The 50,782-nt window shown below is 39.8% G+C and overlaps 1 protein-coding gene across 4 annotated transcripts; it reads right to left on the bottom strand.

Moving 5' to 3' along the window:
- Positions 1-4,345: 4,345 nt before the first annotated feature.
- csnk1g1 (casein kinase 1, gamma 1) lies at positions 4,346-49,199 on the bottom strand. 4 transcript variants are annotated; one of them, XM_061761223.1, is made up of 13 exons: positions 48,965-49,198; positions 37,502-37,872; positions 34,219-34,259; positions 31,347-31,416; positions 20,663-20,814; positions 20,065-20,299; positions 19,858-19,943; positions 19,357-19,441; positions 19,022-19,170; positions 18,839-18,946; positions 17,796-17,906; positions 11,653-11,759; positions 4,346-6,387 (listed from the first exon to the last, which is right to left on the bottom strand). In XM_061761223.1, the coding sequence occupies exons 2-13, from the start codon at positions 37,686-37,688 to the stop codon at positions 6,360-6,362; spliced, it is 1,359 nt and encodes a 452-aa protein (XP_061617207.1). In that variant the 5' UTR covers positions 37,689-37,872; positions 48,965-49,198; the 3' UTR covers positions 4,346-6,359. The 4 variants fall into 4 exon arrangements, 3 of the variants coding, with proteins under 3 accessions (XP_061617207.1, XP_061617210.1, XP_061617220.1); XM_061761226.1 differs by lacking the exon at positions 48,965-49,198 and adding an exon at positions 37,952-41,373; XM_061761236.1 differs by lacking the exon at positions 17,796-17,906 and having other exon boundaries at positions 48,965-49,197.
- Positions 49,200-50,782: the final 1,583 nt, after the last annotated feature.

Genomic DNA, 50,782 nt, shown 5'->3' with positions numbered 1-50,782 from the left:
ATAAAAAAGAAAACGAATGGTCGAAGGGATCAATATTTTGTTCCCACATGGTGGAAAACCACCCTGAACAATTTAATTTTTTCAACTTAAAATGTACAATTCTTTAAGAAATGTTGATTAACACTAAGTACTATACATTCAATTCATAAGCAATTTAAAGCAGGTGTGCAATGTACCAGAAGAAAGCGAAACAACAAAAACAAAAGGGGGAGAAATCTTTTATTTTACATAAAAAAGGGGTGCAAACGGGATTTCCCTTTAGGCATGGAGGGAATAAAAAGTGATTTTTCATGTAGGACAAAATCGTATAACATGAATCCAAGGAGGGGAACAACAGGCAACTCATATTTAAAAAAAGGATCTTAGGCTTTTTCAACAAATTTAAAAAAAGGAAAAAAAAAAAAATAGCAAATGTGGGTCCTTCACTCTTGAAGCCCTTGACTAACTCAAAGTACATTGTTGAAGTGACATTCATATTTCAAAACAATATTTATTTACAGTTTTAAGATTTCTCCTAATCATCTCTCTGGGGGAAAAAATTGTATTGAGGGGAAAATTAACTCAGATATAGTTTGAAAGGCAGGGGGAAACCCAAAACATAATAATAATAAAATAAAATACAGCTTTTATAAGGAATCCCAACAAAAAGAACAAAGACAATTGTGAAGTCTGTACAATTTACAATTCTCAAATAAGTATCACAACATTGCAGTAAATGTCACCCTCTTCTTCAAAGAAAAATACAGTAAGTCCAAGACAATTCTACAGTACAGCAACGAGGAAAAAGTGCCAGAGAACCCAAAAACTACAAAGCCTATCATACCCAATCGAACCGTCGTTAGCTTTGTTTTACTCATCTTTGACACCACACCTCTGGATGTCACACGCAACTTGAAGTCCGATGTAACAAAAATCCAGGTGTGCTTGAGGAGAATTGGCTGGAAAGTGAATGGAATGTCTTTTTTTCAGATTCATATAGGTGACCGAAAGCCATACGACGTCTCACAGAGCCGACAACAGATTTTCCACGGGAGACAAAGAGTGCCATCTTCCCTGGATAAGCCATGCACATACTACCCATACAGTCGCAAAGGAAATGAACAGCTGTCAATGTTACAGTACACTGTTAAATGAAGAGACACGAAGCTGCAAAGCTCACTTCTGGAGATGTCACAACACTTTTCCTGGCTCTCTTCCAACAATTCCTGGTAACTGGGTTCAGCCACCATGCGCTGTGATTTTTTAAAATTTTTATTTATTTATTTATTTATTTTAAATGGACACATTGTATTATCAAGGACACAAACAATGCGATGGTAAAACAAAATTTTGGGGGCGGGGGACAAAAAACATTCAACTTTCCTGGCACAGGTCAAAGGCATGGACTTGTAGTAGTCTCAGGAATGGCACAAGGGGAATTCAGGGAAAACAAAGGCTATTTCAGTCTGGATAGCCATCTCACTATGTATGACCTGTCTGACAAAGATCACCTGCCCAGCAGTGAAGAGGGACAATGACGTCTCAAAGGATTGAATACCTGTCATTCAAGTAGCCTATTTCCCCCACTATTCCCCTCAGTTACTATCATAATGATGACTTAAAACTATCAGAAAAGGTCACGTAGATGTTCATATTCAAGTACTTTCAATAACACAACTTAGGCCTCACTTGACTAGTGAGGGCTAAGAACAAACCAAAAGCTGTACAGTGTAAATACACGCAACAAGCATATGGATTCAGTGAGATATTTAGCGACATCTACAACATTATATTTAAAAAAAAGATGCGGCCACAGGTCCACTTAACTCCACATCCCGCCCTCTAGAGAGAGTGGATTCATGTGTACGTACTGTATGTGTGCATGCTCGTGTGTGTATGGAGAGGGACATTGCACAAAAAAGGAGGAGTAGGCAGGTGGAATGAAAATTAAAAGTGTATTCCCTGCACCTATTGGGGGGGGGGGGGGGGGGGGGGGGGTCTGGCACATGAGGCAGACACACCTCAAGTAAAACACATTATTTAAAGAATGAACAAAGTAGGAAATCTGCGGTCAACAAATGTAGTAGTGCAGTCATGGTCTCAAGCTTTTTTTCCACATTGCTACTCTTTCCTTACTCATAAAGCCATGGCTATTTGGATTAAACAAACAATTTGCATTTAAAAATGTTCACATTAGCAAGACATGAAATAAAAAAATAAAAACTGTGTTAGGAGGATAGGCAAGGTGACATACTGAGGATATTGTTTCAAGGCAGCCCTCTGTGACACCAAGTCAAAACTTAATCATGTGGACATAATCTCTCTCCATGTTGACAACAGTCAGGATCATCGAGCATTGCCTTGCAGTGCGGGGGTGAGGCATCAGGCTGGACCTTCCATTTATTGGAATACATCAGAAAGTCGTTCACAGGTCGCAACTTTGGGCTTTTTGTTGTTTTATAAATCATTTAACCCCACAAACTGCTGCAAATCTAACAACCATCTGATCAAGATGCCTTCTTTACACCAGTAAAATGAGGTGGTTGTTTGGGTTTAAGGCAGTGAACAGTAGTGTTGAGAAGCTCCAAAGCAACTACTGCTGTAGAGTCCATTATTCACCATCTTAAGAACATCACATCCCCTCTCCACATTAGTTTTGGTCTCACCTTTAACAATGGTCTCTTTCCTTCCGATGCACAGGATAAATTTCATAAATGCTCCCAAGTCATTTACTTTTCTGTCCATACATTCAGTGTGTATGTTGAAGAATTAGTAGGAAAACTGGTGGCAACCAAGAGATAAATATCATAAATAGTTTCTTTTTCCAGTCCAACTCCAAGAGATCATAAAACAGGACAAGAGTCTGGAGGGATTGTAGTGTGTCGAGAGGGGCACTTTGACCACAGAGCCGGGGCGGCTTTCCTCCTCTGAGAGAACAGTGTAGAAGGCGCGCACGTGTGTGTGTGTAGTCTCCTGTGCTCACTGGTCCCACGGTTCACCTCTTTGGAGGCAAAAAGTGCACAAGCTAATCTAAGCGGTTTAGGCTCTTGGCTCCTCATGTGTCATGGTTTACATTCAGTCCAACATCAGGAATACCCAAAACCAAAATGAGTTAGCGACGGCGAAATGAAAACACAATTTAGCCAGTCAAACAATCAATCAAAAACCCCAGGAGGAGAAAAGATGTCAAAAGGAGAAAAATGCTGATGCTAGCGTGGGGCGGGGAACAAAAGGGGCGAGGTAGCAGAAAGATCGCGAGACAAGCGGAGTGTTGGAAGACGGCGGGGGGGGCGGCGGCCACTGAGGGGAGGGTGGGGGTGGGTGGGCGGCTTATCTTTTGGGCATGAAGCGCCTGTCTCAGCTGAACCAAAGGAGTTGAACACTACTTGGAACGCGACAAAGAACAGCTAGCGATACTTTCGCGCTTTAGCACGCGGCTTGCTTGCGGGGTAGAGGAGGTCCTCGTTTTCCTATTCTTTCTTTAGCAGCAGAGTTGTTGATTATTTCTTTATCTTCGTTATAACAAACCCACACCATCTACCCACCAGGTCTCGTGACAGCTTAGTGAGAAGTTTGAGGGGCGGGGGGAGATGCGGGAATGAGTGAGGAGTTGCTCTCGTGGGGGTAGGGACACTGGTCGGACCGGGTGTGTGGTCTGTAGGAAAGAGGGAAGGTCTCTTTGCAATGTGACATTATTATCCGAGGTCATGCTACAAAGAGACGTGACAGAGGGTCCTATGGACATAGTAGGCGTTGTGTGCTATAGGATGAGGACGAGTACAAGCTACAAGGGTGGTGACACGGGCGAGTCGTAGCTGGTGTGCGTATTAAGGAGGCAGTTCAAGGGGGGCAGTGGTGAGTGGTAGAGCAGAAGCAGCGCGGCTCGCTGTCTGTGGTTCTCGGGTAGGAACAGATGCAGGTCTAGAGAAAATAGCCGGTCATTCATAACTTGCGACAATTATGAGCAGACACTCGCAACACAAGCTTTTATGGGGGGAGATTGTTGTAATTTAGTTAGAGTAGTAATTAATCCTGATTGATTGAAAAGCAGAAGGAGAGTGTGAGAAATATATTAAAATATTTTTTTATTTAATATTGTTAGGTAAGTGGCTTCCAAAATTTGTGCCGACTGTTGGGTATCAAGGGGGAGTGGTAAATGGGTAGTTGAAAATGTATGGGATTTTTGATCTGGGCGTGGCGAGAGGAATAGGTGAGAGGTGTGGGTGTGAATGTATCTGATTTTAGGGGAAGGGTAGTGGGAGGGATGGGGATAGAATATGTATTTAAGGGGAGATTCTGTTATATTGTAGAATTATATGTAGTATATATAGACATGTTAATATTGGTGGGGGTGAGGGGTTTTCAGTTTAAAGCCCCAATATCTTTTTCCATACAGTGTATACTGAACATTGCAAAGCTTATTCTGGCTCTCTCATCAAATTATCTTATAAACATAACGTTAACAACTGAAGAAGAAAAAAAAAATGCAAACTGCAAAATCTGTCAGAGGGAAAGAATATAGTGTGCACACAAAAAGCCAAGACATGACATTTTTGTCGTGGGCCAAATCGTAGTTATGGTTTCCCTCCTCGACCATGATGTCAGTGAACTAGGGCAAGTATACCAGGTTTCGGTATCAAGCCAGTACTGGCCTTATTTCATGGTGTCAGATTCTCATGAAGGCTGCCGAATAACAGCCACCGAAATGTAAGGCAAAAAAAATCTGACATTCAGTAACTCCGCCTCGCTCGTAGTTAGTGCAACACTGCGGTAGTTTGACACATCGGTGAAGTCATGCGGGTCACAAAGAAAGAAAGGTTTTTGTTTACAATTCTCTCATTGCATTAATTGAAATTTTGTGTGTCCAAAGTACTAGTGGTATCGGGGAGTACTCAAGAATGCATACTTGGGACTGGTATCAGTCTGAGAAAAAGTGGAATTGAACATCCCTACTGTGAACCTATATAAATTTATGATTCCCTATTTTTATTACATATACACAATACATTGATGTACAACTAGTTTTGAAATCAGGAGCTAGTAAAAAAAAGATGTTTGAGTATTATTCAATTTATTTCAAATAAAAAGGGGGATTGGTAACAAAGAAATGCTTGCAATATCTCAATGTTATTAAAAGTGAAGACAATCTGTAATTTTGATATTTTAGTAAGAGACATGAAGTCAACGGACATATTTGCTTTCGTGGTCCACATAGAATGATGTGATGGGCCGGATCTAGCCCCCGGACCACAAGTTTGACTCCTGTGCTGCAGATTATGCAAGGTTCGAAATATAAATTTTCTTTTTTCTTTGAGGAGCAGTTTTGCAAATCATTTCTTCATTTGAGGAGCAACTTTCTAATTTTGAGGAGCCATTTTTTGCAGGTTAATCGCACAGGGACCCGAAGCAAGGGTTTTATACAGTAACAATAAAAATACAGTATGACAATATAACGGGAGTTGAATTTCGGCCTGCAGCTCACGAATATCTTAGTACTCGAGTATTTTTACTTAAAATTATCTTGAACAATCGAGTATTTGGATAAACTATTTTTATTGGTGAAAGAGCAATTATGAATACAAACGAGAAAATAACAGCTTTCACTTAATGTATGCCTAATTATTTTCCATTTTTATATAATCAACAGTTTTTATTTCTTAAATTCACATTGTGCGTAAAAGATAAGGCATTAATTGAAAAGAAATGATTTTATGATATGATTCATTTTATGATATGATTCATTTTATTATATAACTCTCTGGCCACATTTGCCACGTTTTTCACCTATTTGACTCAAAAGCTTTACCATTTAGAGATCGTCAGATGGTTGTATACTGGCCATATGTCACACAGTGACTACACCGAGCAAAGGCACCTGTAAGTGACGTTATGGTTGCACACTGTAATAAACAAAGCACATTCGACGGTACTCATAATTAACACGGACGCTTTGCAAGGCTATCGTTATGTTAGTAAGGTAGACTGATTTGTGCTATGTTAATTTCATCTCAGTCTCTCGGGTCCCGCGTTGCAGCGTCCGTGGTAAAACTGTTGATTTGCTGTTTTGTTTGTCAATGTGTTTTTTTGCTTGTCCATGTATTTATTATTATTATTTTTTTCCAACTTGCAAACTGCAATGCGAGAACGCTTAATTTGAGCCTTGTTATGACATGACCGGGTCGGTTTAACTCCTTTAATCTGGAGCCAAACCTTACGAACAGGACCATGATCATTTTTTCTGATGCTTTAAAAGTTGTCACTCTTTGCTTTGACATGGGGCCCGCTTTGATAAGCTATAAAGCCATAATGTGGGTTTGTACCCAGCCTAGGCTGATCCACTCCCTGTCCCATGAGTCTGAGATGGACGAGCAGAGAGGGACTCACCACAGGTTGAGCATTTTCACGCAGCTTCAGAAGAGAGAACAAAGAGTATAAAGAGAAAAGAAAGATGGATTAATACAGAAAGACTAGAATGACAAGGACGGAGCACGTGCAACACACACACACATGCACACATTAATAGACACACAGTGGGGAGATTTGTTGGTGGGGGTGGTACGAGGAACTAGACTGTTGCTAGTTCTTGACTGGTTGCAAAATCTCAGGAAGTTCACATTGTATTTGGCACCCAAAGGGTTTACGTCATACTAAAAACGCCGGAGCGAGACGCATTGCAGTCCGCTGATTGGGCGACAGAGGACGGAATGAGAAGACGACAAACGCACACACGTACACACAGTTCCTCTTCTTGTTGTGTTGAATTCACTGGCAGTTTACGCTGTGTCAAGCTGCCACCCTGATTATGCAGGTGACGCAGCTATCACCATACCACCTACACACCCCGCGGTGGAAACGAGCCGCATCGTAAATTTCAAATCTGAACTGTATATGGAGCTTGATAGAAAAATTATTGAGTTTGTACTGCATCTGTATTCATTCAGTCAGTTTCAACTAGAGGTTTCAATGCATCACGAAAACTTGAAAACTTTGCTGAAAATGTTTTTCACGACTCCGAGGATGACAATCCTGTCTTTAGTGTTGTTACCAACTTACCAAGCACTTGCACTCCATCTCAGTAAATTTTGGTGGAATGCCAAGATGGACATGCGCAATAGTAAAAACAAGTCTGATTCGCTGCATTATATAAGGAAATGATCAATAAAGCAACGTGGCAATGTACTGTGTGGGATTTCTATGGAAGAGAATCAACATTGAAATGCAGTCAGAAAGAAAAGGAAAAATGCTTGGAAGTATGTGTAGTCATTATAGATCTATAGCTAAAATACAAATTACATAAATGGTGATGGACACTTCAGTTTGGAGCTATTTAATCAGATTGAAGAGTCCACATTCCACATTGATATTGTTTTGATTGACATAAAATGCATCATAGAGAGTGAGGTTTTTACTAGCTTGGCTACATGAGAGGGAGAATAACTCAGAATTAGTATCGTAAGACACTATTTTGATACAGCTCTAGTATTAAATTAACATCAGATGGGCAAAATATTGAGGCAGGCAGTTTTGTATTCCATCTAGTGCCTTCTATGGCATATTGCATATGATGTTGTATTCACTAGGCCATATTGGTAACTGGTTACACGATTGGCTCTCAACTGTTGTCACCCTGGGGTCCACATTTTCCTACTGTCCCTAAGTGGCAACCCGCTTTTACAGAAATGAAGAACAATAAAGAACAAAAATAGCCTTTGAATTTTTTTTAACCATAACTAAACATGCTTACATGGCAAGTGCACGTACAAAAGAATATATTGGTACTGATATCTTCTTTTTAGGAAAGTGCAACATCAATTTGTCTTGTTTTTCAAAAATGAAGGATGCATACCAGAGCAACCGTAACACTTTTAGAAATCTGAATTTTTATAATTCAGATTTCTAAGTGTTACGGTATACCAATTAAAAAAAAATTAAATTAAAAAAGGCATTTTTTGTATACGAGCGGCTGATTAAATGCCACCAGAAGTAGCATTTACACCCCAAGTAATAACATTTCTGATGCATGTCTGTCAAAATGTTTTCCAAATAAAAGGCAAGTCTGACCTGGGATGCACATTAACTATTTCACTGCTCCTATGGCGGCGGTGGAATCTAAATTTGTACGCACCATACTTTATCACTAACATAGTATTAAAGTCATAATTACGCTGCATGTTTGTTTGAAAAAAACTTCTAAACATATGTAAAACATCTAAATAGAGTAGATATGCCGGTTACTGAGCATGCCTCTTGTACTGCATGAAGATTATTACGCCGCCTGTAACCTCAAATTGTCATACGTAGGCTACTGTCGTAACTGAGGACCCCTGTCATTTTTTAATCTGGCTGCAACTCAGCTAAAATAGCTCTGCGACCAACTTTTACGTCCGAACCACCAGTTGAGAATCAGTGGGTTACAAAGTGTAGATCTATTTGACATAATATATATATATATATATATATATATATATTTTTTTTTTTATTAATTCAAAACATTATGTCCATCCATCCATTTTCTGAGCCACTTCTCCTCACTAGGGTCACGGGCGTGCTGGAGCCTATCCCAGCTATGATCGGGCGAGAGGCGGGGTACACCCTGAACTGGTCACCAGCCAATTGCAGGCACATATAAACAAACAACCATTCACACTCGCATTTACACCTACGGGCAATTTAGAGTCTTCAATTAACCTACCATGCATGTTTTTGGGATGTGAGATAAAACCAGAGTACCCGGAGAAAACCCACACAGGCACAGGGAGAACATGCAAATTCCACACAAGGGAGGCCAGATTTGAACCTGGGTCCTCAAAACTGTGAGGCAGATGTATTAACTAGTCGTCCATGTTCCGCCATACAGTGAGTACAGAAAGTATTCAGACCCCCTTAAAATGTTCACTGTTATATTGCAGCCATTTGCTAAAATCATTTAAGTTCATTTCCCCCCCCCCCTCATTAATGTACACACAGCACCCCATATTGACAAAGAAAAACAGAATTCTTGACATTTTTGCTGATTTATTAAAAAAGAAAAACTGAAATATCACACAACCATAAGTATCCAGACCTTTTGCTGTGACACTCATAACTCTGATGCTGTCCATTTCTTCTGATCATCCTTGAGATGGTTCTACACCTTCATTGGAGTCCAGCTGTGTTTGATTATACTGATTGGATTTGATTAGGAAAGACAAACACCTGTCTATGTAAGACCTAACAGCTCACAGTGCATGTCAGCGCAAATGAGAATCATGAGGTCAAAGGAACTGCCTGAAGAGCTCAGAGACAGAATTGCGGCAAGGCACAGATCTGACCAAGGTTACAAAAAACATTCTGCTGCACTTAAGGTTCCTAAGAGCACAGTGGCCTCCATAATCCTTAAATGGAAGACATTTGGGACGACCAGAACCCTTCCTAGAGCTGGCCGTCCGCCCAAACTGAGCAATCGAGAGAGAAGAGCCTTGGTGAGAGAGGTAAAGAAGAACCCAAAGATCACTGTGGCTGAGCTCCAGAGATGATATGGGAGAATGTTCTAGAAAGTCAACCATCACTGCAGCCCTCCACCAGTCGAGGCTTTATGGCAGAGTGGCCCAACCGAAGCCTCTCCTCAGTGGAAGACGCATGAATGCCTGCATGGAGTTTGCTAAAAAAAAACACCAGAAGGACTCCAAGATGGTGAGAAATAAGATTCTCTGGTCTGATGAAGAAGAAGAAGAATCATCTTTTATTGTCATGAACATGCATGCATGCACATGAAATTTGTTCTCTGCTTTTAACCCATCACAGTGAACACATACACGTGTTAGTGGAACACACTGGAGCAGGGGGCAGCTGAAGCGCCCGGGGAGCATTTCGGGGTATCAGTGTCTTGCTCAAGGACACCGCAGCCGTGAGTCCGGGGGATGTTGGCGGATGGTCCGGTCGGGGTCTTGAACCTAGGTGGCAGGCGATGACCTTAACCACTGGGCCACGGCTGCCCAGTGAGACTAAGATAGAACTTTTTGGCCTCAATTATAAGCGGTATGTTTGGAGAAAACCAGGCACTGCTCATCACCTGTCCAATACAGTCCCAACAGTGAAGCATGGTGGTGGTAGCATCATGCTCTGGGGGTGTTTTTCAGCTGTAGGGACAGGACGACCGGTTGCAATCGAAGGAAAGATGAATGCAACCAAGTACAGGGTTATCCTGGATGAAAACCTTCCCCAGAGTGTTCAGGACCTCAAACTGGGCCGAAGGTTCACCTTCCAACAAGACAATGACCCTAAGCAAACAGCTAAAATAACAAAGGAGTGGCTTCAGAACAACTCCGTGACTGTTCTTGAATGGCCCAGCCAGAGACCTGACTTAAACCCAATTGAGCATCTCTGGAGAGACCTGAAAATGGCTGTCCACCAACGTTCACCATCCAACCTGACAGAACTGGAGAGGATCTACAAGGAGGAATGGCAGAGGATCCCCAAATCTAGGTGTGAAAAACTTGTTGCATCATTCCCAAAAAGACTCGTGGGTGTATTAGCTCAAAGGGGTGTTTCTACTAAATACTGAGCAAAGGGTCTGAATACTTATGGCAATGTGAGATTTCAGTTTCCTTTTTAATAAATCTGCAAAAATGTCAACAATTCGGTTATTTTCTGTCAATATGGGGTGCTCTGTGTACATTAATGAGGAGGAAAAAAAACTATATTTTAGCAAATGGCTGCAATATAACAAAGATTGAAAAATTTAAGGCAGTCTGAATATTTTCCATACCCACTGTATGTGTCAGTGTAGACACATACGCAAAACAATATTTCACTGTGATTCACTATGAATTAACTGGCAGCAGAGTTGTATCACGTTGAACTAGCTAGCAGGCCCATCAAAGTACACCAATCATCATATCAAACGAGTGTGTAAATGAACAGCACTGGAGGATGGCTTGTCATGAGACAAAAATAGAAACAAGTGCAAACTGAAGCAACTCATAAGAAATAATCTTTTGCTGTATGTTTGAGGTCCAGTATGGAAAAGCTGTAATATTTAATGTATGGAGATAGTCACCAATTTATTTTGGAGGCTATTAGATTTAACTATAACTTTATGTGCACCAGGGCTACAGGGAGACAAAATTGCTTCTTTATCTTTTTTTCTGTGAGCTTCAAGTCGTAGCATTTTACCAAAGCCCCACCAAGAGGTTTATCTTGTAGAAGATTGGAAGTTAGGATCAATTAACATCATTGTTTATGACTTCATTGAGAGAGGGTTACATTTACGTTTTCATTTTGACTTGATAAATAAGCAACAGTTGTTCATTTGAATTGCAAGGCAGTCGTTCTCACTCAGTCAGCTGTGCCACGTGACAAGAAGAGCAGTTTTTACACACAAGGCAGTGAACATGCCCAGTGGCGTCATTTGGGCTAGAGGCGCAAAACACTTGTGGGAGTGGTAGAGGCTCAAAATGAAAACCTCAGCCTTCATATGAGTAGAATCACATGAAAATCAGACGGACAAACAAGTAGTCAAGATGAGCAACCCACACATTCAAACGAGATACAAGCGGTAGGTTCAAGATGGAGGGTGTCACAATCCCACAGCACAGTGAGAGCGAGGCAAAAAGAGGTAAAGAGGAAGAGCAGGGAAGAGAGGAGATGGCATAGGTACATGGAGGAGATTAGGTGCGGCTGCATGACACATACTTGGCCTCGTCAACCACTTCCACCTCTGCCTGGGCGGTAATCGGCGCATTGGAATGAACTGCGAGTGGATCGTCAGCATTCAGCTCCCCGTTGGTTGAGATGACCACCTGTGGTACATACACACACATCCTCATATCACATCGGTCCACTTGTACTGTCAACCACACAACAACTACAAGTAAAGATGTTTGCCAGCATCAGTGTGAAGACAGCAGTGATTTTAGCGGGTGAAAAGAATGCACCACTGTGACCGCACTACTTTCCCTGTATGGACGCGTGTCAAGTCTCAGAGTAGCAAAGAGCAAGCCGCACATCAATAACAGACGGCATGCTACATTAATGGACAGTATTACGTAGAGTGGCTGGGATGACATAAGCAAAAGTTGCACGATTTCAAGAGTGGTTCTTATTCATGACGACAAACATTGTCTCTTAGGTGTGCCTCACTATGTGGCTGAACATCATTTATTCAAAATTTGTAGAGTACTTTATCGGTATTTTGATTTCTTTTACAATGTCTCTCCTGTTTTAAAAACATTTCAAATCACAAACACACCTGCATGTGTACTGTATATTGTTTGAATTAAACTAACTTAAGTATATCTTAATATACTTTTTGCATTAGTGAACAGTTTTTTTTTTTTTTTTTTTTTAGACAGCTGCATGATGTGTTTTTAATTGACAGAAACTGATGTGCTTAAACAAATAGATTTTTTGTAATCATATTTTTTAGGATATTTCAAAATATTCAAACACAGCGTAAATTTTTCATGCATGGGAAATTTGCAGTAGTGTCCAAAAGATTACGGACACAAGTGGCCAATTATTATTTTTTTTAACTCAACAAGGATACTGGGCTCTCCCTAAAACAAAGGGTACAAAACGGGAGGTACTCAGTGGTAGAGCCTGGGCTTCTGGTTAGGTGTGTCTGGCATGCCCCACAGGGAAGAGGCCCCTGCTTTAGTACTACTTAACCATTATGTAAATGATCTGCACTCTTTGTGCAGTCAGGGATGGAAAGATACAGATGAGTGGTGACCAGTAGATGTCACCCGACTAAAATATCTACAATGTATGCAAATGAATAGCGGGTGCTAAATTTTATGTTCACAGATTGTATAGGCTGTTGATGGGCACGTTACGCAGAATCTACTAAAATTGTAGCGGGTGCTAAATTGCTTGTTTACTCAATCCAACAGATTGCACGCGCTGTTGTCAACAGGTGTAAAAGCAGTAGAAACTATGGTATTAAAAAGACGGTGGTGGGGGGTAGATTATTAAAGTGAGGCTACATTCAAATCTCGGCAGCGCTTTTAAATCAGCAAATACCCCTTTAAATCGACCCCGTGTGCATGTATATTGAATGTATCTCACCACCCTGCGTAAAATTGTTTAAAACTTGGGACAGCACATCCCTGGGAGAGAGGCCAGCACCATTTGCCACCGTGTGGTGAAATGACCAAGAATTTGAAAGTTGAAAGGAGTGCGTCACAGGTGATATGGCATTATTCCGTCTTGTCATTGGCACCAAGTCAGCCCTTAGAAGCTCCAAAATTGTATTGCTCAGAAGACGATATGTTGCGGTAATTCTTGTTTCTGGCATTTCAAAAATGCTTCCAAAGTTCTCCCCGCTGACTCTCATTTTTTCTGCGTTACACTGGCACCACTGTGCATGCCAGTTTGCAGCTACCCTTCAGACGCAAAATCACCCATGGCAATTTGTCTCAGGTTTGAGAAATCAAGCAAGCATTCACAGCAACCTTTGAGTCCTTTGATATCTTACTATCATTGCGTATCACAATTTGCCAAGCATTGGATACTTGGACTGTCGGCCCTCTAATAGGGAACATGGTCTGAAAGGGGATGTGGGTGAAAACAAACAGAGGGGGGGGGATATTTTGAGGGTATGCTTGTCATCCGATTCCCATTCATTTGAAGTGAACCTGCTCATTGCTGTTGACAATGAATGCAAGCTTCGATATTTCATCCAACATAGTTACAGAAAACCCATGCAGGCACGGGGAGAGCATGCAAACTCCACACAGGCGAGGCCGGGATTTGAACCCCGGTCCTCAGAACTGTGTGGCAGATGTGCTAACCAGTCGTCCACCGTGCCGCCCAAAAAAAAAAAACTAAAAAAAACAACTGCAGTATTGTTCTAAAACAGAACATACACTATTGCCAAAGGTATTGTAACACCTGCCTTGACTCAACGTATGAATTTAAGTGACATACCATTCCTAATCCAAAGGGTTCAATATGACGTTGGTCCACCCTTTGCAGCTATAACAACTTCAAATCGTCTGGGAAGGCTTTCCACAAGGTTTAGGAGTGTGTTTGTGGGAATTTTTTTTTTTTACCATTCTTCCATAAGTGCATTTGTGAGGTCACACACTGATGCTGGACGAGAAGGCCTGGCTCCCCCCATTTCTTTCGTCCTGTTCGACTGTTAGGTCAAGCATAAGGGGAAATCTGTATCCCTTTTATGCCGAAACAGTTTTACTGTGTCACAGTGCAGTGTCTAAGCTTCCGCTGCGGTATTATAATTGAGATTTATTGAGAATATTGGTGTGGATGAACTTGACTGGCCTGCACAGAGTCCTGACACCAACCTGATAGAACACCTTTAGGATTAATCAGAGTGTAGACTGAGAGCCAGGCCTTCACGTTCAACATCAGTGTGTTACCTCACAAATGGACTTCAGGAATAATGGTCAAAAATCTCTCTCTCTCACACACACACACACACACACACACAACCCCACCCACACACCCACTCCTGAACCTTGTGGAAAGCCTTTTCAGAAGAGTTAAAGCTGTTATAGCTGTAAAAGGTGGCGCGAGGTCAAATTAAACCCTATTGATTAAGAAGGGGATGTCACTTCAGACCATACTCTATGTGAGTCAAGGCAGATGAACACATACTTTTGCCAATATGTATATTTAGACTATTTGTATGGCTGACATGGCTCACCCTTGCTCGCTTAACACCCAGAAATGCCGTATTGCTGTTCAGCTGATTTGAGTGGGTGGTAAAATTGGTGATTTCAAATCCACCCGTTGAGCAAGCCTAATGCTGTTTATTGACTTTTGCATTTAATTGATAAACTGCATTGATGTCAAACTTAAACCATGTCACAGACTCATTTTGAAATGTTATTCATAAAACAGTAGAAAAAAATAGATTTTAATGGAAGGGGACCTTTAACAAGAGGTGTTAACAACGTGTGTATGTGTTCACTGTGATGGGTTAAATGCAGAGAACAAATTTCGTGTATATGCATGCATGTTCATGACAATAAAAGGTGATTCCAATTCTAACAAAAGAATGGTCCAAAAAGAGGAATATACACATTTCACAAAATAAGTCACATTCAACTCTCGCTGCCTCCACATGGTAAGTTTCCCAATGGTTTACATTATGTGAGTAGTTAACTTCCTTTTATACGTTTAGAGTAAAATATATTTGTTGAGGTGAGGTTAATCAGTTCCATGACATTACTTCCTCCTTGTTAAGCATAAAAACCTTCAATAGTTTCGGATGGCAAAATTGATTTGAAATCTGCACAAATCAGGTCAACCAGCATCCCTGAATGGATTCTGATCAGCCTTTAAGCTCTCACTTTATTGGGAGAAGGATGTTGCTCTTAAAGAGAATTTTAGATGTATAGTAAGCGCATGCACTAATTCAGGTCAACCTGCCATGCAAGAAGCTTCTTGTTTTAATGAGGCACGCAAAGATGCCATGACGAGTAAGACCTGAGATCAAAGTCTGCTGCAACATGGCATCATCACCGTCTGTGGTGTGGGGCACCATGAGGACATGCATATGGTGGTGTGGGAAAAATATAAATAAATAAATAAATAAAAATTAAAAATAAAACATTCACCAGCCAGAGGTACAAAAGCTTGAGAGAAGAACATGATCATAGATCTGTCTCATACACCTCATCTACCATATTGGACAATCTACTGAATCAGACATAATTTAGAATGATAAACACAGCAAGCAAGACCACATCATTTGCAATATCAATTGTGAGCGGCAACTTTGTTTTAGTTAATGGAAAGAAATTAAATCTGAGAAATTGTCTTAAAATAAGTTGGTCTCTATGACGATGAAAAATTACTCCGCAAAGCAGAAGCATCCATCCATTCATTCATTTTCTGAACTGCTTATCCTCACGAGGGTCACGGGCGAGAGGCGGGGTACACCCTGAACTGGTCGCAAGCCAGTCGCAGGGCACTTACAGCGGCTGCAATAAGTATTTAACACGTCACCATTTTTCTCACTACTTATATTTCTAAAGGTGCTATTGACAGGAAAATTCACCCTGATGTTGGGAATAACCCAAGTAATCCATACATACAAAGTAGAACAAATAAACTCAAATTAACTTGTGTGTAATTATGTGAAATGACATATTGAACACACCAACTGGAATTTATTTAATAATTTGTACAAAAGCCTTTGTTTTCAATGACAGGTTCAAGACGGCTCCTGTATGGAGAAACTAGTCGCATGCATTGCTCCGGTGTGATTTTGGCCCATTCCTCCACACAAGCAGTCTTCAAATCCTGAAGGTTCCGTGGGCTTCTTTTATTGACCTTGAGTTTCAGTTCTTTCCGCAGATTTTTGATTGGATTCAAGTCAGGTGATTGGCTGGGCCATTCTAGCAGCTTTATTTTTTTCTTTGAAACCAATTGAGAGTTTCCTTGGCAGTATGTTTTGGATCATTATCCTGCGGAAATGTCCACCCAAGTTTCATTTTTATCATCATAGTAGATGGCAGCAGATATTTGTCAAGAATGTCTCAGTACATTTGCCCATTCATCCCTCCTTCAATAATGTGAAGTTTACCAGTACCATTTTCTGAAAAGCAGCCCCACCCATCATGTTCCCACCTCCGAACTTCACTGTTGGTATGGTGTTTTTGGGTGATGTGCAGTGCCATTTCTCCCCCAAATGCGGTGTGCATTATGGCATCCAAAGAGTTAAATTTTGCTCTCATCAGACCAGACTATATTCTCCCAGTATTTAACTGGGTTGTCCAAATGTTGGTCAGCAAACTTTAAACAAGCTTTGAAATGCTTTTTTTTTTTTCCAGCAATGGGGTCTTGCGTGGTGAGCATGCATACAGGCTATGGCGGCAGAGTGCATTACTCATTGTTTTCCATGTGACAATAGTACCTGCTAATTCCAGGTGCTTTTGAAGCTCTCCACAGGTGGTCCTTGGCTCTTGGACAACTCTTCTGATTGTTTTTTGCACTCCTATGTCACAAATCTGGCGAGGAGCACCTGATTGAGGCAAATCTATGGTGGTATGATTGGCTTTCCACTTATGTATTATGGCCCCAACCGTTCTTACTGGAACATTCAGAAGCTTAGACATGCACCTGTAACCAATGCCATCGTTATGTTTTGGAACAAATAGTTTGCGATGGTCTTGAGACAGCTCTTTGCTCTTACCCATCATAAGATGTGTCTTGACTCACACCTTGGCAATGAAACCTTTTTATCGGCCATCAAGTTGGACTGAACCAGCTGATATTCATTTGCACTGACAAGGGGCTGGATTGCTGTTTGATTATTGATAGATTTTAGGTGTTGTCTTGGCTTTCCATGCCTTTTTGCACCTCCCATTCTTCCTGCGTTCAATATAATTTCCCTGTCATTTCATATTATTACGCACAACTTAATTTATGATCTAATTTGTTCTAGTTGCTTTGCATGTATAGATTACTTGGGTTGTTCCCAACATCTGGTGAAAACATTTATCTCAATAGCACCTTTGGAAATATATTTAGTGAGAAAAATGGTGACGTGTTAAATATTTCAGCTGCTGTATAAACAAACAACCATTCGCGCTCACATTCACACCTACGAGCAATTTAGAGTTTTCAAAGCAGAAACATTTTCACTAAAATTTGATTAAGTAATTTGAATTCTGTTATCAGAATGACAAATTGCATTGGAAACTGCGCTGAATACAGATCAACCTCCATCTACAGCAGTATCAAGTGATACGACAGTACTTCTTATAGACAGGCCACCTGTGCACTTGACAAGATGTCATTGAGGTGCTATAAGAGAGAGCTCAAGCCTTAGACCTGGACGGGGTGATCAGGTGAGGGGTGTATACCTGCACTGAGCCCCCATGCCTGTCTGCTGCTAGGTGCGAGGTCAGGTAGGAGGAGTTTGCTTGGCGAGTGGGCTGCACTTCCCATGCTCCTCGTCGATCAGAGACTGCTGTCTGCTCAGGAGTCGGGGACGCCAAGTGACGGGAGGAGAAGTGGGTTTGGGAGTGCAATGGGAGAGGGAAGGGTGATGGAATAGTTGCATTAGGAAAGATGGGTATTTGAGTGTGCCAGGCCAGGTTCATGCAAAGCACCATGAAAATTGGAGAACAACAACAATGCAACAAAATAATAGAGTGAAACAAAACCGAGCAAGACTTGTAGTCAGCCAGAGAACTGAAACAAATGTGCGCGAGACTTAGAGTGTCTAAAACTGCCCTCTGTTAATGTAATGGACAAAATCACACTAAACCAATGATCAACCTTTTACTGTTTAAGGTAACAAAACAAGTGGTGAATGACTTTTTTTTGTTTTTGTTTTTTTAAACCAAAACACACACAATGGCAGAGTGGTCAACTCAATAAGGACTGATTTCAATCCCTGACGGCAATTTAATCAGTATTATATCTTTCACACAACTCACATCGCACTTGTAAATTATACTACTGTCACAGTATATGGAAGATGCTTAATGTTTTGTTTTTTTAAATAAACTGGTTTGAATTGAGCTATTTGACAGTGATACCATGTAAAAAAAAAAAAAAAAAATCTTTATTTTTTTTACTCTCATTGTGTTAACATAAAACCAAATTAAAAAGAAAAAACATTTTACACATGGGAGACAATTCCTAAATAGTCCCCCACACCCTTATTTTTTTTACCTTTTTTTATTTTTTATTTTTTAAAAGGCTTCTTCTACACATACAATTGAGATGGTAATGTCTCAGTTCAGGTCTCAAGGCAAATGGTGATTTTGCGTTAAAAGACAAACTTCCAACCTTTCATCATACTATGGTATTTTCTAAATGGAGATTGCTGTAGCCATGTGTACACTTGTGTGCACCAACATGTTACGTGCATCGTCCCAGACACGAAAGCTTTCATTACCTGATTTCTTATTGGTGGGTGTGCCGAGGTCCGGTCTCTGTGAGGATGGCTTTCTCTTGTGACTGCAGATGCCCCAGAGTCTATATGGACAGATCCCACCGGTGTGGGCTAGAGGGAACAACAACTCCTAAACACGAGTCAGGCTTAATATTCCTTAGTTCACATTTGCCACGTGTTACTTACTATCTGCCTGCCAACCCAGTCATATGTGTAGTCGAAGGTGTATCCTTTGCGCTCAAACAGTTCAGTGAATAAAGTCCTCAAATATTCATAGTCAGGCTTTTCAAAGAAGTCTAGCCGTCTTACATATCGCAGGTAGGTGGCCATCTCCTCTGAATGAAACAATATAACATGGTTTGAATATAAGATGGGTAACAGAACTTGCAGCAGTGCTTGTGGTGACCTATAAACGATATGATGTTTGTATACAACATTTCCAAAATAGTCAATTATGCTGAATAATTGAAATATTCATTCAATATTCAATTATTATTATACTGGTAAACTAAGCAGAATACCTGGGAAGTTCTCACAAAGGACCTCGATGGGAGTGTTTCGTTTAGTGTCTCCAATCTTCTGGTATCGCTCTTTCAGTGTGTCAGCCTGCAGGAGATCCAACACACGTATGTGACAAGCAGTTCTAATGACTACTGCAGATGAATAATGGCTGGATGGTAAACCAAATATAGCTCTGCTATAACAGTTTCCACTATTATGAGTTGGAATTGTTGTCCATTCTTTTTTAAAGCTCTTTTCAAGTTTACCTCAAAGGTGTTTCTAGATTAGGGTTATGGCTCATTTGTTCTTCACATCACACCTCTCCAAGCATTCATGCAGTTATGGGCCTTCCATAAATTGTTAATGCAGAAAGAAGCATAGACTTTCACAAAATCTTTTAGTTCGATGAAGACTTAAGATTGAGAGGAAATGATTTATACCTGATTTACAACATGATTTTGTCAGAACTGTAAATGAATAAATGTAAACACATTCCAATAAACACAATATCAAAACCTTACCTTAAGTCCTTGCCATGGCAAACTCCCACGAAGAAAATACATGAACATGTGACCTAAGGCCTCCAGGTCATCTCGTCGGCTTTGCTCTACATCAAAAGATTAATTAGCTTTTTTTCTGATAAACAGGTTTGCAAAGCCAAACCAACTAACATAAAACACTTTAGATGACTTAATCTCAAAATAAACACAAAAGGTGTGATAGCGTACCTTTGCCTAAATGCGTGTTGATGGACATGTAGCGGGCAGTGCCAGTCAAGCTCTTATGCTCCCGGTATGGAATGTGTTTTTTGGTCTCGGGGTCGATGTACTCTTTGGCCAGGCCAAAGTCAATAATGTGGATAATGTGCTCCTTTTTATTCCCTTGCCGTCCAATGAGAAAATTTTCAGGTTTTACATCTCTATAGATAAGGTTTTTAGAATGCACATACTCCATTCGAGATATCTGTGGAACAAGGATAAATGTCAGAGTGTAACAACAGAGAAACGAAACTAAGCAAAGAGAATAAAGACTGACGTGCATCTAAACACTCGTCAGGAAGAAAACTAGAATCTCTCAAACAACTAGTTTACATTTCTTCATCCTTTTGGATGAGCTACCACCACCCCACAAAATAAAAATAAAAACAAACAAAATCTACCACGCCCTAAGGTTTATCAAGGGGAAATTTCTTTGGTGAGAAAAGGGTTTGAGTCTTAAGGTTTTTCAGTGCAGTGTATGAGACTCCAACAGGGTTAAATGCCAGAACAAACTGTAACGACTATTACAACATTTCCCACTGATGTCATGAAATTGGGAACAACTCACCAACTGGATTGCAATCATTAAGACCGTCTTCAATGAAAAGGTCCTGTCACAGAGGTCAAAGAGGTCCTCTAGACTTGGGCCCAAGAGCTCCAGAACCATGGCATTGTATTTTCCACAAGGTCCAAAGTAAAACACTTGGGGCACACCTTCAGCTAAAACATATACAAAAACAAACTGTCAGAGCGTAAAAGACACATTGTTAGCTTTCCTTAGAAATGTCAACATAACATTAATTCTGCATTGCTAGAATACAATCTAAATGTAAAAAAAACACGAGTCAATGGGTTGTTCATTTTACCTGTTGTAATGGCAAAAACAAACAAACAAACAAACAAACCTGTGCATTTTTCATGCTTGTAAACTGGTCTGCATAATGCAAGGTTAGCTGGCAAGACTGTGTACTATTGCCCTTTGTAGAGTAATTATAGTTAGGCTCAAGGTGAGCACCAAAAGGGTTAGAGGGAACAGAGAGCGGCGAAGAATACTCAGGAAACAGTACACCCAAAACTAAAATTAGACTTGGCCATGCAAATGCAACTAACACTCTTTTGGAGCAAAAGTGTGCTTTCTCAGCTTCCAAACTAATTTAGATCACTCAGAGGCTCCAAAATGCCTCAGCTTCTTAAGAGTGCAGTTAAGGTCGATGCAAGGGGCCAGCACTGTGTACCTTCATAAATGCCTTGTTTTCTTTTTAACTCGAGTTGGTCTCTAGCTCCTGAAGAACATTTGCCATTCTGTCATGGTAGTCCATGTTTGGGCTGAAAAATCACTACGTTGATTTAAAAAACAAACAAAAAAAGCAGCCGCATTATATGAACACACTTTGCCATGAGAGTCATTCGATTAAAAAAAACAAAACAGTGTTTTATAGTTACCCTGAATAAAGTTCGTCTCAAACCAGTTTTCCCCCACGTTGCTATACGGCTAAAAATCAGTTTAATGGAATAGGGTTCCCATTAGCAGGTATTTTAGAACCAGTTAATACAACAATGGTCAGTGTAAATTTTCAAAAGGCTGCCAAAATGTTTAGCAACTACTATTAGAGTGCATATATGGTCGAATTATCTTTCAATGCTGGCATAAATTCAATCAGATGAAAGGTATCAACTCATGAAACCACCACACCGTTGGAATGCATTTTGCATCCATCCATTTTCTACATCTTATTATATTCAGGGTCATGGGTGAGTGAGGGGGCGCTGCGATTAGCTGGCGACCTGTCGAGGGTGTGTTCTGCCTCTCGCCCACAAAGTCAGCTGGGATACGCGCTAGCTCACCTGCTACCCTTTATGAGGAGAAGCGCTACAAAAAATGGATGGCTGGGTGAGCTGTAGCCTCTATCTCAGCTGATATTTGGGCAAAAAACAAGGGAGGCACACAAACAACCAACCACAATATTCCACAGCATATTCATGATTCGCTACTCTTTCTTTTAATCTCGATTCCAAGAACTATGTTGAACTGAGCGGAGAAGCTTCAGTTCGAAAAGTTGTGCTTTTCTAACATCGTGCGGCATCTATGGGTAGGGTTGGGCATCGAGAATCAAGAACCGACTGGAACCGGGACTAATGTTCCGGTTCTCCCGGAACCATTCAAATTTTAAAATGACCAGTCGCCTCAGTGCAACACTTGGAATAATATTATATTGCGCAAAGGAGGCTTCCGCGATGTGTACCGTCTGACGCGCTCCGAGCCTCAGCCTACACCGCGCGGAGCTTCAGTGAAGACAACTCTCAGTCAACTGGATGAGTGAAACAATAAAATAGGTCGATGCCAACATTGAGACAGCTAACAAGGTAAACGGTTGCTTGCACTATTGCACTGATGGTTTTTAGCGTTTATTTTATTCTTCAACGTAAGTGCCAGTGACAAAAAAAATAAAAAATTGGGCTAAAACCGTAGCAACTTTACATCACAATGAATTGGGACAAAATTCACAAACGTCACACAGTATCACAAACACTAAGCTTGTGCCTCATCGGCAGGTAGGGAAAGGAATAAACGTTTTATAGGAGTTGGTTCCATCCATTAAAAAAAAAACGGTTACTTTTTGTGCCAAAATGCTGAGTTCCGGTGCGTACCCTTCAAAATTAAAGTCAAGTTAAAATTTGCACATATAAACCATTTGACGCGATGAAACAGAATACAGGGGCAGCTATATAGCATTGTTAAAATAACTACATTTAACTTTTAGCTGAAACATTAATTAATGAATATTAAGTCACTTGCATACATTGCCTTTTATTTCAGTTTTGATATTGATACTGGTTATAAAGAACCTCGAGTCAAATGTTCATTTTAGTCTACGATGCAGGCTGCTAAGAAAATGGATGTTCATAATTTGGACACCCTTTATTTAAACCATGCAAACTTTTTTAACCCAGCCTCCTAAAAAGAATCGGAATCGAGAATCGTTTGGAGCCGGAGCCGGAACCGGAACCGCTCAAATTCAAACGATGCCCAACCCCATCTATGGGTATACAACTTTTGGTGGGGGTGAAGGAGAAATTACTCGCACATTTAGTCAATTAGGTGGCTCGGTGGTCGACTGGTTAGCACATCAGCCTCACATTTCTGAGGACCTGGGCTCAAATCCGGCCTCGCCTGTGTGGAGTTTGTATGTTCTCACAGTGCCTGCGTGGGTTTTCTCCGGCGACTCTGGTTTCCTCCCACATCCCCAAAACACGTACAGTAGGTTAATTGAAGACCCTCAATTGTCTGTAGGTATGAATGTGCGTGCGAATGATTGTTTGTTTATATGTGCCCTGGGTGGCAACCAGTTCAGGGTGTACCCCGCCTTCTGCCCAGTTAGCTGGGATGGGCTCCAGCATACCCTTGACCCGAGTGAGGATAAGCAGTGTAGAAAATGTATGGATGAATTTAGTCAATTAACAGCAGGGCTCGATCCCTATCACCCGCTTTTCTATGGGGTAATTACAGAGTATTTAATCAACCTCGGGTGCATGTTTTTGGAATGTGGCAAGAAGCCGCAGCACACTGAGAACATGGTAGTAATACACAGAAAGGTCCAAGCTGAGATTCAAACCCAAAACCTCCGTGTGGAAGAACCATAAGTGGCACTGCACTAACACCCATGACTATATACTGACACACAACTCATAACCATAGCATTTACAACAAGATTAAAAGAAATGCCAAATAAATCTCATGTTACTGCAAAGGATCAGAAACATTGCAAAGTGCATTACAGTATATTGTTATAGTATTGCTAGTGTGACCCCAGACACATGAGAAAAAGTATGTGAACCCTTTGTAATTACCTGGATTTGTGCATGACTAGATCATGAAATGTGATCTGATCGTCTAAGTCTCAACAATAGACAGACAAAGCCTGTTTAAACTAACATCATAAAAACAACTATATACTTTCATGTTTTTATAGGCTACACCACGTAAAAGTTTAGAGAGGAAAAAGTATGTAAGTGAAACTCCTAAGCCAATGACTTCTCCAAGACTCAACTACTTGGACTCTAATCAAAGTGATGAGATTGGAGGTGTTGGCATACTAAAATTAAAACCTCATCCCAACTGCCAAGTATGGTGGAGGAGTCATGATTGAGCACTGCTTTACTTTCTCAGGGCCTGGACGAAATAGTATCGTTGATGGAAGAATTAACTTCCAAGTTTGTCAAGATATTTTACACGAAAATTTAAGACCATCTCTCTGCCAATGGAGGATTAAAGGGGCTCTAAGCATATATCCGTGTTTTGTTTTCCTTTCGGCTTGTCCCGTTAGGGGTCGCCACACCGCGTCATCCTTTTCCGTGTTTTGCTTCTAAATACATTAAATATGTTTGAAATGCTGAAAACATATGCAATGACATAACAATATATTGCTGAATTGTTGAGATATCCTGTAGCTTAAGCATCATTTTCACAGTTTGAATTTTCCCTTTTTTGTGGGGCTGGGGCGTATACTTTCTAGCGCGAGTTACCTTCCCCACTGTATAAGTACAACGTGACGTCTTTTCGTTTGGCTGCTGCTCACTTGTGAGTTTGGTGTGCTTAGCTTCCATAACAAGGCCCATTTACCACTTCAGCGTGCAGTTAGCAAGCTAATGACAGGTAGACCCCGAAAATGCGTCTTCGCTGGATGCCTCAATTTACAGAACAGCTGAGCGACGTTTTTTTAAACTCCCAAAAATTGAGGAAATAAAAAAGCAATGTACTTTTTTATATAATAATTATATATATAAATAATATATAATATAATATATATACTATATATAATATGTATATATTATATATAATATATATATTAAGCGCGTGAGAAAATAGAACAGTTTAAGGACAATGTTCCTCAACGTACAATTGCAAGGAATTTAGGGATTTCATCATTTACAGTCCATTATCGTCATCAAAAGGTTCAGAGAATCTGGAGAAATCATTGCATGTAAGCGGCAAGGCCGAAAACCAACATTGAATGCCCGTGACCTTCGATCCCTCAGGCGGCACTGCATCAAAAACCGACATCAATGTGTAAAGGATATCACCACATGGACTCAGGAACACTTCAGAAAACCAATGTCAGTAAATACAGTTCGGCGCTACATCCGTAAGTGCAACTCGAAACTCTACTATACAAAGCAAAAGCCATTTATCAACAACACCCAGAAACGCTGCCAGCTTCTCTGGGCCCGAGCTCATCTAAGTGTTCTGTGGTCCGACGAGTCCACATTTCAAATTGTTTTTGGAAATTGTGGACGTCGTGTCCTCCGGGACAAAGAGGAAAAGAACCATCCGGACTGTTATGGACGCAAAGTTCAAAAGCCAGCATCTGTGATGGTATGGGGCTGTGTTAGTGCCAATGGCATGGGTAACTTTCACATCTGTGAAGGCACCATTAATGCTGCAAGGTACATACAGGTTTTGGAGACACATATGCTGCCATCCAAGCAATGTCTTTTTCACGGACGCCCCTGCTTATTTCAGCAAGACAATGCCAAACCACATTCTGCACGTTACAACAGCGTGGCTTTGTAGTAAAAGAGTGCGGGTACTAGACTGGCCTGCCTGCAGTCCAGACCTGTCTCCCATTGAAAATGTGTGACGCATTATGAAGCGTAAAAATACGACAACGGAGACCCCGGAAATAATTGCACCTACAAAGCTTCAACAATTAGTGTCCTCAGTTCCCAAACATTTATTTGAATGTTGTTAAAAGAAAAGGTGATGTAAGACAGTGGTAAACATGACCCTGTCCCAGCTTTTATGGAACGTGTTGCAGCCATAAAATTTTAAGTTAATGATTATTTGCTAAAAACAATCAAGTTTATCAGTTTGAACATTAACAGACCCCGGACTGTTGAACAGCTGAAGCTGTACATCAAGCAAGAATGGGAAATAATTGCACCTACAAAGCTTCAACAATTAGTGTCCTCAGTTCTCAAACGTTTATTTGAATGTTGTTAAAAGAAAAGGTGATGTAAGACAGTGGTAAACATGACCCTGTCCCAGCTTTTATGGAACGTGTTGCAGCCATAAAATTCTAAGTTAATGATTATTTGCTAAAAACAATCAAGTTTATCAGTTTGAACATTAAATATCTTGTCTTTGCAGTGGATTCAATTAAATATAGGTTGAACATGATTTGCAAATCATTGTATTCTGTTTTTATTTATGTTTAACACAACGTCCCAACTTCATTGGAATTGGGCTTGTATATGAGTGTCACAACAAAGAGTCTGAATACTTATGGCTGTGTGATATTTCAATTTTTCTTTAATAAATCTGCAAAAATTTCAACAATTCCGTTTTTTCTGTCAATATGGGGTGCTTTGGGTACATTAATGAGGAACAAAAATGAAAAATGATTTTAGTAAATTGCTCTAAATGGCTTGTAGAGCCAACTTTGCGGCAATCACGGCTGTAAGTCGTTTTTGAAATGTCTTTTATGAGCTTGCCACATCTTGCCACTGGGATTTTTATCCATCCCTCAAGGGGAAACTTCTCCAGCTCCTTCAAGTTTGACGCTCACTTACAGACTGGTACAGGTTTTGCTCAAGAATATAACTATTTAGCACGAACATCGTTCCCTCAACTCAGACGAGTTTTCCCGTGAGTGCTGTTGAAAAACATCTCCACAGCATGATACTACTACCATCATGTTTCACGATAGGGATGGTGTTCTTGGGGTTATGAGATGTGTTGGCTGTGCACCAGCCATAGAGTTTTCCTTGATAGCCGAAAGGATCAATTTTAGTCTCATCTCAGCAGAGCCCCTTCCTCCATACATATTAGGACTCTCCCACATGCATTTAATCAAACTGAAAACGTCCTTATTTTTAGCTGAAAAGTACTCCTTTCTTCTGGGCACTCTCCCATAAAGCCCAACTCTATGGAGTGTACATCTTATTGTGGTCCTATGGATAGACAGTCCAGCCTCTGCTGGTGAGCTCTGCAGCCTCTCTGATTAATGCCCTCCTTGTCTGGTATGCGAGTTTTGGTGGGCAGCCCTCTCCTGGCAGATTTGTTGTGGTGCCTTGGAATCAAAGATTTAGATTTATTTGGTATTATTATTTAATTTTAATCCAACATTGACTTCTACTTCTCAACAAATTTTTCTGACTTGTTTGGAGCGTTCCTTGGTCTTCATGGCTGTGTTCGGTTAGTGGTGTCTCTTGCCACTCGTGCCACTTTGGTGTTGCCTCTGGTGCCTTTCATAAAAGGTGTTTACACCAGTGGCGGAAGGTGCATTTTGGACCTGTCCCTTCAGTCAGGATTTAAATGTCCTAATCTACCCCTTAATTCCACCACTATCATGTCGCAATCTCACAAAATAATAAACAAAAACGCAATATAACAATGTGTGGCATTAGAATAAGAGAGAGGCATTCGTCTATTTGGGATGAATACCATTATTACTCAGGAAAGAGACATAGTTAACACTATCTTCATCCAAACCTCTACACTACAACATCATTTGGAGCAGTTCACAATCAATATTTATCAAATAACATGAAAAAAACGTTAAATAAAATACATCACACTCACCAGAGATGCTGATTATTTATAGATCATAAAATCTATCCTTACTTTCCATCTTAGAGCCTCTAAAGATAGTTTGAAGCCCTAATACATGCTGCTCTGGAAGTACCAAATAAATAATTTTACTGTTTGAAGAAAGCCAGTCAGCAGCAGTGCTGGCCAACCTATCCTCACAATGTCCAGTATTTCTTGAAAAGTCCACCTTGAAATTATTATTATTATTTTTTTTTGTAATTTCCAACACAAAGTAAAAAAAAAAATATCCTCCTCCATCAGCCATTTTCAGTGTTATTATTATATGCAGATGACTACAGACTCTTCAGCTCTGATCAACTAATTAGAGGAGGGAAAAATGCTGACTTCACTGTGAGCCTTCTAGCTGGCCTTGTTCCGGAAATCTGAAATCTGATTTGTTAAAAAATAGTTCCCTCGGTTCTAAAGGCCCTGGGAAGATTACATTGACATGGAAATACACAGAAACTGAAATCTGAATGGACAATAAAAATCTAACATACACACTACTTGAAGCCTGGCAAGAGGATAGCTATGAAATGAAGAAAGAAGACTTGAAAACAAATGAATACTATTTAATTTAAAGCTATAGTATGTAACTTTAAAAGTAGCTGGTATCATGTTTCATGCCTGAAAATACCCTTTAACAGTGCAATAGTGTCCACCTGACCTTGAAAAACACTCTCAACCAATACCCAAATTGCGCACTCTTCTAAAAGACATGGCAGCAAAATTATTACTAACAGATTGTACAGACAGATAGTCCTCACGTTTCAAAAGGCATTGCACAATCCCTAACTGAATAATCCTCATTAGTATCCAATGACAGTTGGTTACAGATAGAAAACAACACCTGATTGGACATGAGTCAATGCAGATTAATTCTGAACGATCCACAGGCACTATGACAACGGCATTGGCTGTGGGGATTGAGGTGCTGCAATGATGTCACATTATCCCATCTGGAGGAGAAGACGTGAGTCAGATTAGTACTAAGAAAGGCAGATGCACTCTAAATATTTTATTAATTTCCACACAGTTGCTCTTTTGCAGCCTTGGTCTTTGCAAACAATAGAGAGAATGTACAGTATGAGCTCCAAAACATAAAGTCGCTGCAAAAAAAGATCCCCGATTTCCTGTTCCAACACAGGATATTTGTATCCAAGTATATCAATTGAAAGTGCAATTTCAGACTTTTTCCAGAAAAATAATTAAAATGGCATTTTCCAGCTATCCTTTAAATGGTCCAACTCCCCACCCATTTCCTCTAAAAGCAAGCTTTTTGACTACCAGCCAAGCATATTTTTTTTTATCGGTGAACAGCATTTTACACATTATTTCTTAATACATTATAAAATATACAATTTCACAAATAGCAAACATTTCATGAGTAACTGATCAATGTAGAGGCTAATGACTCTCAAAATAATCCCCCACCCCAATTTTTAAATGTTTGTGTTTCATTTTTATTTTTGTTGATTTTTTTGGGTGGTTTGTCCCCGCTTATTCAAGAATTTTTGGGGTTAACCCCCCACCACATTATTTTTAAAATAACTAAATCATTTAGGGTGGCTTAAGAACATTTTACGGGGTGCTGAAGCCCCGCTAAAATAGGCCTACAGACGCCACTGGCCTTCACACAGTCCATGAAGTCTTGCTCTTGGTCCTGACATAGTCCTTGTGCCACAACATAACAGCCTCAGTGGCATCGTACTCCCTGACTGGCTCGCTAATCTTCCCTAATTTAAATATGGAAACATTGACTCTGATTGGATTCCATATCACAGCGTCTGCTAGATGTCGTGTCCTTTGATGCCTAGTTCAGAGAGTTTGATCCTAGTTATTTGTGCACAATGACCGCACATTTGTTTTGTTTGTGGCGCTTGGTGAGTGTTAATTTCAGACCCTGCTTGTCACCAGTGGGTGCATTTGAGTATTCAAAATAAATATGACAAAAAAAGAATTTCTAGATATCACGGAATGTCATAAAAGCAAAATACATTTGTACTTTTTTGTTAACTTTAAAAGACGGCATCATTTATCAATGTGACTAAAGTCAATCAAACGAGCCTTTAAAATATGTTGGGTTAAGGCAAGGGTTCGTAAAAATTTTAATTAAAACAGGATATAAATCAGGTTTTTTTTTAATCAAATATTGTTGTATTGAAATGTATGGTTGTATTTCAATCTATTTCAGCAAGGTATTTAAAATTCATTTAAGTAATTGTTTATATACATATAATTACAAGCAATACACACAAAATCCCGATCATGAAAATCTAATGCTGCTTGTGGTCACTGTCAGACTGCTGTACAAGATTATACACTTGTATGATTTGGAGGCGTTAAATTCATGGTACCCAGTACACTGATACCACAACCATTAAATTACAAATTGTTTATGTTTTGTGTTTTATGGGTTATTGTCTCTCCTTTCCAAGATTGGTAGATTAGATTGATTTGAAATTGGATGAAATAATACATGCGAAGTTTGGCACTTAGGCCTTTTTGGTGTTCCATACACCCATTGTGGCTCACTGCCCAAATAGCCAGGAACCACTATTTGACTATCACTCCACAGTAACATGCGGCTGTCATAGATTGCTGCTCGCCAATTTGGATTTTTCATTTTACCCCAAAAAATTTAAATGAGTGGGCAGCTATTGTTGATGGTCATTATAAACAACAGGTACTATTTTTGGCACGTATTATGATGAGGAACAGGTAATAATTTTTTAGTAACTTTTTAAATGGGAATTACCAAGTGGAACATGTATTATTTGTAGCATTATTAAATGGAAAGTTTTGAATTCATTTAATTTAGGGTTAAATCCAAGGACACGTCAACAGCAGACAGTTGGAGTCAGGATTCGAACCGCCGACCCATTCGGTCAGTGGACGACCCGGTAAACTACTATTCGTCATTCTGTTTTGTCCCATTTTCTTTCCGCACAAGGAATATGTCAATAGGAAAACTCATTTTTAAATCAAAATATCCCAAAACTAAAGACTCAAATGATAAGCAACTCATTGTCCTGTAAATTTTAGTGGGTGACAACATGGGTGTTAATACTTCCATTTATGTTTCCTAACTTGCATTTGTGAAACAGAGTTCAGAGCTTGGGTGCACCAGTCCATTTCGGGAAAAGATACTCTATGTATTTCTGGTCCGCTTTCTAGTTCAACAGAACTGTTTCATTGCAGACGCAAAACAACACAGAATATTTCATGCTTTATGAATCTTTTATGCTCAGTCAGAACTGGGAACTATGACAATGATTATCTTCCCTATGATGCACAACATACTGACACTGAAGGCTGTGACAATAGAAATTCTTAGCCAATTCCCCCCCCCCCCCCCCCAATCAATATAATAAAGATTAAATATTGTATCTGATTAGTTTCATGACTTTCTTCCATTTTTCTTTTCAGTTTCATCTCCTTTCCATTTTGCCACAAAGTCTTTTATTAGGCACACAGGGATATACTGTATACATACACATTCCTAAAGACAAAAATAAGTTGCTAAACCTGTTTAATATTGTACTGCAACACTGAGCTATGGGTAATCACCAACTATGTAAATGATACAATCAGCTCAACAAGTGACAACAAATAAACCAGTGACACCAAAACACAAGCCAAGTATGTCACCGTGACCTACCTGTAGTTCCCAGCGTTTTGTAGAACCGGTACTCTAAATGCAACTGCGGGGCCCTTGACTTCACTGGTTCCTGTGCAAAAACAAAAGGCAAAGTAGCAGTAATTCTGAGACAATTCCCAAAAATATACAGGCACAAGTCAGAGAAAATAACAAGGAAATGCATTTTTACTACATCTACCTGGAAATGGGCATTAGGGGCTGACTCACACTTGTCAATCCGTATAGAACACACACACACTAGGATGATTTGACTGGAGGGAATACCTCGTGTATCTCGCTCAAGCTCAGTGCACTTCCATTGCTTATGCGTTAGGGTTAGAGAATACTGCGTATAATTTATTTTTTTTAATTTAACATAAGCAATCGGTAAGACTGAAGAGTACAATGTGGCAAAAAAACAATTTTCTTCAAGCAGAAAAACATTGACAAGTACATGTTGATGTATAAATTTAAGATTAAAATTAAATTTGCTGCATTTCTTTGCTTTTTATTTTGGCCTCCAATTTAAGCCACCTGCACCTGATGCCTGCTTCAAACTGTGCCACATGAATAGCATCCGCTTCTTTAAGCACTCTCATTCTGGAAAAGAATTGACTAAAATCATTGTCTGTGTCACTTCATTTTTCACTATTACCAACTTCAAAGGATAATCCCAAATGCATCATCCACAAAAATATCAAGTACAGTATTTTCTTAATTTTTTTTTTTTGTAACCACAGCATGAACATCAATAAAAAAAATAAAATGTGAATGTACAAATTCTGATATTTATGTGTGTGTATGCACAGTCAAAACTACAACAAAACATCTGCAATTTACTGCACGGTATTTTCTGAAGTTATAAGTGAGTTGAAATATCCACGTTTGGGCAGACAGTGCCAGAAAAACACTACAATACATGAAAGCTGTTGTTTTTGTTCATCTAAATGTAAACAAGAGTAGCGCGCAGTTGCCTTCATGGTAACGATGACCTTGCCAACATGGTGGCCAGGTAGGCACGGCGATCAGCCGGGCTCGCTTATCTAGTGTTAATACCCATGTCCGGGAAGCCCAATAGAGGACGTTTTGTGAGGTCATGTGACTTTCTTGTGTCGTTTGACTGGTGAACTAGACAAACGTCACGAGCGCTGAAATTGGATTGGCGCAAACAGCACCCAATGCGGAAGTCGAAGTCGTAGTCTTGCACACTAAATAGTTGATAAATAATAGTAGCGAGCGACAGATCATTGTAACGGAATAAAAGTACCGTTACTTCTTAACAGCAGAAGCGGTGGGAGTGTTTTTTTCTGGTCTCATCAACTCCTGTGACTTATCCAAAACAGGTCCGAGCGCACAGGCGGAACCTCAGGCTAATGCGCTCACATATCAATCCGCCGCGGAGTAATATTCAGAAATTACATGTGAGTGTGGAATGGATCTAGCTGCCAGCATTCAAGCAGTACGAAACAGCCTATGACAACACCCAGGAAAAAAACTTCGGATCAATAAGATTCACTTAAATGGCCTACTTTCAGTTCAAAACGGTGAATTCTGCTGAAAGGCAACTGATTTGCATGCATCTACATGGTAATATTTGGGCCAAACTGAAAAATTGTACTGTACAAAAGCAAGAACAGATTTAGGAGAATCTGGTAATTCCATGAAGAAAAAAAAAAAAAAAAAAAAAGATAAGTTTCTTAAAAGAATCAATTTAGAACATTTCAGGCATTAAAAAAAAAAAAAAAAAAGAAGTGAAACTGAAATACCATACAATACTTGATATACTCATAGTTTAATGTGACTGTGCAAACATTTATGTGCTCAGGAAAGAAGTACCCAGACTGAAATTACAATTTTTGTTGGCTTTGTTAAATCATCGATGAGAAGTGTTTTGAACAAATATTAAATAAAATATATTGCTCAATGTGCCATGTCTGCTGGTCTCAGACTGCGGCATTTATATCTGTGTGGGAAACTTAACAATTAGGACTTTCTTCTCTTGATATTACAACTTTTTTCCCCCCAATATTTATTTTCAATGTGGACTTATGTGGAAGGGCGACCATGCTTTAGCCTGATACGGGACAATTGGCTGAGCGTGAGTGCAGTGTTACTCCAGTTTGTGTTCGATCTGACACAAAGTGGACGATAAGACTATACTGTACGATCAAATTGACTTCAAAGGTAATCTGCCAAATGTACTGTCAGTCCAAATACTCAACGACACCAGCACCAACTAAACCTTTGTCTACGAAAAATCCAAGCATTTTCTTTTATATTATGTGATACAAATGTATTCGTGGACAATTAAAGGTTATTTCATGCATCTGACAACTGAGTAAAAAGCCTCAGATTTTGTATACCTGAACAGGACTTGACTGTGCATTGATGTATTGAAAAACAACATACTGCCAAATATGTAGCTCCCAACTACTTCACTGGATGAGCTGCACACTAACATGGTTGTTTCTTCAGCCAGAGTGGAATAATAGAGACATGACTCACTTTGCCAGCATCTAGGCATCATAACAGTGTACCTACCATACCACCTCAGTTTATTTTGTGCATTTAACAAAACCAGTGACTAAACATGCAGTCTGGTAACATCTGTGTATACATTAACCAGTCCCTTTGTCGAATGAAACATGTTTCCTGTCTTGCAACAATGGCAGTCTAAAATTAGCAACAGTGTTTCTGTGATCAAGTACATAAGGTGGAGCAGAAGGAAAGATCTGAATTTGCTTTTCTACTAATTAACTCTTGCAGTACTAATACCTGTTAATGATCACTACTGGTGGTAAGATGTTCATCAGAACATGACTGAGCTGCATTTTGTTTACAACCATTTAACTCCAGAGGTTAAGTTTCAAGAGGAGATAGAATGTCAACTTACCAGTTTAATAGCTACATACTCGTTGGTGTAGAGATTTTTACCTGGAGGGGGAAAAAAAAAAGAAAAACTCTTTAAAAATCACATGTCTGAACCATATTTTGCCATGCCATTTTGTTTATATGCATGTATGTGACAGAGTTGGGAAGATTACTTTGGAAAAAAAAGTTGATTACAATTACAAGTCACCCTATTGAATATGTAATCAGAATCATCTTTATTTGCCAAGTATGTCCAAAACACACAAGGAATTTGTCTCCGGTAGTTGGAGCCGCTCTAGTACAACAGAATTTACAGAACACTTTGGAGACATAAAGACATTGACAAAAAACAACAACAAACAACAATTGTGCAAAAAGATGCAGAGTCCTCTAGCACTTAGAGCAGTTCCAATTGCTAATATCGCAATAGTCCGGTGCAATGACCATTGTGCAAAGGGCACTGAGACTTCAAGGAGTGTATGCGGTTTAAAGTGACGAGTAGTGCGATAATCTGGGACAATGGTTGTGCAAATGTTACAGATACTCCTCAATCGGTGTGCAAATGGAGCAGATGCTACTCTGGCATGAGTGGCCACTATATGCAAATAGTGCAGCACGGCGAGACAACTACAGTGAGTGCACGAGTAATACATAATTGGCCCCACAGAAATGTGGGGCCAACTACACACTACAGCAACTATTTCAATTAATTTTTCAAAGTAATATAACTCATTACATTTGATTACATTTCATTACTTAATGTTGAATGAATGCATCAAGAGAACCCTTGGATGTTTCCTCCCCCCCAATAAAGTGGATTAAAACTATAGATAATTAATTTGGAATTAACCACATGAATTATGTTATTTCCACAAACAATAATCTGATAACAACATTTGATGAAATGTTAAAAATGTGTTTGTTGCATTATGTGTACAGCATGTGGAAATCCACCATACCATACCACCCTGACCTAATGAAAATGTGCACAACTTCAGACATGCAAACACCAAAGGCATGAAAAAGGTGACTAAAAAACCAAACAAACAAAATTAGGGGGAGTCTGGGAGGACCCCCCGCAGAGAATTGATTTATACAATCTGGAAGACACTAAAGAGTACAATAAGAAAAAAAACAGAAAATAAAATTAACGCAGAAAAACGTATTTACACCGCTCAAGTACATGTTGATGTACAAATTTAAGATTAAAATTAAATTTGCCTAATTTCTTTGCTTTTTTGTTTTGGCCTCCAAATTGAGCCAGAGACATCTCCACCAACACCTGATGCCTGCTTCAAGCAGTGCCACATGAATATCATCCTCTTTAAGCACTCTCATTCAGGAAAATAATTGACTAAAATAATTGTCTGTTTCACTATATTTTTTACTATTACCAACTTCAAAGGCTAATCCCAAATGTATCCTCCAGGAATATATTAAGTACAATATGTTTCTGTTTTTATTGGCCATTTCTGAATTTGAAGTTAGTTCATTCTGTATTGTGACAATCCTTAACAGCGCTCCGTCGTTTAATACAGTTAACATTAACATCAGTAAACTAATTAGATAATTGTAGCTGCGCTTCCTAATTAACACAAAATGTACTAGCGGATCAGCTCTTGTCGCCGATGTTACGTGTGTTTCGGGGTTCCACTTAGGACCACAACCAGGGCCCCGACCCACAGCACCTCAACGCGATAATACAAAAGACCAGCGCAACAAATACCACACTGGCTGATCTGATGAGCAAAAATGTTGCTTAAACGTAAGAGTAGCAATAGAGGATGTCTGCTTCAGAGGTAGGTAGAGTAGCCAAATATTGTACTCAAGTAAGAGTACCGGCGGCATGGTGAACAACTGGTTAGAGCGTCTGCCTCACAGTTCTCCGAACATCCAAAATATATATATATATTTTTTAAAATTACAAAATCAAATGTGAATTTACAAATTCTGATGTTGCTGTGTGCGTATAGGCAGTCAAAACTACAAAAAGAAAGAAAAAAAAAAAACATCTGCAATTTACTGTATGGTGTTTTCTCAAGTTATAAGTGAGCTGAAATATCCACATTTGGGCAGACAGTGCCAGACAAATACTACAATACATGAAAGCTGTTGTTTTTGTTCGTCTAAATGTAAACAAGAGTAGCGCGGCGTTGCCTTCATGGTAACGACGACCTTCCCAACATGGCCACCACGTACGCACAACAATCAGCGGGGCAGGCTTACCTAGTGTGAATACCTGGGTCCAGGAAGCCCAATGAAGACGTGTAAGGTCATGTGACCTTCTTATGTCGTTTGATTGGTGAACTCGACTTAAACGTCACTAGCGATTAAATTGGATGACGTAAACAGCGCCCCATGCGTAGTCTCGCACACGAAATAGTTGATAAATAAGGAATAATTGCTAAATAAAAGTAGCGAGCGACATTTAGATCATTGTAACAGAGTAAAAGTACCGTGACTTATTAACAACAGAAGTAGCGGTAGTTTTTTCTGGTCTTGTCAACTCCTGTGACTTCGAGTGCACAGGTGGAACCTCAGGCCGCATATTAGTCCGCCGTGGAGTAATATTCACAATTACATCTGTGTGTGGCTGGTGGGTGTGTGGAATGGATCTAGCTACCAACGTTCAAGGAGTACGAAACAGCCTATGACGTCAGTGACAGCGTTCACAGCGTTATTGTGTTCAAAAGTGTAAAAATGAGTCTAACTATTTCAAAATCTCAGACAAACTAGGGTCGAGCTCATATTTGAAAAAAATATGTCATGGTTGAGACTATTTCAGAATGGCACATGACCAGAGAGAACCAAGTATATAAAGTATATAAATAAATCAAATGTAACTAAAATTGTCATCATAGAAATTTCCAAAAGCAAATTAATTCCACGTTTTCTCCTACAAATGCAATGGATTACAATTAAATTAATTTTGTAATTCAATTACATAATCTAGTTACCGGTAATCCCCAACACTGGTGACAAATATAAGAACAGATTTGATTCACACATTCTGTTTTGTGAAGCAGTGTTGCCATTATAGCTCAAAGAAAGTATCCATGTGTACACAAAGACAAAGATGCCATGGTAACAATCAGTGAATGATCTGCTGCACATCTCAGGTAAAAGGAAATTTAACACCTGGCATGCCCACACAGAACACAAAATAAGATTTGGTAACAAACTCTTCAGGCATACACATCAACACCAGAAAAGAATAATCAGTTGGTTCCTATTTTACCCGGTGCTTCTATTATTACTTGACAAAAGATCAGAGAGACTGCTACTGCACCCTTTTATTCACTTACCTAGCTTCAATTCACCAAAGTTTCCACAGCCAATCTTCTTGCCAACACGAAAATTTGGGCCCACCATGAGAACCCCAGAGGAACTGGAGGAGCCTGATGGTCGGGACGAGTGTCCACTGCGACTTCCCTGGGAAACTTTAGTGTTCCTTGCAGGCCGCTCGCCATATTTGTCCCTCTGTGGATCCATGGTGTGAGTAGCACAGGTCAACGAGGGCCCGGAGTGATGTGCCGGGCCCACCACAGCCACAGCCCTGGTCACTGGCAGTGCCTGGTTGGCACACACACACTCATGAGACAAAAGCTGGTTTGGACACTCTTCTGTCCTCACTCTGGCCTCAACATTTGTCACAGGAGGGAAGAAGGTGGAAACCCTGACACAAAAGAAGAAATACAAAAGATTAAAATGATGAAGGCGGCACGGTGGATGACTGGTTAGAGCGTCTGGCTCACAGTTCTGAGGACCGGGGTTCAATCCCCGGCCCCGCCAGTGTGGAGTTTGCATGTTCTCCCCGTGCCTGCGTGGGTTTTCTCCGGGCACTCCGGTTTCCTCCCACATTCCAAAAACATGCATGGTAAGTTGATTGAAGACTCTAAATTGCCCGTAGGTGTGAATGTGAGCGCGAATGGTTGTTTGTTTATGTGTGCCCTGCGATTGGCTGGCAACCAGTTCAGGGTGTACCCCGCCTCCTGCCCGAAGATAGCTGGGATAGGCTCCAGCACTCCCGCGACCCTAGTGAGGATAAGCGGCTCAGAAAATGGATAAAAAAATGAATAGATGCAACCAAACAAAGCAACACTAATATACAATGACAACAGGTATCTCACTTAACCTGATGAGAGAAAATTACTGAACATAGACCGATTTCGTTTTTCCAAAATTGATTACCTACAACTTCCCTTGCGCCCTATGGATATGGTTCGGAATTAAAAAAAAATTATAATAAAATTAATGCCCATTTTAAATGATTTCACAACTACGGAACAGCAACACCTCATCGTGGAACTGTTATGCACAATACAACATATTGGAAAGAGGAGTTCAGAACATTCGGCTGTATTTCATTCATCCATATTCTCTACTGCTTATGCTGTTCAGGGTCACAAATGAGCTGGAGCCTATTCGAATGGACTTTGACTCGCGACCAGTCCTGGTCACAATCGTATTTTAGAGAGCTATTCTCCCGTCCCATTAAAAATAATTCACCAATGTCGGGGCGCCTCGGGTGGATCCCTGGGCCCGATCCCGCCCCTCGATTGATTGGGTGGGGTCCTCAGCCGCCGCGGTGCAGCCACAGGAATTACAGGACACTTTGTGCATGTAAAACGGTATCAATTCACTTGCATGTATCCGCAGACACACACCCCTAGGACTCTTTCACTGGGTGTGGGGTCACGCACTTACTGCGACAAATAACTCATGAAAATGCAAATCACTTGTGTATCCCCTCACTTATACTCTCGTCCTGTAGACTTCAATAATTCACATAATTAATGGCACCACACTTAAGTTATACAGTCGGGTTCACGACCCTTGTCCTGCATGCTTCTTCTCCTGTCCTTCCCTCACAGAGTGTAGCACTACAGCCCAATGCAACACTCATATTTAATGTTTCATTGTTGTAGATAATGTAATGATTTAGTTCTCTCATCCTGTTTCCAATAAGTGCTTTGTCTTTTGTCTTTGTTTCTCTCTCCCTTCTAGAAACTTAGTTCTGTTCGACTGATCAAGTCTGATTCTCAATAAACTTCAATTATAATACCACAGCGGAAGCTTACAAACTCAACTGTGACACAGTAAAACTGTTCCGGCATGAGAGGGATACAGATTTTCCATTCAACTTGACCTAACAGCCGAACAGGACCAAAAAAAACCAACAACAACAAAAAAAACAAAAAATAAATAAATCACCAAAATGACACCAATTCAATCATTATTTTTCACATAGTCAATCAAGGAAATTTAATTTAATGCTCAGTTCCAGCCATGTCTATGTTAAACGTGAATTGCAGCATAATTCAGGTTGCTTACATACAGGCAGCAACTTCAGCTTTCAATGGGAACTAGCATGCATGGCTGACATCATTCCAGAATTTACCATTAATGGTTCAGATTGCCACTTAAGAAAATGATGGAAACGGCAATGCATAGGAAGCTAATTAGCTGCATGTGACTTTTCTTATCATGCATGACTTGACAGGTGTGGTATTTGGTGTCTGATGTTTTTTTCTCTCCTGATTCAAATTTTCTGCGATTGGCTGGCAACCAGTTCAGGATGTACACCTCGCCTCCTGCCCGATGATAGCTGGGATAGGCTCCAGCACGCCCGCGACCCGAGTGAGGAGAAGCGGCTCAGAAAATGGATGGATGGATGATTCAAATTTTGACAACAGCAGCAGTCAGCTCGGTCCACCAGGTTCATATATCATCATTAAATGCAGCCTGCCTTTTGCTGTTGTAATTATTCTGGAGCATGATTAAAATACATGTGTTATATTAGGGGCACCACAGTGTACTAGTGGTTAGCACTACAGTAGTGGGTATAATGTGTAAAACTAAAATTACAAAATATACATACTTAACTATCAGTTTTATGCAGACATATTTGTTTTCATTTTTGGAACATATTTGCAGCATAGACAAATGAAGGGAAACTTTTTTTCATAATCTACAAGGCAAATCATTTCCCATCCTTTCAACATTTTGGGGATCATGAAACCCTTAGCACTTCACTTAAATTTCATTGTAAAGGCAGTATTATCAATGTTATGCACTGAAAAAAAAGAACAAAAAAATCACTCTTTACAAGAGGACAATGCCTGATAAGGACAGGGTAGTTTACTGTCAGGGTGCTGTTGAGATGACTGCAAGAATCCGAGAAAACATTTGACTATCAAGATTATCTTCCGCCCACAACCTTGGCCAAAACGGCCATGTTTGTGGAGAATATTATATAAACAATTACATAAAAGATGTGCACTCCCAAGGACATTGATGGAAGCTAGTCTGTTCACATCAAATGCACAAGTACATACCACAAGCGGGAAACCTGCACATACTGCATTAAATGACACCACTGGGCAGTGCAAAAAAAAAGACCAAGACATTATTAAGACATACAGTGTCATCAACAGGTCTCTGACAAATTCAAACATCAGCCAGTGTTTGTTTGCAGCACACTAAATGCTAATATAAATTTGACGGATTACTACATGTTAATTCTTCGACCATAACAAGCCTACATGTCAATCTGACTACAAAGTTGATGATAATGTAATTCCTGTGCATGGTGCTGCAGATGTGTGTGTGTGTGTGTGCGTCCATGCGTACATCCGGATGACTCATGCTCAATATTGCCTGCACAGTTCGCAGCATCCAAGACAGCTCAGTTGCTCTTAAGGGCAACCATGCTTACTATTAAATAAAATTAGGAACTGAACTTCATGGCTATAAAATAGGTTGACAGTAAAAACCGTTGGTAAGATGGAACTCTTCCTGTTGTGTAAACACACATGAGGGAAAATACCTAACTTCAAAAAGCGGATTACAGCTGGACTAACAACAATGACCAAACCACACATATGCAGTCTGATTACAACAGACTTACATTGTATGCATCACACAGATCATAACTAAAATTACACACAATGTTGAATTATTACATGCTCCGATGTAAAAAAAAATAAAAAATCCAAACATACTAGATCCTGCATGTCCAGTACAGGCTTCCAAATAATTTTTAGTAGTAAAAATGTTTGTAAAAATCTAATGAAATGAATGAAAGAACCAACCATGATGACTGATGCAATAATGATCATTTCACTAAATTTGCTTGATCGAAAAAGGGTAAAAAATAACAATCAATATATTTATATTTCTTAAATATAATTTTACTATCAAACTAAATAAACCATAAGTAATTGTAGACTGTGTGCTCAATACAACAATGAAAACGTAATTTAAACCTTTAATTGGCTAATCTGGCATTAGTATCTTCCAAACAAGACTAAATCATAAATCATTCCTTTTTGTATTTCAGCTTTACTGTATTTAAAAAAAATTATAAAATAATTCATCAAGCTTGGGTGTATCATTTTTCATGTGCAGATTGGCTTCACATGAACGATAAGCACCCTAATGCAGGGAGAAAACACAATAACCAATTAATGATTAATGGCTGTCTGAAGGTGCCAAAGGTGGATTTAAAAAGTTAAATGATATTGCAAGACCACACAAACTGACAAAAGCTCTAATACTGTAAAACAGTCAATTAAGAGTTTTTTGTATTTTTTTTTAAAGCAGTGCCAAATTTGCACTAAAAATTTGCTCTCAACAAGGGGGGAGGGGACTACCAGTCATATTGCATCATTCCAGCGCCATGCTCAGACATGTCTGGACTCAGGCATCAGTGTAAATAAAATCCAAGTGGAATGAAAATGTTCATACGATAAATACAAAATGAGACACGGTGCATCAGTATAAGCTTAAATAAGCATTTCATCGCTGGGAAGAAGTTCTATTATGTACCTATTGTAGGGCTGCACGATTATTGCCAAAATAACGATTATTTTGATCAATATTGTAATCATGATTATTAATCATGATTATTCTTAGGGAAAAATCTATTGTTATTGCACCACTTCTCAACAAACTATGTACCAGTTTTCAGTGCAAAATGAATCTTTAAATAAGAATAAATGATAGATACTGCAATAATAAGAAACAAATGCACCCAAAACATTTTAACTTTACCAAGGGTTAACTGAATAAATGTGCTATTACAAGGTGCGTTCACAAATTGCATCGTAATGTAAGCTAATACAGTTAATGCCTAAAACGCAATAACATTAAGGTGTAAGCACCGACTTTTCATTTAAAAATCCCGTCGTCAATATAGTGAATTGTCAAGGACAGTACGTCTCCGTTGTTCTGCTTGACCGTTGGTCAGTCATGTACGGTCACAAACTGCAAAGAACTCCACAGTTTTGATTTCCCTCTATATTTACACCTGCCGTTTTTCATTGCGGTCAGGTTGGCGAGAAGTTGAAGGCAGCCGCTACAATGATTGAGAGTCTTAACGTGACCCGCCACCTCTCGGCCAACGTGCTGAGAGGGCCATCTTCAAAATAAAAGCTTCATGTATTACTACATGGGACGTCAATGCCATTTTAGGCTTTTATTTTGAAATTGGCCATACAGCGTGTTGCCGGCGCTCAATAAAGCTTTAAATATGTTCCCCCCGGGTGGCACGGTGGACGACTGGTTAGAGCGTCAAGCCTCACAGTTCTGAGGACCGGGGTTCAATCCCCAGCCGCGCCTGTGTGGAGTTTGCATGTTCTCCCCGTGCCTGCGTGGGTTTTCTCCGGGCACTCCGGTTTCCTCCCGCATCCCAAAAACATGCATGAATTGGAGACTCTAAATTGCCCGTAGGTGTGACTGTGAGTCCGAATGGTTGTTTGTTTGCATGTGACCTGCGATTGGCTGGCAACCAGTTCAGGGTGTACCCTGCCTCCTGCCCGATGACAGCTGGGGCTCCAGCACGCCCGCGACCCTAGTGAGGAGAAGCGGCTCAGAAAATGGATGGATGGATGTTCGCCCCCTGGTGGCTGGCTGACTAAGTTGCGGGACTGTTGCAAATGAAGCATAAGCAGCAGTGTCCGCATTTTAAATGTTTAAAAAAAAATAATTATAATAATAATAATAATTTGCAGACGATCAGGCTCATTTAATTGTGGCAGCCAAAATTGCGATCACGATTAAAATTCTATTAATTGTACAGCCCAAACCTATTGGTAAATAGAATAAATGTCTTGCTGAAAAGGTATAGAAAGCTTCACTGGCACTGACCAGTGTGCACTGGACTCGTTGCCGAGCTAGGCCACTCCCAGATGAGGCACTGAGTAAAGGCCACATGTTGCAAACTGGGCCGTCTTCATTTACAGGTTACAATGATACAAAGCTAGATGAAAAACTACAAGGTGTTTCACAGATAACATTTTGACATGTCAAAAGAAGGAAAGTGCAGGTGGATTTAATTTGAATGGCTATTTTCTATTTCAGTGGGCCTCGAGTATCAACATTACTACAGCCTTGTGGTACAAAATACGCAAATGTGTTTGGAATGTTAGTTTACATCTGTATTCAACATGGCTTCCATGAAAATAGCTGATGCTGCAGACTTTATTTTGCTATCCTTATTATTTTACTATTCCAATAATTGCATGCTAATGAGGTTATACATATAGTTTTAATTCGGTCAACCTTAAAAGTACAACAAGCAAATGAAAAAATCTTTCCTGTGTGATCATCATCAAAAACATTCAGTGGTCTATTTCATTTTGATTTCAGGAAGGGAATCCCCAGAATTTGTTTCGAACAGAACTCTAGACATGGTTGTGTTGGAGAAAAAACACCTTTTGATCCATGTCTCTGAATCAACTACAACATGGTTTAATAGCAATTATAGTCTGTACACCATATAGGGTCCTCGGTACAGCGGTCTTGACCTTCAACAAACGGCAGACAGTGAACCAGTTTCACCCCTGTAATGACGCTCTTTTTTGTTAGTTTTCAAAGTATTTTTGTACAAATTTTTACATACCATAATAACGACTTTACTACTGCTTAAACATGGGTAAATGATAGAGACTACAGTGTGTTTTAACTTATACAAATTCGAGTTACATCAGTCTCGTAGGAATAGAACTGTCATAAACCGAAGGCCGCTGTAGCATTTTTAGTTGTTTAATTAATCAATGACTTAAAGTCTGTGGTCCTTTTCCTACATAAGGCATCTTGCAACCATAAGAAACATACGAGAATTCAAGATGTTGCCTTTATTCGTGGAACCAAGCTATCGGTACTATTTGGGTGAAATTTCATTGCCAATACTTTTGCATCTGATGTATGCTTGGTGAACGAAAAAAAAATGTGGTAGATATAGACAAATGCAACATTACACTATCAGCTCAGAAATGATCACAAACATTATTTTTTTTTATACCAAGTGAGTGTGTGTTCTCCACTGCGGGATACATTATCTGTCCACAACGCTCACGCACACTGCCTGATAAGGCAGATCTGATCATTTTCTTCAACGGGTGTTTTTGAGTTTACACTGTCCCCGCTGCTAATCTGGACTGGGTTGCCAATTTGTTCCGTTTTGTTTGAGATCTACACCCCAGGTTAGCCCATCAGTGAGAGCTCAGTAACATGTTTTAAGTGCCTGCAGCATCAGACACATCTAAACGAATTTTCATGAGGATTTCGAAAATAATGATCTCTTTTGTGAAAGTGTAACCTTCTCCTGTAACCTTCTCCATGAGAAAAGAAAATTCAGAACATTTAAATGAAGTCCCTAGATTTGATATTGATGAGAGATGTGCCGATCCAAATGTTTCACTTCCGATGCGATACTGCTGCCTTGAGTTTTGGCCGATACAGATATCGGTCCGATCAGATATCAGCAAAAAAAAAATCATACATGCTTTACTTATTCTGTAGTATGGAATGTTAGAAAAGGCTTGAGCAAGTGATATTACTCAAAGAACAATAATTAGCAACAGTAAGTATGAGAAAAACGGACCCATTTATTATTAACCAATGGGTTACATAAAGTAACTTTAAACATAGGGATTTACTACAATTGAATAAAACAAATAAAAATTATATTAGAAAATCCTGAAAAATAACTTCAATAAAACCAACAATAACAAACATATTTAAATTGTAAAACAAACACAGCTTAACTTAAACATAAGCATATTCTACATTTGATTAGATCAAATTAAAAAATAAAATAAAAAACATGAAAAATAACCAATAAATAAATACAAATGATAATTTTAAAGTGCAAAACAATGACTCAAGTTCGATTCAGTTTTTTTGGAGGGGAGGAAATTATGTAGGGCTGCAACAACAAATTGATAAAATCAATTATCAAAAGTTTATGGTAGGAACAGGATTTGCTTTCTCCACATGTTCGGTGGCAAAGCATCTGGAGTATATTTTTATCCCCTGTTCCTGCTGTGCACATCTTGACCTCTGAGGGGCAGTACGGTGCATGCAATGAGATGTACACTTGCAGAAACAGGTGCCGTGTCTGAAATCACTCACTAACCACAATATAGTGCACTATATAGTGGTTATGAAAATTTGTAGTGGTGTCCGAATGCTTAGTGATCAAATTCATCGCCCTACATAGTGGACTCAAAATTTCCAACAAAGCATAGCAAAAAGTAGTGATAAACCGAGGGTGACTCACAGAGTCGTGATATACCATAATGCATTGCGTCTCAGAGAAGTAGTAGAAGAATGGCGGGACGAGATGCGTCGCAGACAGAGGGAGTAAATTTTTCGTATAAATGCAAGTAACTTCAAAGCTTTGATTGTTGGCATTTTTATAGCAATATACAGTAACAGTACATTTTTAAAATGAAGCACTTTTTTTTTTACCCACCACAACAAACAACAGGATACTTTGTTATTGTCCAACAGCTGTGACGTCATTAACAGAGCACCATGTAGTGCCTGAAAGCTACATGGAGAGGGAGCAGTGAGTGAGTGAACAATTTCGGACACGGCCAAAGTAGAAGTCACAATCAAATATTTTTAATATAACTTGTTTTTCCACAGAGTTTGAAGAATATTTGCCTGAGAGTATTGTTATATTGCACTTTTGTATGCGTTTATAGAGCGTTTGTGTACCAATATTCATTATTTTGATAGATCTAAGTTACGCAAATTCAATGCTAATTTTCGTTACCTCATCAATGGTGTTTTTGATTGTGTTTTATATTTGAGGTAGCAATTTTTCTGACCAAAAACACCGAAACACACAACATCTGTGATGTATTTGAACATTCAATAGGTGAAGTGAGAGTGAGTAGAGTGGATTTCAACTGGAGTGCCAATAAAATATTTTAAGCAAGCAACATACACTCTTACACCTTGCTACTATGTTAGCACCTTAGCAACCTGTTGTTGCGATCACGTAGGATCTGCATGCCGTGCGGGCACTGCTGGACAGAAGTGCTGGAGCGGCGCAAGGAATGGACTGCTTGTATAAGAGTGGAAAGATCTGAGATTTTAGATCCAGTCGAATGCAATCCTCGCTTTTCTGCTGACATCGGACCGATTTCTGATCTCAAACATGGGATCGGGACAGCCTTAATATTAATACTCCTTAAAATGGGCCTGTGAGAAATTCATAGTAAATTACATACAGTAAAATAGTAAAATGTTTATAAGCTTAAAATTCAGAGAATTTCAGACGATTTCATCAAAAAAATAACTGGTTATCTCCATTTAAACCAGGGGTGTCCAAACTGTTTCTTTCACCGGCCACATACAAAACAATTGAAGGGCCACGTTGACATCCTTAATTTATTTAATTTACGAAACTAATCCATCAGTGTCGGTATATATAACATACGTTTTTACACATACTGACTTCTTCTTCTTTGTTTTTCGCTACTTCCTTCTTTGAGGTCAGCGGACTTTAGGCAACGAAACTGTGAACCAAAATTTTTAAATTTGAACGATTCCGGGAGAACCGGAATGTTAGTCCCGGTTCCAATCGGCCCAACCATAATCCCAATGTAGTATTTTTTTTATTATTTTATAGTTACACATAATTGGTTTACTTTCTTATTTACTTAAATACCCACAAAATTATTACAATACCACATGTACAAATAAAAATCTTTACAAGATAAAGAGAAAAAAAAAATATATATATATATATCCTCCATAATAGATCACGAATCAGTTGTTCTTGCTCTTTTTCTGGCAGCTGGATCAAGCTTTATAATGCAGTAAATCATCTATCACACCATGCCATGCATCACCAAGAGTCTCAGTCACATTTCAGAATGGAGGTACTCAAAGAGGCTGAAGTGGACAGCTAACATTGTCACTTGTTATCAAACGGGGATTTTATTGATAACCAGAGGTATTTTTTTGGACTTGTGACAATTAATGTATAAAATTAAAAAAATAAAAAGGGGGGGGGGGGGGTCTCAGGTGCAGCTGTTACACGACTTATGATCTTGTCCTCATTTGTCATAATTTTGAGATTTGTTTTGGAGAGTATTGTATTGTCTTAACATATTACACTTGTTTGGCCATTAAGAATGTTATAATTATTGTAAAGAGAAAATACATATATGAATTTAAACATGTTTATGATGCAACAGTTTGAGCCTGGAACAGATTAATTCTATTTTTTTGGAGGAAAAACGAAATGCAGGATAAAAAAAGAAAAAAAATGGTTTAAGTGTCAGTATTGGTAAATTAATACTAAAATCAGGCAGAATTTGCTGATATCTTCCAGTAAAATACTGCACTAAAATATACCTAAATCTTGAACGCCTTAAATGACAAACAGTGGCTAGGAACTGAGTTGCTTCCCTTAGGTATCAACTAACTAATGTTTGCATCTTTTGATTGTCACGGAGAAATAAAGGCTGCAAGTGTTGTGAGTTAACCTTCAGGGGAAAGAGCAGCCTGAGAGGGGGGGCTGCCAATAGTTGACACTCCTGCTGTGACAGCCTCAGCTAACATTGACAGTGTAACTGAGTGGAAATGGACGTCTTGCTTTAGGTGAGCTCAAAATCCAGGTGTAATACAGCAAATGCCATCACTTTAGTTGTAAACCATGTAGCATCTTATCTTGAAGAGGTCTGCATAAGAGGAAATACCATTACGCGTGGTTAATGATGACTATCGATTTGTAAAGTTTGACTGGAAGGTGAGCTGTTCATTGACATTAGCATTTTCATTAGAGAACCACGAAAATCCGAACCGATGAAACAATTCAACTCCACCAAAAGCAGAGGCCTTGGTGTGACCGAATGAAACGATGTGCTATTCTGTCTTTGCATTGTACGGGCAAACCGACCGAGACAATACTTGGAGATGCAGGGCTTTGTTGAAACAGCGAGGGTTAATCTTAAAATGAGCGGTAAAGAGACATGGTCTGAAGACAGTTCAAAACAAGGAGGAAACGAGCCAATGTTTGGGGAACAAAGCAAGTCACCAGGCCAGCCGAGGGGGTCCAACCTCTATATCGTGGTGGTCACATCGATTGGTGGACGAACACACACAGTTAGCAGAGTTAGCAGCTCGCCAGCAGAAAACCTGACAAACCTGCCGCAAAGCTAACGTTAGCCACGACAGCCAGCCAGGTCGTCTGGAACTATTTACTCAAAAAACTGGAAATATGGGGAAACACTGAATTGGGCACATTTTAAGGCACGTTTTGATAGTGTATTACCAGACGCTATTTAAGAAAAACAATAATCGAATAAACCCCTTTCGCTAACATCTAGTGATGGCTGAGTGACAGCTGGACCCAGCACAACAAGGAAATTAGCCCCGTCAGCTATGAAAATACGAGCTAACAAGCAGAAGCCCACACAAATTCCAGATTTGTGTCTGATGCCGAATACACACAACAGACTCACCTTCGTTGTGCTACATCCAGATGTCAAGGAGCCGTAGGTGTGTTGCTGCTGGACTGGCAATGTTAGACCGAGTCTTGACTCTATGCTTTCTGTGTTACTTGTTAGTGATAGTTCATGGTAGCAGCGGAGTGGCAGCCCTCTCCATTCTTCTTCTTCAGTAGCCTGCCTGCCTTCGCTCGCTCGCTCGCTGCTGGCTGGTGCGAGGTTCGAACACACCGGATGTAGAAGAACGGCACCGCCCGCTTCCACACGGACACTTCCAGGTCACACTGATAAGTAGACACAAAGTGGAATATACTGTACCTTTCCTCCAATAACAAGTTTATTATTGTGGGGTTTAATAAATTACTGGTCAGTGTTATGAGTTGTCAAAGTTGAGTGGAGGAGGCATGTCGAAATGAGCCTCCCCAAACGTTGAGGAGGAATGCACATGGGCAGGCTTATTTTATTTTGCTCAAAAACGAAACTCCTCCACTTTCTACTATTTGAGGTCAAGTGGTCGGCACGCAAAGGAAATGGGGTCAACGCAACGTAACCTGACTTCAGAAAATACATGTGATTTGGGCATAGCTTTTACTCAGGTTTGTTTATCAAATCCCAGAACTTCCATGTTGGCCGGACACTGACAACTGTACTGTGTACACAGGCACTATTTACCAAAGGTGAGGACTGGGCATTCAAAGTTTGGAGTTAACTGTGTATCATATAGCATGGACGTTTCTAGACCCTTTGGGGACCCCAAGCAGGAAAGACCACACACACAAACCAGGACAATGGCTAAGGATAGGCTAAGATATCGTTCATCAAATAACTGACATACATTTAATAACTACCAAGATTTGTAATTCCAAACATAAGTACTATTTTGCACGGACCAAGCTGAATTTAAATTGGCATCAATTTTAGCATGACAAAAAAAAAAAAAAGCATTATTCTAATAAGACCAATTATTAATCATCTGCAGTCCCTTCTAAGGGTTTCCTTTTTCCTCAAATGTGGTTTTGAGTTTTTTTCTTGCCCAATTTGGGGGGGTTAGATTAGGGCATGTAATCAGTCATTGCTGACTCTGGGCCTGTGAAGCCCTTTGAGGCTCTTTTGTGATTAAGGGCATATAAATTTGACTGTATAAAGAAAACTCAAAAAGAGATACACTATAGCAGGGCGAGATGCTCGGTCATGTGGAAGGGGGTCAGAGTAGAATCACCGCTCCTCCGCAGGAGCCAAATGAGGTGACTTGGGCATATGTTTAGATACCTCTTGGAAGCCTCCCCGGTGAGGTGCTCCGAACACATCCCACCAAGAGGAGCCTGGGGAAGATCTAGGACACGCTGATGAAACTATGGGCTCATCTCATTTCTCTCTCTGCTGTTTACGAGGTCATCGCACCTCTGTTTATGTTATCACCTCCCATCAGAAATCCCATCCCTTTGGAAGAGCTGTATGAAGTTGCTGGGATTCTCTGCTTAGGTGGCTGTCCCCGCGACCTGGCCCCAGATAAGTGAAAGAAAATGGATGGCTTTCGTAGCTGGTCTGCTGTTTAACTGTTTGCTAATAACATGTAATAAACTTTTCTGATCCTTGGTGGATCTATAGCCTAAGACATACAAAGGATCTATATACAATCATTTAAACACCTGCAAGAAAAAAATTAATATACTTTTAACTTAATTTAGAATATCCATCCATCCATTCATTTTCAACAGGGCTTGTCATTGCGGTTGCAGGTGAACTGGAACCTACCCCGGGCGAGAGACAGGGTACACCTTGGATTGGTCATCGCAGGGTACATAGACAAATGATTACTCACTCAAAATTCAC

This window comes from Phyllopteryx taeniolatus, chromosome 2 (assembly GCF_024500385.1).
Source record: "Phyllopteryx taeniolatus isolate TA_2022b chromosome 2, UOR_Ptae_1.2, whole genome shotgun sequence".
Lineage (NCBI taxonomy): Eukaryota > Metazoa > Chordata > Actinopteri > Syngnathiformes > Syngnathidae > Phyllopteryx > Phyllopteryx taeniolatus.
Note: the sequence above shows the minus strand (reverse complement) of the source record. Positions and strands in the feature narration are given on the sequence as shown.

What these genes read in the sequence shown, in the direction of transcription:
- csnk1g1 (XM_061761223.1), bottom strand. Translation starts at nt 37,688, where the DNA reads ATGGATCCACAGAGGGACAAATATGGCGAGCGGCCTGCAAGGAACACT. An exon ending in CAACACGCATTTAGGCAAAG is followed by an intron (nt 19,944 to 20,064) that starts GTACGCTATCAC and finishes CTTTTGATGTAG; the next exon opens with AGCAAAGCCGACGAGATGAC. An exon ending in ACTGGGTTGGCAGGCAGATA is followed by an intron (nt 18,947 to 19,021) that starts GTAAGTAACACG and finishes TGTTCCCTCTAG; the next exon opens with CCCACACCGGTGGGATCTGT.